Genomic DNA, 72,089 nt, shown 5'->3' with positions numbered 1-72,089 from the left:
AAGAGGTCAAGTTCTAAACTTCAACAATAGGATTATTAAAACCGATGGGAAAAAAAATAGGATTATTAAAGGGGTTCACATCGATAGATACTCCCAAAAGTTAACACAACCTGAATAGACATTATTACAATATTGGTGTTCCAACTTCCAATATAGTTTGGGCCAAAAACCACATACAACAACAAAAGGTGAAGTTAACCACAGTACAACTGATGAGTGAAATAATAACTAGATTACAAATAACATCTCAAATATTCTACAACAAAGAGTAATACTAACAACACTAATCACTCGTAACATACTTGTCCTTATTTAGTTCCAGTCTCTTCACCTTTTTACTTGACAGCTAACTGTTCGGACCCAATTTAAGATGCACACTTTGCTGGAGTCTTCTAACTAGAAGTTGTATGATGAAACTCATCATCAACTGAATCCTGTAAGAAGCAAGTTTATGAAATCAATTACTATTTAATTTCTATCCATTACATTGTTAAATGTTAATCCAAACATTTAACATCAGCATTCAATGATTTATTGGCACACAAAAAAACGCAACTACATTTAAGTGATTTAACACTCACTATTTTAAAAGTCATATATGATATCTACACAAAAGTTAAATTGAATCAATTAGTCCAATCTGGCATAGCAACTGATATTTAAAACTAAAAAAGAAAACAAATGAATAGATTACCTTCATCCACCTTGTGTAATTATTGCCAACAGTATGTTAGGATCACATTAATATATGAATTAGTTACCATTGGTGAGAGTAAGGCTCATTAAGATAAAGAGTGAGTTAGTTAGGACTAATTAGCAGCAAAGAGTGTCTTTGATCATTTGTTAGTTGAGACCCACTTGATTTAACTTTTAGGGGATCACTCAAATAAAGATGTTTATTTTATTTTTTATTAAAGATGTTTTTGTATTGTGTTTTTATTAATTTTTGTAAAATTTATTCGGTGTTTCTCGTCATATATTATTGAATTCGTTAAAATATTTTCTTTCTAAAACCAATAGAAAACATTTACATTAGACTAAAACCAAAAAGATAATAGATTAATTATTAGATTTTTTTTATGAAATTGTCACACTCATCAATATATATATATATATATATATATATATATATATATATAACAAGTTCTAAGTCTTTTAAATTTTTTACAAATAAAAAAATAATTAATTTATATTCGTGTGATATATAAAACAATTACTATATGTAACACCCTACTATTCCAATTCTTATGCTCGAGTCATAAGTCAATGATAATAAGGTGGCACAACTCTCAAGGTGGATTTTTAATACATAATTATAAGTATAACTGAAAGGAGTATTAACCGAGAAGTCTGAAAAGAGTAAAATAAAATCGCGAATATCGTAGCGCTCAAGTATCAACAACTAAAAGATAAAGCGTGAAGTAAAAAGCGATATACTGATAAAGGCATTAAGGAGAATAAGAGAAAGACAGTGTATATATATATATATATATATAACATAAGTAAATAGCTACTAGTCGCGACCCGCGAAGTTTAGGCCGGCTAGGATACAGCATAACAGTAGTTGACAACAGTATCTCCTAATCTCTCCCAAAGAAACATAAGAGCCTCTGTAGGCAAGTTCAAAAGAGTTCAATACATAATTTAAACTTTTCAAAATAAAGTTGGAGAGATTCTAAGCAAAATATAAAGTGGAAAATATAAAGATCTTCGCCATCTCTCAGATAAACTACAGCTCACTTCTGAGCACCTGGACCTGTATCTAAAAAACAAGAGATGTATACGGAATGAGAACCCTCGACCCATGGGTTCCCAGTACGGTAAAAGTGCCAAATAAATACAATGCATTGTAATAAAAATCCAATAAGCATCCTAAACTTGCTTTCACCAAATATCCATCCTAGGTTCCCGCTAATCCATAAATAGGCAACTGTCATAAGGAAATGCTAAATCTGATTCATGTTTCTCATGCTTCCAGACTTTCTAACTCTCCGGCAATTCACAATCAGAATTATAAATGAAACCATCCCCAACTATTCTATCTCAACAATTCTATATCATTACCTCATATCCTCACCTAGAGCAAGTGAAATCACTTTATTGCATCTACCCAGGGAGCTCAAATTATCTCATTATCAACCTGGAGCAGTGAAATCACTTCACTGCGTCTACCCAGGGAGCTCAATTACCTCATTCAATAATCATAATCATTATTCAATTACATCATCAACTCATCTCATCAAGAACAACCCTCAGCGTCAACCGACACCAGCATGAGCGACCTCTCAGTTGTACAAACACAAGCAATACAAACAAGTAATACACAATAAGGTATAAGTAAAACAAGTAGCACATAATCAGGTAACATAACATATATGATATAGCAATCCAAAACAAATAGGCAAACCCAAACAATTCAAACATATACAAATGATGTATGCCTGCCCTATGACTGATGATATCATTTGTCGGTTATACAACCAACCCGACACGTTCTGGTATCTAACCATTGGACTGTCCCCCTATCGCGCATCCCCTACTCGAGTAATACTCAAACATAAACATATAACACCCTCACTGGTGTTTATCCACGGGGGCGAGCTCGTCCAAAAATTTCACAGTGTTCGGCCACACTTATGACATGGGGTCAACAGAATCTCGGATCTCAACCTGGAGCAAGTGAAGCCGACCCACTGTATCTACCCAAGGAAATCCGAAACTCAGATAGTTTCACAAATCTCAAATCAACCTCGACTGGGAGCAAGTGGGGGCTAACCACTGCATCTACCACAGGAGTTACAAACCAAACTCGGAGCAAGTGGAATCAATGCCACTGCATCTACCCAGGCAGATGTCTAAAAGCTCAACCTAGAGCGAGTAGAACCACCACTACTGCCGCTACTACCCAGGCGTCACAATCTCTGACCTGGAACAAGTAGGACGAACTACAATCCTTGCTACTACCCAGGCATCTCAAACATGTATTCATTCAAAATTCCATAATTAAACTCATTTATCGAAATCCTCCTTCCCCATCTTATACCCAAAGCAAGTGGACAACACCACTGCCTACTACCCGGGGTTGCATATCACATTCAACATTTTCCATCATTATTCATTTACCACATTTAATCGTTAATTATATATACATATATATATATATATATATATATATATATATATATATATATATATATATATATATATATGGGTTGCATATCACATTCAACATTTTCCATCATTATTCATTTACCACATTTAATCGTTAATTATATATATATATATATATATATATGTATATATATATATATATATATATATATATACATACTCAGCCCTAATTCAATTCTTATCACAACCATCCGGCTCATACTATACGCAGCACTTCCATCATCATCCTCAGCAACTCATACAATCATCATTTATTTTCACTTTACTTCATCCACAAGTTACCACATGTCCTAGATTCTTTTCATTACTAGGCATATTATACAAATTTGGGACTTAAAGGATGTAAATGGAGGCTTAGAAGTCAAAATTTGGCTTTAAGAACTCAACAATCAATTTTTGCTGAAAACGGGGTCACGCGTGCGCGTCGCCCACGCGCACGCGTGGAAGGCGGAAAAGTAGAGTGACACGTGAGCGTCGCCCATGCGCACGCATGGGAAGCAGAAAGGTAGCGCGACGCGTGCGCGTCAGTCACGCGTACGCACACAAAACCAGCACAGTACCAGGACAACTCTCTGGATTTTCTACTGGGCACTTGCATCATTCCAGCGATACATACACGTCGGCCAGGTGCACGCGTGGGGAGTAAAAAGTGAGAGTGATGCGTGCGCGCCGGAGTACGTTTTCTTAAAAATTTTTCTAAGTCTGCAAAAGCTGCAGAATTTTATTTTTAAACCTCAAACTTCCGCCACACATAACTTCTACAAAATTCATTTTTCGACCATTTTTGAACCGTTGGAAAGATCGTTAAATAAGCTTTCATAAAAATCCAATTTTGAAGAATTCCTAACTTCGAGGGCCGAGTTATAGACCGCCGAAGTTGGTAAAAAAATTAATTTTTACCCAAAAATAGAAATTACCAATTTTTCTAATGTTCACAAGCCAAATTCATTTCCACTCATCCAAATGACCATAATCCAACCACATTCACATAATTACACTCAACCAAAACCAAACCTACATTATCTACACAATTTCATCCAAAACTATCAAATTCCACACCTCAATTCCTCAAACCTTATTATTCAATAATCAAACCAATTATTCACACATTCAACATCTAAAATCTATCAAATCTCTTATATCATCACACAATACACACATCAACTTACTTTCCTTACCTCTTTCCGGCCTCTGGCCCAAGATTTCCAGCCTCCGGCCCAAATTCACAATTTAAATACATATTCCACAAACCAATATTCATCATCCAATTCATCAAACCCTCAACACACTAAACATACGAATTCACACAATTCTCAATCCAATCATTAATTATATTACATATCAACTATACATATTAGTATCAACCATTTACAAAATCCAAACTTAATCCTAGGGGCATCTAGCCTAGAAATTCTCATCACACCACACGGTACTTAAATAAAACTTAAACCGTACCTCTTGTAGCCAAAATAATTGAGCTTCTTCTTGAGAGTCTCCACCAACCCTTAACTCCAAGCCTCACCAAAGCTCCTCAAGCAATATCAATCTTTCAACTGTGCACCAAAATTACCCAATACTCTAACATAATCAATTTTCACACTTATAATCAACCTAGGGTTCATAAAATTGATAAATGACAAGGGTTTGAGTATTTCTTACCTTAGTCCATATGAAATAGGGATAAAACCCACTTAGAATCCAAGTTAAAGTATCCCTAAATAACCAAAATCACAAGATTTTAACACTAACTACCCAAAAACGCGTAACAGTGGGAAATTTCGAAAACTGAGAAGATATGAATGGAATACTGTAACATCCTAACTTTTTGAATCAAGTCATTTTTTAATAACTAATTAATTAATTAAAATGGTAATGATTTAAGATTTGAATTTAAAATTTAAACATATGAAAACACTAGTGGTAGTAAATCTCTAACCGACAATAAACAACCTTTTAAAATATAGTCATAATTAATTCTACATTTATTAGATTTGAATGATATTTAGTTATATGAAAAGATAAGAATACTAGCTCTATTCCTTAAGTTCAGTATAAAATCAAATTCAAAATAAATTAGGTAGATAAATCGGTTACAAGTTCATAGTAGAAAATCGCGCTCTTATCAGCCAGTCTGATATACTAATAGTATTTTAAGAATATCTCAAGCTGTGGTTATTCGATCGACTTCATTTAAGATTCATTTTAAAGATAATTCAATTCTCTATAAATTTATCTCTAATATCTATTTTCAAATTCCAAATGTAAGAAATATTATAGAGCTCACAAAGTGACGTTTCATATTGAAGATTTCACCTAAATGCCTCCTAACATAATCTGCACATACCTAAGAGTTATTTGATCCTTCCTTTCTTAATCTACTCCCTTTTTCTATACAAAACATTCTAGTATACACAAAGTCTAGACATGGAACAAGTCTCTCTTCACTAACAAACCGCATCTATTTGCATCGGAATACCTATTGGAATTTCACTCGAGGTAGGGAATTTTTAAATATCATATCTTAAATGTTTTTGAATATATATGTTAGCATTGCACGTCATGATATAATGTCTCTTTTCTTCATACACATTATGCATTATAATAACAATCTTATGTGCATTAAAGAACTGAGGGAATGATCCTTTGGTAAGGGAAGGTAACCCCCAAAGACAAGATAATCGAGATGATGCTTCGGTAAGGGAAGGTGATCGGCAAACTTTTGGGAACCTTCGGTAAGAGAAGGGAACTCCTATAAATTTTATAATAATATATCTTGGTTGCCATAACTTCCTTCTTGTGTATGTCTAAATAACCTTGATTGTAAATTGAACTGAGGGAATGATCCTTCGGTAAGGGAAGGTGACCCCCAAAGACAAGATATCGATATGATCATTCGGTAAGGAAAGGTGATCGACCGAGATGATCCTTCGGTAAGGGAAGGTGATCGCCAAAACGTTTGGGATAAGAACCTTCGGTAAGGGAAGGGGACTCCCACCTTTTATACCGGTTTGAGCTCAATACCTTCCATAAAAGCTATGAGAAAAAGTAATGAAAAGTACAATGAAAAGTGTGATTATAATTGTTCTTCTTTTATATCTTTTTTATTTATGATTATGTTTATTATTTCATTCAACGATCCTTCTTTTATCCAAAATTCCCTTTTATTTGATGGGCGATATTGTTTAAGATCTTTATTTTATTCAGATCTATTCTGTTTGACTTATCTATGCCAATGTTACTATTCTTCTCTTATTTATTATTTATTTTGCCTTGCTTTATGGCCTATGAGAACATCAAACTAAGGTTTATGAGTTTACATGTTTTAATGCTATAGGCATTTTGTATGCATCAAGGTTTAGAAAACCGGACCAATCATCAAACCTCTCTAGTCACTGGTTCGTTGATTTACTGGTCTAACCGGTTCAATCGGTGGTTCAATCGGTGGTTCAACCGAAAAAACTGTTTTAGAATAGAATAATAAATAAATTATAAATACACATCCTAAAATATAATTATAGTCTGATATAAATCTTAAAATATCTTCGAAATTTAAAACACTACATAAAATATCATCAACCAAATACATATGATCTTATCAAAATCCAAACTCAAAAATTAAATAGTAATAAAAACATATCTAAATATTAAATCCCAACATCATGGTTTATCAATCATCAAAATCCGCAAGAACTTGTTGCAAAATCCTTCCTTTCTTTCCTTGCTTCAGCAAGACCTTGACTCACAAACGTACCCTAAAGATGAATGATACATTTCAATTCCAATAAACCATGTGTCCTTTTCTTTTAATACCAGAAGTTATTGGTATCGATTATATTTATTTAATAAATAATAAAACACTTTCTAAAAGCTAAGTCCATGCAAGAAAACCTCTTTGACACTCAAGGCTGCTCCACCTCTTGAATCACCATCTAGCTTTGTCAAGATTGCACCTGTTATTCCAATCTCAAGATTGAAAGTAGTCACCAAAACTGTTCACAGAAAATCTCATAGTCAGGTAAAACAGTATTCCAAAACCAAAGAAAAAGATGATTAACACGTGACAGCCACAAATTTAGAATCAATTAATCAATGTGTTATTTTCATTTTATTTTATATAAAGTAAACCATATTTCATATTATCTGAAAATTAAAAATTCATTTCTGTACCCGCTGCTTCTTGTCCTGTCATCACAACTAGCAAAACACCAAAACAATACAACATCAAACATTAGGTGGAATCAGAACCATACATTCTAACATAGAAGATGAAAGCTTGAAAGTTGAAACAGAGAAGATGAAACAGAGGAGTCACTCACCTGGGTGCTGACAAAGTTAAGACCAGCGACGATGAAGGGAGAGGCCAGCGAAGACGAAGCGGCGGTGCTGAGGAGCAGGCAACGGCAATGGCGCTGCCAACTTGAGGACCGCGGGGACGCTGGGAGCCTGGGAATGCTTCAGAAGGGGCTAGGGTTCACCGTTCACGTCTGGAGTCTGGAGTGAGATTGAGATGAATGAACGGAGGAAGAGACCACGCGACGGTGGTGGCGGTCACGACCTGCAAACCCCGGCGATGGCGGTGGCGACTAGGCTGGGGTTTTCGAATGCTTTAGAGGGCTAGGGTTACTGGGTTAGTGAGAGTCTGAGACAGTGAGAGTGTGAGAGTGAGACTGCGATTTGGGAATGGGAAAAGGGGGGTTCCGAGTGGTAACGGGTCGGGCGGGTCGGGTTTCGGTTTTTTACTTTGTAAAACAAGAAAAACGGCGCCGTTTAAGTTTTTTAGAAGAACCGGCCGGTCACCGGTTCGGTCCAATCGGCCGGTTTTCAACCGGTTCACCGATTTCTTTGCGGTTTTCTCCCCACTGCTTAATATAGAAGGACCGGACCGCATGCATCGCCAGTTCACAGTTAAACCGGTCAAACCGGCCGGTCCGGTCTGGTCCGGTTTTTAGAACCTTGGTATGCATCACACATGTCATAACATAAGTAAATGAGAAGCATCTAAAAGTCACACCACTCCGACTAACCAAGATTTTTGAAAATAATAATTGAACAACATTGCATCATCACTGTTTTTATTTTAAAACTCGGAGTGGTTGGGGATGGATACGATGACACCATATAGATAAACTATTGAGAAAATTTTGTTTCTCACCCCTCTCTCCGTACCATCTTCAGGAACGATGCAGTACAAAGCAATACAGTGCTCAGTTGAGGTAAAAAGACAAGTGCACTAGTAGGAGCAAGCTATTGAGGATGTAGATACAAAACATTAAGTGTTTACCTTAAGAAGGAAGAATATGCGATTGTTTTAGCCATAGCTATACAAATTAAGAGAATTAGGATTTTCTGTGTGTCTTGCTTTATTTTATTAAGTGATTGCATATTGTAACTATGATGTTTCTTGTTATAATTATTTGGTATGAGTAAAGCTTGTCATTATTATGCCTTCATAGTTTAGCATGCCCGTTTTTCATGTTAGTATTTTCAGATCCACTTATATTTTTCAACTAGTAACTATTCTAATAAAAACTAGTTATTTAATATTTTTATATATAAATTATTTTATATTTGTTTTAAAAGAAAAATTTCATAAGGTTTTGAGTATAGCTACTAAATATAACCCAAATAAAGCTTAACTCAATTTAAAAGTATTAGGGTGTTATAAATACTTACCACAATAACTAGATAGAATTAAAGAGGATGAGAAGAGCGACGCGTGGCCACAAACAGCTCGTCAATCGAAATTCCGGATCAAAAGTTATGGTGATTTGAAGTTTGATGAAGTTAGGATTTTCTCTCTCTTCTTCCTCTCTTCTTCATTTCAGCGCCCCACACCCCCTTCTTTAAGGTAAATGAGTTAAAATACTCATAACTAATGCTTATATATGTTGGGTCTTGGGTCCACTTGGGCCCGGTTCACTTGGTTTGGTCCGTTGGCCTAATTTTGGGCCAAAACCTTTAATATTAGAGTTTTAAATCGTATTTTAAATATTTCTATCTTCCCAAATTATAAATTATTATTTCTTAAAATTATTCACTTCTAATTAATTTTCTCAGCCACAGTACCGGACAGATCGCAGCCGGTACTGCTGGTCAAATTTTCAGTGCGCATTTTTATTCAGAAAACTATGTTTTCCGACTCCGAAAAATTCACTGAGTCCAAATATCATATTTAAATTATCAAATTCTGATTGCTAAATTTTCTAACCATATTCGCTCCTATTTAATTTATTATTTAATTAATTACGGTTTGACCGGGTTTTACACTATATTATTATTACATTATAGATTAAAATTCACTAATTTAAATTTGTTTTCATTTTTAATATAAGTATTAGAAATAATTAAAATTTTTATAATAACAAAATATATAATATTAATTAGTTTTAAAAAAATTTCTGAAAAAATTCTAAAAAAATTCTAAAAAAAGTAAACATAAAAAGTGTTTATAGAAGTAAATATGTTTAAAAATAAAATTTTTTAATATTATTTTACAAATATATTTGATATCCGATCTAAACATAAAAAGTGCGAATATCGAATTCGATATGATGAGTTTAGTGCGGATTGTATCGAAATTTTAGTCATATCTGATTTGTGAACACCCCTAACAATAATAATTTAAAAATATAATGATTATACTTTTAACTAAGAGGAAGTCCCAAAAAAAATACTAAATACAAGAATAATTTAATCAAATATTAAAAAAATTTATTTTAAATTAGTTGGACTTTTTTTCCCATATATATATAGTGTAATAATAATAATATGGTAATTATTTTATATGTTACACAAATATAAACGTTTTTTCTGTAAACTTAAGAAAGGTTTTGTAAGTCTCTACTCCTGTTATCGATTTTTTTGGTATTAGCCCTCCTATTATCAATTTGATTCATATATAATTCAGATGATAAATTATTTGGTAACGTTCTCTTTTTTACCGTGACATATTTCTTTATTATTATTATTATTATTATTATTATTATTATTATTATTTTGCACATTCAAAAATTCATAGATAAAGTGAAAAAACCATGAAGTGCAATCATAACTTTAAAAATAACAAGGCCAAATTATTGTCATAACATAATGGAAGTATTAAAGTTTATCATTCTCCTCTAATGGAGGAAACAAAATTTTTTTTAATAGTTTATTTAACGTTTAACAGAATAAAAACGAATTTTACTAAAATAAATTTCAATACAAGTTTAATATTTTTATTCATCATAAAATACTAATATAATTACTCGTAGAAGATAGATTTTAGAAAAAAGAAAAAAAAAGCATGATTTTTAATTTTATTTTTAATTTTAAAATGAATTTTAATTTTATATTTTAATAATATTAATTTTTCACTGTATATAATTATTCAATTATTTTTAATCACATCTAAATAAATTACTCTTAATAAAACTTTTTTGTGTTATTCAATTATCTTTTTTAAAAATTAATTAACTATTAAAATAATTAAACTTTTCACAACAAAAATAATAAAAAAATTATGAATGAAAAAAATTAACCATCATGATAATTTTTTGTATTTTTATTCATATTTTAATTATAAATATAAATATAATTTGATTATATTATTTATGAAATGTGACTATAGACATAGATAAAATTTAGTTATATTACTTATATATATTTTCATTGTATTACTTATAAAGTTAGATTATAATTATGACTATAGAATTATTTCGGTATTTTTGTATGTGTGGCTAATTGATGGTGTTAAAATATTACCCTTAATTATAAATAAGGTTTATAATTTAAAAAATCAAAGACTCAATTAAAAAGATACGAAAAAGATAATGTTAAAATATTCTAACTCTTTAAAGTAAGAATATTTGAAATTTAATTAAAAATTATTTAAAATTTGAACTCAACAAAAGTTTATATTTAATGTATTTTGTATTAAATATATTTAATAACCTATTATATCGTATTGATTGAAATTAGCTTTTATAATGTTAATTTTCTAATAACACTTTATTAAAAAAAAATTCTAGAATTTTTTAAAAATTAATTAATATTATATATTTTGTTACACTATATCTAATTATAAAAATTTTATTTATTTCTAATACTTATATTAAAAATGAAAATAAATTTAAATTAGTGAATTTTAATCTATAATATAATAATAATATAGTAATTGTTTCATATATCGCACGAATATAAATTAGTTATTTTTTTATTTGTAAAAATTTTAAGAGGCTTGAACTTGTTATCGATATAACTTGTAAGATAAATTTTAGTTTAAAAAATTATATATATATATATATATATATATATATATATATATATATATTGATTGATGACTGTGACATATTTGTTTTATAAATAATTTTAGAAAAAAATTTAATAATTAATCTATTATTTTTTTGGTTTTAGTCCAATCTAAATATTTTTTCTTGTTTTTGGAAAGAAAATCTTTTAAGAAATTTAATAATATATGACGAGGAATACCAAATAAATTATATAGAGAACAATTAAAATACAACATAAAAACATCTTTAACAAAAGTTGAAATAAGCATATTTATTTAAGTATATTTTTATTATTAAATAATAAATTATAAAATTTAATTTTAATATATTATAAAAATATTATTTTTTAAAAAAATAAAATATACTTCTAATACAGGAATCTTTGTAAAAAGATATAAAAAACTAAATTTACGAACACGCTAAGAAACCATCTAAAAAAAACCCGTCCCCAAACCCCTGGTCCCCCATCCCCTTTTATTTCCTTTCGTTTTTCCTTTTGTTTTTCTTTTTCTTTTTCCGTTTTAATAAAATAAATTAAATATATATTTTTAAAGAGTAAACAATTAATTTTGATGCGCTTTTTAATATAATTAAAGAAATCGGATACTTTTATTTTAAATTTTAATATTTTTTGTTAAATAAATTCTTTTTTTCTTTTGGTAAATCAAAAAAATTTGAAAATCAAAAATAAATTTTGATCTCGTTTTTTCATATGTCTTTTAAATAAATATTCAAAAAATTTTACAAAATTTCAAATTAAATGAATAAATAATTTGTTGAATAAAAAATTATATATTAATTATTTTTGTTATATTTTAAAATTATTTTTGTTATCAATAAATTAAAAAAATACTTCTGTCTAATTCGGAAGCATTTGGTGGCTTGCTCCCTTCTAATTTTAATTTGTTTTTTTTTTTATTTCGAAATTTTTACTATATGGTAGTTTGCTCTTTTCTAATTTTAATTTTAATATAGTAAATTCTATAGTGTAGAAAGAAAGATTCTTCTATACTTATATGTTTGTGTTGTCAAAAGAATAGTGTGACAAGTATTTAGAAAGAAAATAGTTGAAGAGATAAGATTTGATATGTTACAGGTAAAATATAGTGTACTTTATCTTATGCAGTATGTGAATGATGTATTGATTAAGTAGGTTAATTGTATTTATACTAATTAATTATTAAAGATAATATTGAGTCTCGTATGATTTTTTTTATCTTTGGACTTTTTGAATATACACTCTCTCTCCCCATATCACAGTAACAATTAAAAAGAAAATTTTTTTAAACCAATAAATCTAAGCTAAAATTAATATAAAAAGAAATCTAAGCTAATAATTTTTTTTCCAACTCATATTATTTGAAAAAGAAAATTCAATTAATTACTTTTATTTATGTAAGACCCAAGAATTTTAAAAGTTTTATTTTAAATCAATCTCAAATCATATATTTATTTATAGTTTTAATTTCAGAAATTATTTTTATTAAAGATAATAAGAATTTTATATGATTTGATTTTAGATGATTTATATTTATATAATTTAATACTTTAAGTTAAAGATAAAGAGAAATTAATTATATTATCATGAATGTTTAATTAGAGTAATTTATTGAAAATCAGTTAGTATTTTTATACTACAAATAATATTTTAAAGTAATTTTAGAGATTAAATTAATTTTTCAAATATTAATACTTTATGCTCCAATTTTATTAAAATTACCAAATTATCCCTATACCTAATTTTTACCAAAACCCTAAATCCCCAAAATATCACCCTAACTCTAATTTTCCCAAAAAAACCTAGCTGCCTTATCTCCTCAGCCACCGAATCCCTTTTCTAACCTAAACTCAGCAGCAAATCCATGGAAAGAAAGAAAGAAACAGAAAGAAAAGAAAGGAGAGAAGTGAGAGGGGAAGGCTGCGGAAAGAAAGAAAGAAAGGGGGAAAAGAGGGAGGCGGTGCGGCGGGTGTCACTGCCGCCGTCGCCGCCGCTGTCGAGAGGAGAAGAGAGGGAGATCTGTGAGAGAGCTGCACGGGAAGAGAGGGGAGGAGACCTTGCCGTCGCGCCGTCCATGGATGAAGCAGAGGAGAGAGATCCGCGAGGAAGGGAGGACAACGACCTGTCCAGCCGCCGTGCCCAGTCGCCGCTCATGTTGTCGGCGCTGTCCTCGCCTGAACCGTCGCCAGATCCGCCGCTGCTAAAGTTTCTGGCCGCGCCTCTGCGTCGCTGGAGATCCACCCCACCGCTGCCGCCGCCGTTGTGCTCCAGCTTGTTGCCACCATCGCGGACCGCCGCTGCCATCGCGCCACTCATCGCCGTCGCAAGGTAGACCAGGACCGAGGGAGAGAGCCGCGCGAGGAGTCGCCGTCGCCGCCGTTCGCGAGAGAGAGAGACGCGCTGCGCGGGAGTTGCCGTCGGGGGGTGTGTTGCCGTTGAGAAGCTGTCGCCGCTAGATCCGCCGTTGTTAGAGCTTCTGTCCGAGTCCTGCCGCCGGAGAACACCTCTGCCGCCACTGAGATTTGCCGCCGGTGAGGTTTTAAGTTGGTTTTCGTTTCCTTTGAATTTCCGGGAGCTTAATCATCACTGTATGTTTGTTTCAGTCGCCGTTGCCGGAGTTCTAGTCGTCGCCGCCGTTCGAGGTGGCTGCCGGAGCTATCGCCAAACCGGTTCAGCGACCGCCGCTGTTTCATTTTCTTAGTTCGGTAAGTATTTATGTTTCAAAAACCTGTGTTAGTATTCTGTTATATTTGGTTATAAACTCTGAGGTTCTGGTAATGTAGGGTCGTGTTGTGAGCGTTGCATGTCGCTCTTAAGTTGCTGTGAGTGCTGCGAAAGTGATCAGGGACTGAGTTTGTGGTTGCTGTTGGTTTCGGGTTAAGAGAAATGGTTTTGTTGACGCATTTTGAGTTATGGTTTCGACGAGTCAAGGTAGGGGTTTTTCTTAAAATCTAATTTCTATTACAGAGTTGTGGTAAATAGATATTAATGTGAGAGAACATATGCCTGTGATTATAATTGTCTTCTAAATGTGGTTGTTTGCTGGACTGAATGACTGATTGCTTGATTACTTGAGTAGTTTGTGATTACTGAAAAGAGATTAGTTTGAAAGGTTATTTAGTTGATTATTATGAAAAATGGCTTTTCTTGGTTTTGAAGCTATTTTTGATGATGTAAAGGAATTGGCTTTGGAAATGGTTTAATTTTGAGTTAGTGACTTTATAAATGACTCTATAAATGATTTAGTATTTGAGCTGGTTTGATTTTAAAAAGAGATTTATTATGGGCACTGATTCGTTTTGAAAATAATTTGATATTGGAACTAGCTGAATCTTGAAAAATGATTGAGGTTTTGGAAAGGTTTGAGAAATGTTTGGATGGGACCCGAAAAGGGTGGCAGAATCCAAGTTTTAGAGGAGATGCTGCCGAAATTTTATAAAATTAGAAATTTCATTTGAAGTAGTTATTTTAAAAGGTTTAATTTTATGCATTATATGATTTGAGATTACTTCATTTATCAAAGAAAAAGTTATGTTTTGGATTGAGAATTGTTAGTGAACGAAACGGAAAGAGGGATGATGATGATTGATTTGAAATATGATTTTTAAATGAATTTGGAAATGGGATATGGATTGACGAATGATGATGACATTGAGAATGGCTTAGATATTGATGAATGATGAATGAATTATTTATGTGGCTTATGAATTTGAAATATCTGAGATACGAGGTTCCCTGGATTAAGTGCCTTGGCTTGCCACCACGTGTACCAGGTTGAAAACTCGATACTCTGTTGACCCTACGACGTAAGTGTGTGAGCGGGCACTAAATAAATTCCCGGAAATGTTACCCCCATTGAGTAATATTGATTATTTGAGAAAAAGATGCACGTCGGGGGACAGTCTAAGTACAATTCAGACTTGTCGGGTTGGCTGGATAACCGACAGATGAGCCTCATCAGTGACGATTGGATTTTTGACGGTTTAGAATTTCACAAATGAAATCTCATTGAAGTATAGTCTCTAAACCAACAATAATCCTTTCATGCAAAAATTTGTTTGTCACAAGTACAAACCCCTAAAATCTATAAACCGAAGTATTTAAACCTCGGGTCGTTCTCCCTAGGAATTACAATAAAGTGCCTTGTTATTGGTCATGAGTTATTTTGGGGTTTTGGATAAGAAGCATGAAAAGTAAATGGCAATGAAAATAAACTAACAACTATAAAAGGCTCTTGGTAAGGTGTGAGAACTAGAAGTCCTATCCTAGTTATCCTTCTCAATTGTGATGAGAATTGTTCATTGCTACCACTTAGTTAACCCTTACTAATTGAAGGAAAGTCAAGTGGATGAATTGACTTGAGCCACAAGTTCTAGCCAACTCCCAAGGAAAGACTAGCTTTAGTGCACTCCAAACCAATTAGCAATCTCTCCAATTACCAATCAACAAAGGAATTAGATAACTCAAGTGTCACTAATTACTCTACCTAGGCCAAGAGGAACAAAATCTATACTATATCTAGAAGAGGCATTTCAACAAACACATAAAAGGCAATAAAAGTAAACAACATAAATTGCAAGAATTAAAGAGAGATCTAACTACAAAGGCAAGAGATCAACAATAGAAAAGCAAAGAAGACACATTTATTATGAATTACCTCTTATTGAATTGGAAGAATGTAGAAAGAACAATACTAGAGATCTACAACAAAATATAAGAACAACATAAAGGAAATTACAACAAAAGAGTAGAAGAAGATTGAATGTAGCAACAAAGGATTGAGAGATAGAAGTGGAAGAAAGCAAAGATTAAAACCTAGATCTAAGAACTAAACCTAATCCTAATCCTAATTCTAGAGAGAAGTGAGAGCTTCTCTCTCTAAAAACTAACTCTCACTACTAAACTAAGCTAATTGATAACTAACATCTAAGGTGTGAAAAGTATGAAAAGTCCTAAGTGATGCCTTCCCCTTAATCCTTCATCCTTTTATTCCTTTCCCTTAGCAATTTGGCGCCAAAATGGGTTCAGAAAACCTCTCAAATCGCCAGGCACGTGTTGCATTAATGAGGTCATGTGCCATCATCGGCGCGTGCGCGCATGGTACGCGTGCGCGTCCTTGGCTAGTTCTGCGATGTGCGCGCGAGCGCCTTGTGCGCGTGCGCGTGCATGGCTGACTTTGTTTCTTTTGACTTTTTATGCTTCTCTCCACTTGTATGCTTCCTTCCTTGCTTCCTTTGATCCATGCCTAGCCTATTTCAATCTTGGAATTACTAGCAAACACATCAAGGCATCTTATGGAATCAAGGAAGAACTAAAATTCATCAAAATAAGGCTTAGAAAGCATGTTTTTACACTTAAGCACAAATATGGGAGAGATAACAAAATCATGCTAATTCCTAGGCTAAATGTGACAAAAGGTTATCAAAATACTCTAAATTCAATGCAAAACAAACCGTCAAATTGGGGTTTGTCAATCAGCCATAGGACAGGCATGCATCATATGCATTTGTATGCTTTGCTTGAGTTTGAATTTGTTTTGGTTTGCCTAATTGCTAAACTGTTCGTAACTGCTACTTGAACTATTTGCTGTAACTGCTGCCTACTTGTGCTTTCCTTGTCTGTCTTGCCTGTGGTTGTCTTGGTGTGCTACATTTGAGAATGAACTTTGGTGCTGAATTAATGATTGTGTTGTTTGATTGCGTGGTTGGTTTTTGATTGAGATTTTCTTATAAAAAAGGAAAGATTTCGAATTTCTGAAAGATTAAGCATTGTTTCTTTGAAAAGGTTGTGAACGATTACCTATTGGTTTTTAAAAGATTCATAAAGCAATAATAATCACTGAGCTTGAAAACAGTTTTCTTGTTAAATATCTTCTTATGACAACTTTGAAACTCCGTGGTGAGACCGTGTGGTTAGGTTCTCACCCCCCTACAGCTTTACCTTTTCAGGAATCGGATGAAGAAGCATTAAGGAGAGTTATACTGCGTTTGGTTTATATGCTGTTGTATTATTTAGATTATTTTCTTCCCTCGTCTTTGTTATTACAAGTTTGTAAGAGGGATAGGAATTGTATGTTTTATATTTTCTAATATGTTGAGTTATTATGTAAGGAGTCTTGTATATGATTCTATGCCTGCTTGTATTCTTTCTTAAGATAAAGTATTTATTTCCGGTTTTCAAAGAAATCAGCGATACAGTGTCGAGTCACAGGCTCCTATTTTAGTATTTAGTATGTAAAGTAGTCATAATACTTCTTTCTATCAGAGTAGCGCAGCCGGAAGCGTGATTTCTGATAGTGAGGGTGTTACATTATGGTATCAGAGCGGTCTTTCCTGTAGAGCCTTGGGAATGGACTGATTATGCTTCAATTGCATACTTTGAGAGTTTGTCATGTAGTAGGTCTTGTTTGAATAACGAGAATTAGAGCTTTATGCACATGACGGTCTATTGATTAATGCCATTAGTCTTGCATTGCATAATTCCTGGTATTAAGTTTGGCCAGCTTAACACTAGTGAATTATGTATATGGAAGCACCAATGGGTTATCATAGACAATATGCAAGTCATAGGTAATGCGAATCGTGGGTTTTGGGAACATTAGGAGTTAATTCTTGAGGTTACTCGGTTAGGTGTCTTGAACTTTGCGAATATCACGTATCTTATTCCTGCTTGGTATGCTCTAAGGTTCTTGTCTGCGATACTTTTCTCGGAAAGTGAACAGATTATCTTTCAATCCTACTCTCTTGTTCACGTACGCTCTTGTTTGATCCTAACTGCATATGCCTGTTTAAAACCCTTGGTGTATTTACCTTCTTTATTTAGGCACTTCCTTTTGAATCATGTATTTTTTGATATACATCTGAATCTGTTTTGATGTAGGACCCCTTTTTAAGTTTATATTTTGAGTCCTTTGTAAACAAATTGTAATTTAGTTTTTCTCTTATTCGATGATAATTACAGCCATTCTTTAAATCTTAACAAAACCGTTTTTTATTTGAAATATACAACCACTTTTAATTTGATAGATACTTCTTTATATAAACATTGAAAGTTTCTTATACAGTTTAAAACTAGTGGTTTTCAATACCTCTCCTGTTTTTTCACTGATTTATGGAAATTCATATATACTTTAAATACAATTTGATTTTCTAACAATCTTATTACAGTTTTTACGAATATCCTTATTTAACTATATATTTAGATATTTTTTTAAAAAAAGGTTTTTGTCTCTTTCCAGTTGGTTTTGTTTGGTAAGGTTCACCTAATTTATTTTTTATTTATTATTTATTAAAATTTGGTTTAGCATACTATATTATTTATGCAATTGTTGTTCTTACAAAAAAAAATATATATGTTGGACTCATGTCTTAATTCTCATGAATGGACCAATTTCTTCCTGAAACTTTTTATTTCTGTGGATGTCATATTTGATTCTGTTTTTAATTACTCTTTTATTGTTTTTTTTTTTTTAACGTCACCATTAGTCTTAGTTTTCTATTTCTTGTGAATCTCATTCTCATCTGAGTCAACTTGAATTCGTTTCCATCTAATGCACCATTGTCCTTTTATTTGTCTTTCTTTAGTCAAAGGTTCTTTCTTAAGAATTTTCTATTGATTGAGTTGTCTTCCTGGCGCGTTTTGTATTCCTTTAGACCAATTGAAAACTCATTTGATAATCCACAGCCAGTGAGTTCTTGTTTGAATTCCCTTAATTTAAAGATCCTTTCTTCCATGGGCTGATTTCGTTTTAAGCACATCGTGATCATCTTAAATGATACTTGCGAGGTGGTTATTTCAAGTATACTTTCAGAATTTTGTTTTGAACCATTTTTGAAAAGGTTTTGAATTTTTTTGAAGAAATTTAAGTTTTGAATCAACTTTTTAAGTTGCTAAGTTTCTTCTTAAGCTTTTCGTTTCTATGAGTGACATGCTTTATGAATTCTAATTGAAATCCTTTAATTTAAGTTTTTCTTAAAATGAGTTAGTTTCCTTTTTAGCACATCTTAATATTATTGAACATCCTTATAAAGTTGTGACTTCAAGTATATTATTGAAATTTTGTTTTAAACTTTTTTAAACAAGTTCTGATTTATTTTTATGCAAAGTTGTCCCTGACTTGAATTGCTTTACTTGAGCAGTGCCTCTCTTTGGTGTGATTTGAACTTGTTTTGGGGCGATATAACCGTTTATTGAAGTTTTAATAAAATCACTTTCAATTCAGTCTACACTCTTTTACCTTATACTCTGAAAATTTCTATATGTGATTTAAACATGTTCGATTGTAATGCATCATCTTTTCTTTTATGAGTAAAACTTTATCTCAGATTTTCTTCCAACAAGATTGTAGTTTTTATACATGCTTGAAAAAGAAGAGAAAATACAATTTTGCTCTTAGCCAAATTAATCTTTCCATTTACAAAGTTTGTGTAATCTATTTCCACTTGAATTTATATTGAAATAATGCCACATTTATGCTTTTATTACTCTTTTGAAGGATGTTTGTTATCCATTTTCTCTTTCAGAACATGAAATGATTTTCCCTTAAGTTTCCATTCTTTACGAACAATGCATTCGAAAATATTTTTTTACCATACTCTTGAGTTCTATAAACTGTCTCTGGTTTGGATATTCTTCTTCTGCAAACCTCATATTTACTTGACTCAGCTTGAATTCGTTTCAAAATACTGCATTGTTTTTCATCTTATTGGTCTTATCAAATTCCTTCGATTCAAGAGTTACCCATAAAGTTATTAGTTGACTCTTTTTTCCAACACTCTTTATTACTTGTTCATCCTTGTCTACTTGTGATTTCAGCAATTCTTTCAAATTCTCGCGAACGCGGCCCTTGTCCCTTTTTCTTTCTTTTATATGGTCTACTATCCTTCTGAATATACTCGAGATTAGTTTTGGCATTTTGTGCGACCATTAGACTTAGTAAACGACACATTAGTCCTTTAGAACACGTCTGGTGAATGCAAAAGGTGAAACTTATAAGTGTACGACATCACTGGGAGTTGTGAAACCTTGTTTTACGTGAAAGAGTTCTGTTGATATGGGACTTATGACTAGTAGTAAGGTTTGTAAAGTGTTTAACAAAGTTGAGAACCTTTAGATGAGTTGCCTAATAAAGTACGGTTGAAAAGGTGGAGATAAATTATGTTGAAATTTGAATAGTTGAGTCTTTGAAGTTAGTACGAGATCAGTATGCGGACGTTGAGCACATCATTTTAACCCCGGCTTGCATTATACCCTTTTGCCGCCTTGCTTTACCATCACACGTTTGAAACATATTATTTTGTGCAACAAGCCTATCTTGTGGCTTTGTTTCACATCATACTTATACCCTTTATATTTATATGCCATATGAAAATTCTGGTATTTGAAACTATATGAATATATATATTGAGAATTTTTTTTGCCTTTTCTCTAAATAAGTTCAAGAGTGAAGTAACATGAAATCTCTTTTATTTTGTATCAATTTTCGAGGACGAAAATTTTTATAAGGTGGGTAGGATGTAAGACCCAAGAATTTTAAAAGTTTTATTTTAAATCAATCTCAAATCATATATTTATTTATAGTTTTAATTTCAGAAATTATTTTTATTAAAGATAATAAAAATTTTATATGATTTGATTTTAGATGATTTATATTTATATAATTTAATGCTTTAAGTTAAAGATAAAGAGAAATTAATTATATTATCATGAATGTTCAATTAGAGTAATTTATTGAAAATCAGTTAGTATTTTTATACTACAAATAATATTTTAAAGTAATTTTAGAGATTAAATTAGTTTTTCAAATATTAATACTTTATGCTCCAATTTTATTAAAATTACCAAATTATCCCTATACCTAATTTTTACCAAAACCCTAAATCCCCAAAATATCACCCTAACCCTAATTTTCCCAAAAAAACCCAGCTGCCTTATCTCCTCAGCCACCGAATCCCTTTTCTAACCTAAACTCAGCAGCAAATCCATGGAAAGAAAGAAAGAAACAGAAAGAAAAGAAAGGAGAGAAGTGAGAGGGGAAGGTTGCGGAAAGAAAGAAAGGGGGAAAAGAGGGAGGCGGTGCGGCGGGTGTCACTGCCGCCGTCGGCGCCGCTGTCGAGAGGAGAAGAGAGGGAGATCTGAGAGAGAGCTGCACGGGAAGAGAGGGGAGGAGACCTTGCCGTCGCGCCGTCCATGGATGAAGCAGAGGAGAGAGATCCGCGAGGAAGGGAGGACCACGACCTGTCCAGCCGCCGTGCCCAATCGCCGCTCATGTTGTCGGCGCTGTCCTCGCCTGAACTGTCGCCAGATCCGCCGCTGCTAAAGTTTCTGGCCGCGCCTCTGCGTCGCTGGAGATCCACCCCACCGCTGCCGCCGCCGTTGTGCTCCAGCTTGTTGCCACCATCGCGGACCGCCGCTGCCATCGCGCCACTCATCGCCGTCGCAAGGTAGACCAGGACCGAGGGAGAGAGCCGCGCGAGGAGTCGCCGTCGCCGCCGTTCGCGAGAGAGAGAGGCGCGCTGCGCGGGAGTTGCCATCGGGGGGTGTGTTGCCGTTGAGAAGCTGTCGCCGCCAGATCCGCCGTTGTTAGAGCTTCTGTCCGAGTCCTGCCGCCGGAGAACACCTCTGCCGCCACTGAGATTTGCCGCCGGTGAGGTTTTAAGTTTGTTTTCGTTTCCTTTGAATTTCCGGGAGCTTAATCATCGCTGTATGTTTGTTTCAGTCGCCGTTGCCGGAGTTCTAGTCGTCGCCGCCATTCGAGGTGGCTGCCGCCAAACCGGTTCAGCGACCGCCGCTGTTTCATTTTCTTAGTTCGGTAAGTATTTATGTTTTGAAAACCCGTGTTTGTATTCTGTTATATTTGGTTATAAACTCTGAGGTTCTGGTAATGTAGGGTCATGTTGTGAGCGTTGCATGTCGCTCTTAAGTTGCTGTGAGTGCTGCGAAAGTGATCAGGGACTGAGTTTGTGGTTGCTGTTGGTTTCGGGTTAAGAGAAATGGTTTTGTTGACGCATTTTGAGTTATGGTTTCGACGAGTCAAGGTAGGGGTTTTTCTTAAAATCTAATTTCTATTACAGAGTTGTGGTAAATAGATATTAATGTGAGAGAACATATGCCTGTGATTATAATTGTCTTCTAAATGTGGTTGTTTGCTGGACTGAATGACTGATTGCTTGATTACTTGAGTAGTTTGTGATTACTGAAAAGAGATTAGTTTGAAAGGTTATTTAGTTGATTATTATGAAAAATGGCTTTTCTTGGTTTTGAAGCTATTTTTGATGATGTAAAGGAATTGGCTTTGGAAATGGTTTAATTTTGAGTTAGTGACTTTATAAATGACTCTATAAATGAATTAGTATTTGAGCTGGTTTGATTTTAAAAAGAGATTTATTATGGGCACTAATTCGTTTTGAAAATAATTTGATATTGGAACTAGCTGAATCTTGAAAAATGATTGAGGTTTTGGAAAGGTTTGAGAAATGTTTGGATGGGACCCGAAAAGGGTGGCAGAATCCAAGTTTTAGAGGAGATGCTGCCGAAATTTTATAAAATTAGAAATTTCATTTGAAGTAGTTATTTTAAAAGGTTTAATTTTAAGTATTATATGATTTGAGATTACTTCATTTATCAAAGAAAAAGTTATGTTTTGGATTGAGAATTGTTAGTGAACGAAACGGAAAGAGGGATGATGATGATTGATTTGAAATATGATTTTTAAATGAATTTGGAAATGAGATATGGATTGACGAATGATGATGACATTGAGAATGGCTTAGATATTGATGAATGATGAATGAATTATTTATGTGGCTTATGAATTTGAAATATCTGAGATACGAGGTTCCCTGGATTAAGTGCCGTGGCTTGCCACCACGTGTACCAGGTTGAAAACTCGATACTCTGTTGACCCTACGACGTAAGTGTGTGACCGGGCACTATATAAATTCTCGGGAATGTTACCCCCATTGAGTAATATTGATTATTTGAGAAAAAACTATGCATAGACTCTTGGGGATGCATGTCGGGGGACAGTCTAAGTACAATTCAGACTTGTCGGGTTGGCTGGATAACCGACAGATGAGCCTCATCAGCCATAGGACAGGCATGCATCATATGCATTTGTATGCTTTGCTTGAGTTTGAATTTGTTTTGGTTTGCCTAATTGCTAAACTGTTCGTAACTGCTACTTGAACTATTTGCTGTAACTGCTGCCTACTTGTGCTTTCCTTGTCTGTCTTGCTTGTGGTTGTCTTGGTGTGCTACATTTGAGAATGAACTTTGGTGCTGAATTAATGATTGTGTTGTTTGATTGCGTGGTTGGTTTTTGATTGAGATTTTCTTATAAAAAAGGAAAGATTTCGAATTTCTGAAAGATTAAGCATTGTTTCTTTGAAAAGGTTGTGAACGATTACCTATTGGTTTTTAAAAGATTCATAAGGCAATAATAATCACAGAGCTTGAAAACAGTTTTCTTGTTAAATATCTTCTTATGACAACTTTGAAACTCCGTGGTGAGACCGTGTGGTTAGGTTCTCACCCCCCTACAGCTTTACCTTTTCAGGAACCGGATGAAGAAGCATTAAGGAGAGTTATACTGCGTTTGGTTTATATGCTGTTGTATTATTTAGATTATTTTCTTCCCTCGTCTTTGTTATTACAAGTTTGTAAGAGGGATAGGAATTGTATGTTTTATATTTTCTAATATGTTGAGTTATTATGTAAGGAGTCTTGTATATGATTTTATGCCTGCTTGTATTCTTTCTTAAGATAAAGTATTTATTTTCGGTTTTCAAAGAAATCAGCGATACAGTGTTGAGTCACAGGCTCCTATTTTAGTATTTAGTATGTAAAGTAGTCATAATACTTCTTTCTATCAGAGTAGCGCAGCCGGAAGCGTGATTTCTGATAGTGAGAGTGTTACAATTTACATAATAAATATCATCTGAAAAATTAATTTTTACACCCAAAAATTTATTAATATTTATATTAAATTAAATTAATGACGGTATAATATATATTGAAAAAATGATCATTCTTCTTCGACACATCTCTATCGTCTCAAAGAGAAGCTAATCATATAGTTTTTGTTAAATCTGTTTAAACATATTTTTTTTCGTTTAATAAAATAATAAATATTAAATATTCACTCAATAACATAATTTATTCATTGTAAAAAAAATTAATAATTTAATTATAAATAATAGGTTGCATCTAAAATGTTCCAATAATAATTTGGAATATTTAATATTTTTTTAGACAATTTTTTTTGGAATATCAATCATTAAAAGATTTTTCTTTTTTTAGTATTTGAAATTTTCTTTTAATTATTTCTTATAAACAACTGTAAATAGATATTTTAATACAAACAAAATAACAAGATAGCGTCTACATAATACGATACCAAAAAAATAACTATGTTTTTTTATTTTTTTTTTGTCTACCATGTTTAATTTTGGGTGCACATATTTTTAGTGAGTTTTATTTTGATATATTGACAGTGTAAAATGCATTTTACATAGACGTACAATTATATTTGGTCTATTGGATGATAATTCACACAGTTAATATAAAAAGTAATTATTTTTGTTAATGTAATGTTACGTCATTAGATGTAAATATAAAATTATTTTATCTTAACACTGCATTAAAATTAAATTTATTTTTAATTTCTCTTTATAACAAAAAGTAAAGTCTGTTGTTACCATTTTCATTCTTAAAAAAAATCAACTCTACCAAAACATATATTCTCTCTTTCTACACCATAAAAATGACAGTACTTCAAATGCTGTTTTGATATTAATATTTTTTAAATAATTAAATATAATTTTTTTGTTTTATTAATTAAAAGATCATTTAAATATATAAATAATTAATAACAAAATATTTTTATAAAATGTCAAGAATATGTAGTGTTTGAATAATATTTTTTTATAAATATCTATATATACCCAGAATAATATTGACAGATATATTGATATAATATTTAAATTAAATATATATAAATATTACCGTTAATTTAAATGTATGTAAATACGTAAAGTTGTATATTTTTTTGTTGGTTAAAATATGTAGATATATTTTTATATTTGTGAAGTTGAATATATCTAAATCATTAAAAAGGAAAAAAAAGTATATATTAAAATAAATAAATATTAATAAATTTTTGTGTGTAAAATTAATATTTTTGGAGAAAGAAAGCGTACATTCAAAAAGTTCAAAGATAAAAAATTATGCAACGCCCAATATTATCTTTAATAATTAATTAACATAAATACAATTAGCCTACTTAATCAATACATTATTCACATGTTGCATAAGACAAAGTACACTATATTTTACCTACAACATGTTAAATTTTGTCTCTTTAACTACTCTCTTTTTAAATACTTATCACACTACTCTTTTGACAACACAAATATATAAATATAAAAGAATCTCTTTTTCTACGCCATAGAATTCACTTTATATTAAAATTATTTGTTATATTATACACATCTAGATAAGATTTCCAAGGATACAGTGAAAATGGAGCTCGTAGGTAAGAAGTAGCAGCAACTTCGTGTTTTAGGGTTGGTTTTCCAAATGTTCTGGAACATTGTTTTTTTTTTGTTTAATTTTTATACCATTAGCTTGAAAAACCATTCCGCTAATTCTTTCATTGGTCTTCTGCAACCAAATTTTGTTCGGACCAGATGGAAAAAGCTTATTTTCAGTTATCCAGGTCTGAATATAAGTCATGGCATGTAATAGCCGCACGTAATATTTGGTTTAATAAAAAAAATTGACAATCCATTAACATTTAGTTGATTTTAACAAGTGTAATTATTTTTGCCATGCACGTAATAAGATTGACATTATAATTTTAAATTATTTTTTTAAATTAATTTAAATTATAATAATTTAATTAATAAAAAAGTAACATATTATGTATTGTTTATTTTTTTTAATCTAATATTAATTGGACTAACTCTAAAATAGTTATTAATCGATTTTAATAATCTACTTTTTTCAATAAATCACACAAATATACTGAATTTGATCATAAATAATATAGTAATAGTTAAATCCACCAATAAATATATTGGCTATTATCACACTATAAAACAAATTAAATATAAAGACTATTAGAACTTATAAATCTATAAAATCGCACTGTCTTTGATTCGTGCAATGGTTTACTCATCAAATAAACTTAAAATATAAACCAAAAATATTTATAAAATGGACCTAATATCACTTAAAAGAATCATAGAAAATAATCAACTTACCTTATCATCCATGAGAACCATTTCTATGTAAGTCGTCTTGTTCTTGTCAAATTTGGATGGGACTTTCCATAACCTTATAATTCTTGCTTTTATTTTTCAAACTGTTTCATTACATAATCTACCATATAGATAACACTGTTGATAGAATCGTAGTTAGTAGCCCTTAGGTATGAAAAATAATAAACAGAAGAAGATCTATGTTTGAGGTACGAATTTTCTAGATGATAAATAATTGTAATAATTTACTATTACTCCTTATATATACACACTAATTATACACGGTAATAATTAGCAAATATTTTTAATGGAGATACTTGCTACATACAATTAGGTAAAATTTATGCCATTATATTTTATTAACCTTTATGATTAATTCAATAGAGATACTTACTCAATATACATGTTATCTATATTAATTATATGCCAATATTTTTAAGAAAGAGCTAAAAGAGGAGATATATAAATATATATAATATTATTTTTATATAGAAAGCATACATAAATCACTACATTTTTTTTATTATATTAAACAACTTAAAATTATAGTATCATGTTATTATTAATACTAGATACTTGTTATAATTATATCAAATTTAATTATGACTCTAAATAATTAATAAAAAAATATATAGGCAGAAAATAAAACATATTAACTAAAATTTAATTTTTTATCTAATTAATCTTATGTTCATACAATATAACTTTACGAAAATATTATGAATCACAACCTTTTTTATTCTACAAAAAAAAAATACTACATGTAACTTTTAGTAATATTAAAATAATTATAAGAATTAATTATTGATATTAATATTAATCACAATTGATTATTGATACCCTAATGTTTTTTAAAATATATTTTACCTTTTTAAAATATAATGTATCTACCATGTAGACCTTTTATTATTATTATTATTATTATTATTATTATTATTATTATTATTATTATTATTATTATTATTATTATTATTATCCACTAATTGATATCAAATTAAATGGGTCACTATTAATGTGTGCATCAACTATATATCTTCTAATAAAATTATTACACTTGAATAAGAATTAGAACTATATCAATTGATATAATTAGAATGATTGATAAGTAGTTTAATAACGCATTGAATATTGATTTGATATAATTATAACGAAGATATTTCTTAAATTAATATAATTATACATTATTCATGAGCTCATTGTAATATAATTAGAATAAATTTATTTGAGAGAAAAAAAGAGTTCACGTGTAATTTCTAAAAATTATAATAATTTGTTTATTTATGTATACGTATATATTAATTTTGTTAAATAATTCTCTCTCTCTTTATATATATATATATATATATATATATATATATATATATACACGATAGTTTTTTTTAATATATATACATATACATAAATAATTCGATACATATACATAAATAAAAAAAATATATGAACTATATTTTGTTAAACTCCACGTTACCCATTATTAAAAACATTTAAATCACATATATTAATTATTTTTTTGTTATAATTATTTCGTTTTATATATATGATTATTTTTTATTCTATAATCGTGCAGTAATTTTTTATTTTTTATATCCATATATATATTCTTCAATCCGGGCTCCATTCATACGCATATTAATAGTTTTTTCTAATAGTGATGTTTTAATTTTTCGTTTTTATTTTTTTCACGTATCTTTCCTTTTTTTTTTGTAAATAGTGATGTTTTAATTTTTTTAAATACATTTTTCTTAATAATTACATTACTAGTCTGAAATATAAAATGAGAAAAAAGGTGATATATATATATATCCAAAAAAGAAAATAAACTTAAAATCAGAAAAAAAAATTTATATTAAAAAATATAAAAATAATATATTCAAAAAGAATAGTCATAATATATAAATTGAGTCAACAATAATTTAAATTTCTCTAAAACTAATTTAATCAAATACCAATATTAGAAATAAATTACTTAAATAATATTTAATCTATTCTAGTTCTTAGACACATATAGATTAGAGTCATTCTCGTAACGACAACCAACTGAAACAATATCGTAAGTTCGAACATTTAGAATTCGTGCAAATTCAGACTATTCCTTTGTTCTTTGAAAACCTTCTGTATCCTTGATAGAGTTAAATCGTAATTTCTTTTATGAAAAAAGAGTTACGGAGGTGACTTTGATGTGTTAGAGACTAAAATTCGGAAGTCACTATTTATATTTAAATGTGACGCCCATTAAACCCTAAAAGCCAAATAAAATAGTATCTCTGATTTTATTCTCATTTACTTCTAAATCTAAAGTAATAATAACTTATTTAATTTAGTATTTATGATGATAATAAATGAGATGACCATTATATAAGTCATTTAATATAAAATAGCTTAATTTACGATTAAAATTATTATATGTATTGCCCATAAATAGATTAGAAAATAATAATTTCGTAACAAAATAATCATTCAATTTGAATTACAATTAATTGATTGATAGAAACTATAATAAATTGTATGATATTTAAATAATTAACTAAATCAATTAGTTGATATAATTAATTTATTATAATAAATTGAATTTAATGAGTTAAAAGACATAAATTAAAAAATACCATCGCCATGACAGTTTTATCATTAAGTGCAGAAATTTAATTTTTATATAATAGAATAGATATTTACAGATTATTATATTAAACACTGACTAAAAAAAATACTAAACAAAATAAAAGCATCAATGATAAAATATAACCTAAAAAATCACTTAAATTAGAAAAGAACCTGTAATAAATTATAATAAATCTATATATGAGAAGTAAAAGTAAAATAAATAATTAAAAATAAAATTAAAAGAGCAATTAAAAAAATAAAAGAAGATAGAAAAGATAATGTGTGGAGTAGATAAAAAATATATTGCAATAAAAGATTAATATAATTAATTAATACGAAGGATAAAAGAGAAAAATAAAAATACGACCTTATTAAAAAAATTTCAAAAAAAATATTTTAAAGAAGAACCTATTAATCAACTTTTATAAAAATATTACAAAAAATTTTAATTATTTTTAAATAAAATAATAATACCCTTAAAAATTATTAATCAAAATAAATAAAAAGATAACATAAAACAAAATCATAGAAAAATATTAGTAAAATTAAGATAAAAAAATAAATTACAAATTATAAATATTTTATCTGAAATACAAAATAGAGAGAGAAAAAAAATATATAAAATAATAAGATAATAAATTAAATTAATTGAGTCTATTAATTTTATTGTTTTATATATTATTTATTAAATAATTTAATATTTATCTCGATCAAATTAAATAATAAATTAGTTATAATTAATTTGGTTTAATGAATCAAACAAAATTTAAAATAATTTGATATTTACTCTAATTAAATTAAATATTTGAAGTTATGATTAATGTAATTTAATGAATCAAATAAAATATTAATGATAAAATATTTATCCTAATCAAATCAAATTATATAATTGATTAGTTATAATTAATACAATTGAATGAATCAAACACATTAAATTGAAAAATAATTTAGTTAATTAATTTGTGTCTTAAGTACACATTTTAAAAATATTTATTTTTCAACAATTTTTATAAAATATTTTTTATAATATTTTTAATCTATGGTCTAAAGGCACAGTTATAATAACCCATTAAAAAGTATTTAATTAGTTAATACAAATAATTAGTATAATTGATTTAGTTCAATAAATTAAAAGAAATAAATGTGAAACGAAGAGATAAAGGAAAAGTGAAATTATAAAAACGTGTAGCCATTAAAAAATAATAAAAAAAAAATCTCTTTTAGTTTTTTTATTTATTAATTATTAATTTATTATAATTAATTTCACAATATTTATTATACGTTATTCATCTTACAAATTAATACAATCAATTATCGATAATTAATTATAATTGATATAACTCATTTCGCTATACTTTTTAAATAAATAATTAAAAATACAGGTCTCAATTTTTTGTTAAAGTAAAATAGAATAAAATATATAAATTGAGTAGATATAAATCTGAAAATTATAAAATTTTGTTAACAAATCAAATAAATTAGTATCATAAAACTAAATTTAATGCTATTTTAAAATAATTACTGACTTTTTATTCTTTTAATTATTAATAATTTAAATAAAGTAATATCTTATAACTTATTTTGTTATCTATTTTAAGTAATTACTAACATTTTATTTTTCTAATTATTTGCTTGTCTTATTTATCATTTATGCTTTCAATCAATTATATTAATAAACAAATAAATTAAATTAACTCCGGTTATATTTGGACTATTCAACAATTCAATATAATCTTTTTAATTTGGGATTAACTACTAACGATAGAAAATAAAAAAATTAGAGTAATTCAATATTATGAACATTAATTATTATTGTGAAATAACCTAAAATCATAATGCAATTTATTTTTAAAGAAATAATCAAGTATTATTGTTAATTATGAAATAACTTAAAATCATAATACATTTTATTTTTAAAGAAAAAATCATCTATTGATATCTATAAATAGAAACTATCGTCAAAATACTTTGATTAAAAATATGAGGGGTTAATTACTATTCATTATTAATAATATATCGATTATATCAAAAAGTAAAAATATAATTATCCGCATTTATACCATTAGAAGAATTACCATCATGAGTAAAATTTTAAATAAAAAGAGAAAAGAATAAAATTGCATACATAGTGAATTTAAAAAATAAATATCGTTAAATAATTATACTTTTTTTAATAAATAGTAAAAAATTAAATATCATAAACTATATTCTTTTAAAAATAACCCTTTTAAATTATTATTTTTGGCATGATTTATTTGTATATCATTTAAATTGATATTATTTTTAATTATAATAATTATTTATCCTTAATAATTATTGTTAGAATTTAATAATTTTTCATGCCTTACAATAATTATCTATAAAAAAATATATATATCCTAAAAAAATTATTAAATAAATTTATTCTTTTTGCCCTATTTTCTCATTAAAAAATTTTTTGTTTTGTCTTTTTTAATTGTTATTATGTTATTAGAATTGTTAAATAATATTAAAAAAATTCTTTAAAAATAGAAATAGCGATAGCACCTTGAATAATTAATTCAATAGGATTAAATTTAAACGAATAAGATGATTCAATCAATTATACAAATAATAGCATATTTATAAATATTAATAATAAAAATAGTCTCACTAATGTAAATGATGTAACACCTTAACTTTTAGCACGTCATGATCGTACTAAAGATAAGGTATTACTAATCTACTTTCCTTGTTTACTATTTAATATTAAGCCTTTAGTTCGATATCGCGTTTCAATTTTTAAGAAAATGCCTGAAAAGTTTGCTTTTTATTAATTAAAATCATATATCAAAGATCCTCAAGCAATACTAATCACATAGTTATTAATAATAATAAATATCATATAACAGAATTCAAAATAAAACTCAGTTACAACTCCTATCCCTCTATATAAAATAAAATCTTAAATAATAAGGGCGAGGGAATTCTATGAAAGCAACTCAACACATAAATTTAACTCAAATAAGGCTAGTATTCGCCCGCAGCTTCAAACTGAATCTTCGAACCTGTGTCACTGAAAGGGTGGAAGATTTTGAGGTGAGAACAAACCACACGTTCTCAGTAGGGAATGTGAATGCCGAAAAAGTAATGAAATAGATTGTAAATAATTAACTTTACTCAATAAAACTATATTTTTATCAAACCTTTTGAAAATACTTTTTACTATTACTTTATATAATTAATTACCTTCTTTAAATTTCCGAACTTAAGACAAATCTCAATCACAACCTCAGTTCTCAGTCACCATAATACACAAACTAACAGCACAGAAAATAGATCAACACACAAACAAATAGCAATAAGACAAACAGCACAATCACAGAGAGACAAGATAAGCAAATACAATCAAATGCAAATGTGCAAACAATGATGATGCATGTCTAGCCCTATCGCAGGTAATGAGCTCATTTGTCGGTTTCGACCCGCACCCGACGCAATTCGACTCGCAAGTCAGATAAGGCATTCCAGCAGCATAACCTCTGCAAGTTTCTACTTCTTGCAGGCGCTGATTCTCCAGCTGAAGTATGCCGAACATGACCTCTGCAAGTACTTGCAGGCTCTGATTCTCCAGCTGAAGCATGTGTCACTTTCTCCTGGAAGCCATTCCATACACATGGGCATCCCCGCACAATCATTCTCACATAAAGCACACGGCTTAACAATCTCACATCGGCACCCTAACTAGTTACTTTCCGTCACCCTCTCGTAATCTTTTATTCATTTCATAATCACACGTGCCGTGTTCTCTTTCCTCTTTCCTTCTTTCTCTTAACAAACCAAACTCAAATAATAACTTGAAACAAAATCTATTCTGAAGAAAAATTGAATTGTAAAACTTTATACTTTCTTAATAAATCAAGCTAAAAATAAAATTTTTTGTAATAAATCGAAATCAAATAGTTTTTAGTAATTAAAACATTTTCTTTGAAGTTAAGACACTTTCTATTTTAATAAAATTCAGACCTTTCAAATCTTATATGATTGAGTCAAACCAATAATTTTTAATAAATCAAATCAATAATTTTTCAAAATAAGCTTATAAATCAGATTTTAAAAATGAAATCACCTTTCGCATATTTTTACAAAAATTGAATAGCATCTCCCTTTAAAAATGGACTTCACCACCCTTTTCGAGTCCCAACTGAACCATTCTCAACCTCTTTTCAAACATTTCCAAAATCAGAAATTATTTTCAAATCTCAGTCCAATACCAACAAATCAAATCGACTTTCCAACTCAACAATCAAAAAATCAAATACATTTCATCACATTCAGTCACAAATGCAATTCAAAATTATCATTCAGTCATTCTAAATAATCATAAATTATTTGCAAATATCCACTAGACTTCCATGGCATTCATAAATTAAAATAGTTAATTTCAACATGAAATTCTCTACCTTCGTACGAAATCAGAATCAACGAAAACTTTAAAAAAATTTTCTGACCGAGCTGTTGAAGAAGAAAACGTCAGAAGTCATCTATGCCTCCTAGAACTCCAATTGGCCGAACTCAAGGAGAAGAGGAGTTACGTTACCGTCAACTTCTACCGGATAAAAGTAACACCAATATGTAGAGGAGGAAGATACAAACACTTTTACCATACTAAATTTTTAATTAGAGTTACAAATCTCAAGAAATCGAAACCAAAAATTTTACGGTTCCATGGTTTCTCTCATTCTCTCTCATGGTTTTCTTTCTCTCTAGTGCTTTTTTTTTCTTTTCTTTTCTTTTCTTTCTTCGAAAAAAAGAAACATGCATGGCTGATTGGTAATAAATGAAGAGTAAATAAAGATAGTTAATAGTGATTATAATATTATTAGTTAGGAGATGTACGTGTCATAATTATATATATGTATATATGCATGAGCCCACGTTTTATTTCTTTCCTTTTCCTCAAATGGCTTCAACCCACTAAATTAAATGGATCAAGACCATTTAAATCAAATGGAACACAATTATGATTGAAGTTATTGGTGATCCTAGGCTAGGTGTTATGCTTTATATATATACATATATCTTTACATGCATTGGCTTTCCTTAACTTTACTTTCTTAATGGCTTCGGTCATTAATAATAATAATAATAATAATAATAATAATAATAATAATAATAATAATAATAATTTATTTTTTTTTGAAATATTTCTTGTTAATAAAAATTATTTAAAAATTTTAATAAATTTTAAACTCAAAGTATTATAAAATTTAATTTAATTACTTTTAAAAAAATAATTTTCTTTAAATAAAATAATAAATTATGAATAATTGATTATTTAATTTTTCAAAAACTCAGGGTGTTATAAATCAATACAATAATTATATGAAAAATAATTAATTACATAATTGTATAATTTTTAAGATCCTATATAGTTGAATCTAATGGACAAATAAAAAAATATCTATATTATAATGTCTTAATATTTTAGCATACTATAAATCATATTATATATAAATTTATATATTATATTATAATTTTAAATCAACTGCTTAAACACATTATAACATAAACAACCATCTAAAAAGATACACCAAATTAAGAAATATCACATGGGTCACAACATACACTTTAAATTATCACGATATTTTAAATAAAAAGAGCATCAATACAGAAAAATCAATGAATATAACTAAAATAAAGAGCAACAAAGAGACACACGAAAAAAATAATAATAAAGATAATCAATAAAAATATTAACATATAAACCACATACACGAACAATGTATATATTAATTGTGAATCACAAAAAAAAAGACTATATATATATATATATGAATTGAAGTACATTTGACAAAATAGAATATTATAAAACAAAATTATAGTAAGATTATTTAAAAACAACGTAAAGATGATACATCTTTTTTGTTAATCAGAAGCTAAAAGAAAAAAAAGTATGCGCCTAATAATAAGCAATTAAAATAAACAAAAATTTTAAAAATATATATAAAAAAATAAAATGTATAAATAAAGATAAAAGAAACAAAAATTAAATAAATTACAAAAATTATATCTTAAATATGAGAGAGAGGGAGGGAGGGAGAGAGGGAGAGAGAAAAGAAAGACAATGAATAAAAAATATTTGATCTTGTATAAATAGATGGTATTAAAAAAAATAAACTAATTGAATTAATTCATATATTTCGTTATCATATTTATTATTTATTAAATAATTTGATATTTACTCCCATCAAATCAAATAATTAATATAATTAACCAAATTAATTAATTAATATAATTAATTATAATTAATCAATTCATATAAATTATAATAAATAGTGAGATTTGAATGCTTAATCAAATTAATTAATTGATATAATTAATTAATTATAGTTGATTTACTTTAATGAATTAAATGAAATAGATAGATCAGGAACACCTCAAGAGCATGCTACATTAGTTCTATTATTAAGTGTAAAAACTCAATTTTTATTTAATAGAATAGAATAGATAGATAATAAAGATATTTTTTTAAATTAGTATAATTATACATTATTCATTAAATATTAATTATAATATTGTAATATAATTATAATAAATATATTTTTCTAAAATAAATTTATTTAGAGAAATATAAATTGGTTATTAATAACCAGTGCTATTATCATATAATTATCATATTATATTATTATTATCATTATTATTATCAATATAATTAAAATGATTAAAAATATTTTCAATTGATAATTGATAAGTAGTTTAATAATGTATTAAATATTAATTTTATATAATTATAATAAAGATATTTTTTTAAATTAGTATAATTATGTATTATTACTTAAATACTAATTATAGTATAATTATAATAAAGATATTTTTATAAAATAAATTTAGAAGAGAAAATAGTGCATTCATTTTGGCAGAAAAATAAATTCATGAGTAATTGACACCTCACTTTCATTAGTTGAGAAAAAATCCAATTTTAGTATATTATAAAAAGAAATAGATAGATTTATTTTTTATTTTTTTCTCTTCCTCTTTTTATTTATTTAATTTATTTTTTCTGCCAAAATAATTATATTTTAAGCTTTTATTAACCGAGTCAATGGCTAAAAAAATGATAGCAGCTCCATAGTTAGTTGGAGTGTCTTAATCATATCCTTTTTAAGGTATTTTTTTTATTAATATCTAAATTTTATTAGTTATTATTATAGATTGACTAATTCAATTAGTCGGCCTTCTGATCTATTTTATCTTTATTAAAAATTTAAATTTAAGATCACAAAAAAAGAAAGAAAGAAAGAAAAATGGTGAATTCTTATACCGCTAGATCAAGTAATAATAATGTATGTTATTAATTTCTTAGATGTCTTAAAAAAATGTATTTTCAAGAACTAATCATTATCAAGAAAGTTATATTTTGATGTTAGAACTTGATTTCCATATAAGTATTAAAATAGGAATGAAAAGTATTCAAGAAAATGTTAAAATATCCCCAAGTATATAAAAACAATAATAATACAGATAAATATCTTGCGCTATATTAGATATTAATTGTTCTTGCAATAATACCACCTCATCATTGGTGAATGATATTTTTGTTTATTTTTAATGTGTATTTATATTTTAACATATATTTTATATTAATAGTTGACTTTAATAATTAATTTTAGTATACTTATAATATAATTTTTGACTAAATATGTTTAACTAATCATTTAAGAGTTATAATGTGAGTATTCCCTATGATAGTATATATAGCCGCAAACTAAAGATTCGAAAGCCGCAAACTAAAGTTTCGAAACTGAACACAACAGTCAAAAGAAATGAAGACGGAGGTGAGTTTCTTGTGCAGCTACGGTGGCCAGATCAAATTCCACGATCGAAACAACCAATACTTGTACGAAGGAGGTAATAACAAGAAATTCCACGTCCGCAGCAGCATCAATTTCAATGACATGATCGCCGAGCTCTCCGCCATTAGTGGCACCGCTGACGTGGCCTACTTCAAGTACCAGATCCCAGGGTACGGCCTAGAAACCCTCCTCAGCATCACCAACGACAGAGACCTCCGCAACCTGATGCGGGACTTCGATCCAAACACACCCAACAACGTCAAGCATATCTTCCTCTTCTCCGAGGAAAATCCTTCACCCTCTCCTCCTCCTCAGCAAGTTGCTGAGAACGCATCCGAGCTGGAAGCAGGTGCTGGTCCGCGTGTGGTGTTCACTGCTTGATGCTTACATCGGCCGGTTTACTCTTCACAGCGGTACTACTTTTTTGGTGCCCTTCGTATTCACCCTTCAACAGCAAACTCATTCGGTTATGGTCGTTAACGACGATCTCAAGAGTACTGGAACTATCGCAGTTAATGATGATCAATCTGTCTCTGACAAAGCTACAAAAGTACCGGTAATTTTACATAATTTTACATAATTAACAAAGAAACTCTGCAATAGTTTAAAATTATGTAAAATTACCGGTACTTTTACAGTTTTGTCAGAGACAGATTGATCATCATTAACCGCGATAGTTCCAGTACTCTTGAGACCGTCGTTAATGACCATAACCGAATGGATTTGCTGTTGAAGGGTGAATACGAAGGGCACCAAAAAAGTAGTACCGCTGTGAAGAGTAAACCGGCCGATGTAAGCATCAAGCAGTGAACCACACGCGGACCGGCACCTGCTTCCAGCTCGGATGCGTTCTCAGCGACTTGCTGAGGAGGAGGAGAGGGTGAAGAATTTTCCTCGGAGAAGAGGAAGATATGCTTGACGTCGTTGGGTGTGTTTGGATCGAAGTCCCGCATCAGGTTGCGGAGGTCTCTGTCGTTGGTGATGCTGAGGAGGGTTTCTAGGCCGTACCCTGGGATCTGGTACTTGAAGTAGGCCACGTCAGCGGTGCCACTGATGGCGGAGAGCTTGGCGATCATGTCATTGAAATTGATGCTGCTGCGGACGTGTAGTTTCTTGTTATTGCCTCCTTCGTACCAGTATTGGTTGTTTCGATCGTGGAACTTGATCTGGCCACCATAGCTGCACAAGAAACTCACCTCCGTCTTCATTTCTTTTGACTGTTGTGTTCAGTTTCGAAACTTTAGTTTGCGGCTTTCGAAGCTTTAGTTTGCGGCTATATATATTATCATGAGGAATACTCGCATGATAACTCTTAAATGATTAATTAAATATTTTTAGTCAAGAGTTATGTTATATGAAGATATCATCATGAGAATATCCTATTATTATTATCTTCATTTGAAGAAACGTATTTTTTATTATTAAGGGGATCACTCAAATAAAGATGCATATTTCATCTTTTATTAAAGATGTTTTCGTGTTACATTTTAATTGGTTTTTATATAATTCATTCGGTGTTACTCGTCACATATTATTAAATTCTTTAAAAGATTTTTTCTTTTCAAAAATAATAAAAAATATTTAAATTGGACTAAAACCAAAAAGGTAATAGAATAACTATTAGATTTTTTTCTGAAATTGTTTATATAAAAAAATGTCATACTCATCAAAATATATATATAACAAGCTCAAGTTTCTTAAATTTTTTATTTTCTTAAATTTTTTATAAATAAAAAATAATTAATTTTTATTCGTGCGATATATAAAATAATTACTATATTATTATTACATTATAGATTAAAATTCACTAATTTAAATTTGTTTTCATTTTTAATATAAGTATTAGAAATAAATAAATTTTTATAACTAGATGTAGTGTAACAAAATATATATAATATTAATTAGTTTTAAAAAATTTTTGAAAAATTTCTGAAAAAGTAAACATAAAAAGTTCTCATAAAAGTAAATATGTTTAAAAATAAGTTTTTTTAATATTTTTTATTTTACAGATATATTTGATATCCTATCCAAACATAAAAAGTGTGGATATCGAGTTCGATCTGATGAATTTAATGCAGATTGTATCAAAATTTTAGCCATATCTGATTTGCGAACACCCCTAACAATAATAATTAAAAAAATTTATAATGATTATACTTTTAATTAAGAGGAAGTCCCAAAAAAAATACTAAATATAAGAACAATTTAATCAAATATTAAAAAAAATTACTTTGAATCAATTGGACTTGTTTTGACACACACACATAATGTAGTAATAATAATAATATGATAATTATTTTATATGTCACACAAATATAAACGTTTTTTTTTTTTGTGAATTTAAGAAAGGTTTTATAAGTCTTTAGTCCTGTTATCGATATTTTTGGTATTAGCCTTTCTATTATCGATTTTATTCATATATAATTCGGATGATAAATTATTTGGTGATGTGTTTCTTTTTTTACTGTGACATATATACTTCTTTATTATTATTATTATTATTATTATTATTATTATTATTATTATTATTATTATTATTATTATTATTATTATTATTTTGCACAATAAAAAATTCATAGATAAAAGTAAAAAAATCATGAAGTACAATCATGACTTTAAAAATAACAGGGCCAAATTATTGTCATAACATAATATAAATATGGAAGTTTATCATTCTCCTCTAATAGAGGGAACAAAATTCCTTTTAATAGTTTATTTAACGTTTAATTGAATAAAAATGAATTTTACTAAAATAAATTTCAGTACGAATTTAATATTTTTATTCATCATAAAATACTTATAGAATTACTCGTAGATAAATTTTAGAAAAAAGAAAAAAAATATGATTTTTAATTTTATTTTTAAATAAATTTTATTTTTAATTTTAAAATAAATTTTAATTTTATCTTTTAATAATATTAATTTTCTACCGTATATAATTATTCAATTATTTTTTAATCACATCTAAATAAATTAATCTTAATAAAAAAATTTTGTGTTATTCAATTATCTTTTTTAGAAAATAATTAACAATTAAAACAATTAAGCTTTTCACAGCAAAAATAATAAAAAAAATTATGAAAAAAAAAATTAACCATCATAATCATTTTTTGTATTTTTATTCATATTTTTATTATAAACATAAATATAATTTTATATTATTTATAAAATGTGACTATAGATATAGATAAAATTTAGTTAAATTACTTATATATAGTTTCATTGTATTGCTTATAAAGTTAGATTATAATTATGACTATAGAATTGTTTCGGTATTTTTATATGTGTGGGCTAATTGATGGTGTTGAAACGTTACCCTTAATTATAAATAAGGTTTATAATTTAAAAAATAAAAGACTCGATTAAAAAGATACAAAAAAGATAATGTTAAAATATTCTAACTATTTAAAATAAGAATATTCGAAATTCAATTAAAAATTATTTAAAATTTAAACTCAACAAAATTTTATATTCAATGTGTTTTGTATTAAATATATTTAATAACCTATTATATCGAATTAGTTGAAATTAGTTTTTACAATGTTAATTTTCTAATAACACTTTATTAGAAAGAAACTATTCTTTTTATAATTTTTAAAAAAAATTAATTAATATTATATATATTTTGTTACACTACATTTAGTTATAAAAATTTTATTTATTTTTAATGTTTATATTAAAAATAAAAACAAATTTAAATTAGTGAATTTTAATCTATAATATGATAAAGATTTTAAGAGATTTGAGCTTGTTATCATATAACTCGTATGATAAACTTTAAAAAAATTATATATATATAATATTTTTTTATATAAATAATATCAAAAAAATTTAATAGTTAATTTATTACTTTTTGGTTTTAGTCTAATCTAAATATTTTTTTATTATTTTTGGAAAGAAAATCTTTTAAAAAATTTAATAATATGTGACGAGAAATACCAAATAAATTATACAAAAATCAATTAAAATATAACACAAAAATATCTTTAATAAAAGATAAAATAAACATCTTTATTTAAGTATTTCCCATGATAGAAATATTCTACACACAATAATTACAGTTTTACGGTTGGACTTTCTCTGCCATCATCCTGATAATGTTAAAGGCACTACATTATTAACTATATTAGCCCCATGTTAATGACTTGTTATTATATATATAACTATAAATTTATTATTTAAAAAATTTATTATTCTTAATAAATAATTAGTTAACAATATTTAAAAATATAAATTAAAAATATATTATTAAATTATTAAATTAAAAAATTTGAACTAATAACTAAAACTATTAGTCAAAAACAATAAATTCTATTAACTATTAAGTATTTCTCATTTTAAAATTCAATTATGCTGCAATAAATTATATTTAATTCAATAAATTTTATATATCTTCTACAATAAATTTTTCAATAACAATTAATAATAATTATTTTATTATCATACATATGTCTTCATAAAAATTATTATTACAATAAATTTATTCATAACAATTAATAATAATTAATTTATTATCACACCTATAATCTTAACAAAATTATTACTACAATAAATTTATTAATAACAATTAATAATATATAATTATTTTATTATCATACCTAGATCTTAATAAAAATTATTACTACAATAAATTTATTAATAACAATTAATACTAATTAATTTATTTATTATCATACCTATAATCTTAATAAAAATTATTACTACAATTAATTTATTAATAATAGTTAATTTATTATCATACACCTATAATTTTAATAAAAATTATTATTGCACTATTTCTACTCATTTCTAACATTATCACTATTATTTTAGTTAAATCAAAATATTTGAAAATAAAAATTTACATAATTATATTAGATGCAAAGCTGGATTAGATTAGACTTGTTGACATTTTTGTGGTTCGACCTCATCCTTCATTTGTTTTTTTTTTTTTTAATAATTAAGGTGTACTGTACAAGAAACCTCTAATCTTTTACAGTTTACACACACAAATTCGGTTTATTTATTAATTGGGTCATTTATTAAATTCAAGCCAATTCTGGTTAGTGACTTAATCAAATTAGTTTAACTTAAATATTTAGAGAATATATAAAGAAAATAAATAAAAGAAAGAGGAGTACCTCAAATCAATTCAGTTGCTAATTTGGGGGTATTATATCATAAGGAGAATGACAGAATATAGATGATATATGCATGCAGAACTCAAAATAGGATCTTTCAACATCAAATTAAAATCCGACGAACTCAACCAATTTTATCTAAACCAATCCAATTCTAGAAGTTTAGCTCTGTTTGGTTTGTGTGATATTGTAATCGGAGATATCATAATTATAAGATTGTATTTGTTTGGTATATTAAGTTGATAAAAAAATATATTTTTAATAAAAAAAGAATATTTTATATTGTATTTGATAATTTTTTAGTAGTAAAAATAAAAATATTAATTTTTTTAAGAAATTATTATTTACATAATTTTTTATTTAAAAAAAGATATTTTTCACATAATAATTAAATAAAAAATATTTTTATATTATTATACTTAAATATAATTGATAAATAAAAAAAATTTTATAATAAATATTTAAACATAAAATTATTTTTATTTTTATAAAATCTTTTTTAGATAATTCAAAAAAAAAATCTTTCTCTCACTATTTAGTAGTTTCCTCCCTTCTTTGACTTAGCATTGTTTATGTACGTTAACCACATAAAAATTTTGCTGATAATTGAGTGGAGTTACTGATTAAATATTTGGTATCAAACAAATAGTAGTTCTCCCTCTATATTAATTTTAATTTGTTAAGAAATTAATTTTTTAACTAACAATTAACTAATAAAATAGTAAATAAATGAAGTTAAAAGAGAAAAAACGAAAAAAATAAAAAATATAAATGTTAACAATTACTGGATTTGAAATTCTTCTTTCATAAACTAAATAACAACTGAGCGGAGGTGGTACAGCATTTTTTATCTTTTGTATATTTTAAAGGGAGATTCTATGGTGTAAATGGTTTAAAATATCCACACATAAGGACATTATGTGCAGTGGCTTAGTTGAAATGGACATCTGGAACCCTGCATTGTTGCTTGTTTCAGAAATTTGTGGTATTGATCTGAGTCTGACAGAGACAGCCTTAACTCCTGTAACAAGGATTAGTATGTAATTAAAAATTAGTTAGGGTATTTTTTTTTTTTTTACCAAAGACGCACAATATTAATTAGATAATGAAGTTAGACTGCGTTATGTGTTCTTAAAAACAAAATTTTTTATACAGTTATACCAAAACACCATTTAATTGATTTGAAAAAACAAAAAAAAAATTTAAATTAATCATATTAAACTGCCAAACAACGCTTAAAATTAATTAATTTATTTATTTTTACTTAAATACATATAAATGAGGAGACTGATCACGAAAACTCTAAAAGCCCTTAACATGATGTCATATAAAATAATTACTTAAATTAAGTTAGATTAGTTTAATGATCAGTCTATTAATTTGCTTAAACAAGTGTCAAACGATAAATTTTTAAATAGAGTTCAATATCATAACAAATTTGTAAGTCCACCATTTAGTTAATTTTAAAACGCAAACGAATCCATCTTAAGATTAAAATTGTCTGGTGTTATTTGAAATTAGATATTATCTCTAATGCAAACTTAAACTCAAATTTATTAAACATTTATCTTATAAAAGGACAATTATTTCTATTGTACTAATACTAAAATTGCGATGAAATTATCTTCTGGTCAATAGTTATTGTTGATTGTAAATCCTAAATGATCCATACCCGAATACTTTAGTTTGAATATATACATGTCATCATATTTTGGGACAAATTTTCAAATATCAAAAGTAGTATCTAATCAAATAACCATTGTTAAGCACCTCTATAGTATTCACATATATCTCGGCCAATAAAAAAATAGTTCGGCTATCATCAAACAAACCACAAACAAATCGAAGAGGATATGTACAGATCAGTTTTCGCTAGGCAACGATAAATAGAAAACGGTCTCAGCTATAGAGGACATTAAATACAAACTCACTTGAAAATAATAACTTTAAAAAGATTTTTTAATATTAAAAATTGACTTGAGCGTCAGAATTTTTTTCGTACTACGTCTAGCGCCTGAGTCACAACTTTGAGAAACTTGAAGACTGGTACTAGCGCTTTGAAACGGAAAACTGTGTTGGAGTTGCCGGGCTACTCCTTAGATAGCGGTTCCAGGCAGGAACACTAAAAATTTTATGTCGTTTAAAAATCATAAGAAATATTCCAATTTATACACACAAGTGTATAATAACTTTATTATACATATTTCATATAATTTTTAAAATAAAGTATCTTTAATTAAAATTAAAATATAATATATTATTAGTATTTTATTAGTTATTCTATGCAATTATTATATTTCATACAGATATGTTTTAATTAAACATATATTATATAGTTATTAGTAGTTGTATATATAATATTTTTTTTAAAGAAAAAGCACACTGCCAAGAAATAAAGAAAAAACCTAGATTCCACTTGGATCTAACCAGTTTTAATTTTTGATCCTAAAAAGAATTTCTCGTAATTAATATTTAATTTTAAGACTAATTTTTTTACAGAAATCAAACCACACAATTTGTTATCAACTTGTCATTGTCTTTGTCAAATCAAGTACAATGAATTTATAAAACAAATAGCAGTAATGGCAGAACTTTAAGTGTTTAATACAGACTAAATCTCCATTTTATTCTTTGAGATTTATGCGATTATCTATTTTAGTTTAAAATTATCTATAATGATCTTCTAGATTTAAATTCGAGCATCAATATAATTTTTTGATTCTTTATGGCGATAACTAGAAAAATGGAATACTGAGATAGCACTTTTTCTACTACGTTGAATGATGAGTAAACGACGTCGTTTATCCTTGGCACACAAACAAGTCAGAAATAAAGAATAGTAGAGGTAGAAAAGAAGAAGGATACTTTATTTTGGGTCTCCATCGTTTCTTCTCCCTTCATATATACAAAGTGACGACATTTCTGACTTGTTTGGGTGCTAAGGGTAAACGACGTCGTTTATTCATCATCTAGCATGGCAGGGAGGGTGCCATCTCAGCACTCCGTTTGCCTAGTCATCGCCGAAAAGAGTCGAGGGACCACATTGGTGCCTGAACTTGAATCTGGAGGACCAGTATATGTAATTTTAAATTTCGGGAACCAAAATGAGTAACTGCGTGAATCTCAGAGACCAAAATGGGGATTTAGTCGCCTAATACATAGCTAAGCCACTTAGTATTATTCTCCATATACAAGTCATTTTTTGATACAAATCTATACAAGTCATTTATATTCACGCACGCACGTTTTTCTTCGTGCCGTTACTACACGTTCTTCTTCTTCTTCGTTATTTTTCTCTTTCGTTATCGTCGTCACCAACACCATCACCTCCTCCTCCTCCTCTTCCTCATTCTTTTTTTTTTTTATTATTATTGGAATTTCTTCTTCTCTTTCCTTTTCCTCATTCTCCTCCATCATCAATTATCTTGTTGTTGAAGATAATGAATAATTCAAGTTCAAATTGTCGATTGAATTAGAATAAAATTGATTATTGTTTTGAATCCAATCAAGTGGCTGAGGTCTGGTTCAATTATAGTTAATATTTTCGTTAGTAGTTTATAATTCTGTAGGTGAATAATATTTTTGTTTATGAAAATTGTTGTTCATCATGGTTTGAATTGAATGTAATATAAAAGTTATGTGTTAAAGAAAATATTTTTCTATATTTGCAGCAAATTTGGGTGTAACATGAAGATATTTGGGTGTAACATGAAGATATTTGAGTGTATTGTTTAAAAATTTTTGGAGTATGTGTGCTGATAAGTTTTGCATAATCAAAACTCTTCTTCTCCCCCTCCTTATCTTCTGCTACTTTTTCTTCTTCTTTTTCATCATCATCATCATCTTTTTTTTTTTTTTATCTTCTCAAGTTTCTTTTTATTTTACTCTTTTAGCAAGAATAAAAGCAAAAAAAAAAATCAAACAAAGAAAAAAAAAACACATAATGGTACAAATTACTTGGAAGATGATGAACTTACATTAATGCAACTAAAAGAAAGAAAGAAATAAGAAAAAAAAATGCAGCATATATTTTTCTATATTTGCAGTAAATTTGGGTGTAACACGAAGATATTAAATGTAACACGAAGAATTTTCGATATATGTATGCTCATAAGTTCTGCATAATTCAAAACTCTTCCTTCAAAACTCTTCCTTTTTCTCTTCTTCCTCCTCCTCTTTTGCTGCTTCTTCTTCTTCATCTTCTTATTTCATATTCTCAAATTTTTTTTGGGAAGAAAAAATTAAACAAAGAAAAAAAATACATAATGTTACAAAATCAATAGAAAGAGGAGGAGAAAAAAAATATAGCAACAACAATAGTAATAAAAAAAAGATGATAAAGATAAAACACGCGAAGAAAAAGAAGGAGAAACACAAAAAAGAATAAAAAAAAAAGGAAAAGGAGGAGGAAGAAGAACGCGAGATACAAAGAAAAACAACGTAATTTTCATGCGCGCATTATATAAATGAATTTTATTAGGTTAAGGTTAACTTGTATAATTTATATGCCAAACAAACTTATATGTATAGTAATACTCAACCACTAACATACTAAATAGTAATTACTACCCTCATATGTGGATTGCAACAGTTTTGACTAAATTAGCCATCCCTGAGAGAAGTAATAACCTTCGTTGTAGCTTCACAAGAGCTAGTGTGAAGTGTGAACATAAAGAACAATGAGTTCGATCTGGTGACCAACAAAGAATAACAAATATTAAAATTAAAATTATGTTAGGTAATTAATGGTTTTTTTGAACAATATAAATAACGAATTTTAAAATTGGCCAAATTCAAGTAAAACACACTACATTCACTTAAATATTAATACTAGAATAATCATTCGCACATCTAGTGAATTGAACATCTAATATATTCATTATTTACATTGTTTAATATTTTTATTATCTACCTATACTTTTCCTTAAAATTAAAATTAAAAAAGAGCAAACTACCATATAGTAAAGATCTCGAAATAAAAAAAAATAAAATTAAAATTAGAAGGGAGCAAGCCACCAAATGCTTCCGAATTAGAGAGAAGTATTTTTTTAATTTATTGATAACAAAAATAATTTTAAAATATAACAAAAATAATTAATATATAACTTTTTATTCAATAAATTATTTATACATTTAATTTGAAATTTTGTAAAATTTTTTGAATATTTATTTAAAAGGCATATGAAAAAATGAGATCAAAATTTATTTTTGACTTTCAAATTTTTTTATTTACCAAAAAAAAAGAATTTTATTTAACAAAAAATATTAAAATTTAAAATAAAAGTATCCTTTTTCTTTAATTATATTAAAAAGCGCATCAAAATTAATTTTTTATTTTTTAAAAAAATATATTTAATTTATTTTATTAAAACAGAAAAAAAAAAGAAAAACAAAAGGAAAACGGAAGGAAATAAAAGGGGATGGGGACCGGGGGTTTGGGGAAGGTTTTTTTTTTTATATTATTTTTAGATGGTTTGGGAACTTTTTATTTTTAATATTAGAGTAATAATGATATTTTTTTAAAATGTGGATTATTAGGGTGTTATTTTTAAATGTAGAGTTAGTTAATTAGAGAAGTAAAAATTGGATCGTTCGATTTATTAGAGATACAAAAATCGGACCATCCAATTTCTAGAGGTACACAAATCGGACCGTCCGATTTGTAGAGGTACACAAATCGGATCGGTCCGATTTGTGTTAAAAAAATAAAAAATTTGAGATACAGAAATCAGACCCTCTAATTTGTGTACTTTTCACAATTTTAAAAAATACCAAAAATTACAATATTAAAATATATCACTACTTTTACTTTCATAATAAAAAAAATAGCCGATCCGGTATCAAAAGTATATTTTATTTTTTTAAAAAATAATATTTTTATAATATATTAAAATTAAATTTTATAATTTATCATTGAATTATATTACGTGTACATTATCAAAAGTATATTTTATTTTTTTAAAAAATAATATTTTTATAATATATTAAAATTAAATTTTATAATTTATCATTGAATTATATTACGTGTATATCAAAATCAGTCACTAATATAAAATACATGCTAAAATATAAATACATATTGAAAATAAATTTAATTACACATATATTTATACACAAATATATTAGTGGCTGATTTTAATAGCTGATTTTAGTAAACAAATAATATTTTTATTTATCATTTAATAATAAAAAAATAGGTTTCTTCAAATGAAGATAATAATAATAAGATATTCTCATGATGATATCTTCACATAAAAATAATATTATGAACTATTAGATAAATTGATGTATTTGACTAAATATTTTTAATTAATCATTTAAGAATTATCATGCGAGAATTCCTCATATTTGACCAAATATCTCTAATTAATCATTTAAGAATTATCATGCGAGAATTCCTCATATTTGACTAAATATCTCTAATTAATCATTTAAGAGTTATCATGCGAGGATTCCCCGTTATAATATATATATAGCCGCAAAACTAAAGCTTTGAAACTGAACACAACAGTAAAAAGAAATGAAGAGGGAGGTGAGTTTCTTGGGCAGCTACGGTGGTCAATATCAAATTTCACGATTGAAACAACCAATACTTATACGAAGGAGGCAATAACAAGAAACTCCACGTCCGCAACAACATCAATTTCAATGACATGATCATCGAGCTCTCCGCCATCAATAGCACTGCTGACGTGGCCTACTTCAAGTACCAGATCTCAGGGTACGGCCTAGAAACCCTCCTCAGCATCATCAACGATAGAGACCTCCGCAACCTAATGCGGGACTTCGATCCAAACACACCCGACGACGTCAAGCATATCTTCCTCTTCTTCGAGGAAAATCCTTCACCCTCTCCTCCTCCTCCTTCTCAGCAAGTCGCTGAGAACGCAGCACAAGCTTTGGATTTGAAATATTGATTCTTCTTCTCTAAAACATCTTTGACTAACTGCTGAATAAGATCATCATCATCCCTAACATAATATGAAATAAACCAAAATACTAATTGATGTATATGATTATCATGTATATGATTATGATTGCAGTTCACTCTTTTAGATTTCATCATTCCAAACCTAGCCAATATGTTTGAATTGATGGTTTGAGAAGGAATAAAATAGAGCCCAAAAGGGATGCAACGGATTGGAATTCCACTCTTCAATGGCAGAATCATTCAGTTATAGTCGTTAACAACGACCTCAAGAGCACTGGAACTATCACAGCACTTGGATGATCTCATGATCATGATGACCAATCTGTCTTCGACAAAGCTGCAGTAGTATTGGTATTTTTTTCTTCTTTCTCTTTTTCTTTCTTTTTATGGTTACACATATTATATATACTAATACTAATATTTATCTGGGGAGTCACTCCTATAAAGACGTCTAAAATATTTTTTTAAGATGTATTTTAATAATTAAAATTTAATACATATAATCGATTAAATCTTGTTATTTTTGTCAAAATTAGGTTAAACAAATTAATTTGACCAGAAAGTGGTGAATTAAATTTTGAATCAGTCTAAATTAATATTATTTTTTTATAAAAAATGACTATAATATCCCTATTATAAAAAATGACTAAAATACTATTATTAATATATATTAATTTTAAAAATTCTAAATTCTATCCCTTTTGTTTTCTGTTGTTATAGGGTTAGGATTTAGAGTTTTCAATATATATATAGTCATTTTTTATAAACCCTAAACCCTAGGATTTAGGGTTTAGGGTTTAGGGTTTAGGGTATTTAGTTATTTTTTATAATAGAAATATTGTAGTCATTTTTTATAAAAAATATTAATTTATACTTATTCAAAATTTACTTTATTAATTTTTTGGCTTATTTGTCCAATCTAATTTTAATAAAAATAATACATTTTAATTGATTATATATGTTAAATTTTAATTTTAAAAAATATCTAAAAAAAAAGACATTTTTGACATTTACTTTATTTAAGTGACTCCCATTTATCTTTGTTCTTTTTTCGTGGATGTCAATATTATCATGTATATAATTATGATTGCACTTCACTCTTTTAGATTTCATCATTCCAAATCTAGCTAATATGTTTGAATTGATGGTTTGAGAATGAATAAAATAGAGCTCAAAGCGATATTGCAATGGATCGAACTTCAACCTTTGAATGCTAATTAAATTCTTATTATTGGGATGGTTAGTTAGTGATGGAATTGATTATATATACTCCACCATCTCATTTGCCTAAAAGCTCTCAAGTTTTGTTCTTTTCCTATTTGAGATGTTAATTTTCCGAACAATAATGTTATTTGATGAATCTTGTTTGATTGTGTACTTTCAACTTGATCATGATGGTATGTGACCTTCATTTGCTTGTTTTCACAACTTCATTTCTCGTACATGATGATAATATAAATTGTCTTGAACTTTTAGGGTTTCGATCCATCGAATGCTGCAGACTTTTGAGTCTTTCTCAGTTTTAGAGGCGAGGACACGCGCTACAACTTCGTGAGTCATCTTCAGCAAGCTCTGAACAAACAACAAATCAAAGTCCTGATAGATCGCAAGCTTCCAAAAGGACACAACATATGGTCTTCACTCTTAAATGCTATTGAACGTGCACACGTATCTGTTGTTGTTTTCTCAAAAAACTATATATGCTTCCAGCAAGTGGTGTTTGGATGAATTGGTCAAAATATTAGATACCATGAAACAATAAGGACAGGTTGAATGGTATTTAATATTTTGACCAATTCATCCAAACACCACTTGCTGGAAGCATATATAGTTTTGTGAGAAAACAACAACAGATACATGTGCACGTTCAATAGCATTTAAGAGTGAAGACCATATGTTGTGTCCTTTTGGGAGCTTGCGATCTATCAAGACTTTAATTTGTTGTTTGTTCAGAGCTTGCTGAAGATGACTCACGAAATTGTAGCGCGTGTCCTCGCCTCTAAAATTGAGAAAGACTCAAAAGTCTGCAGCATTCGACGGATCAAAACCCTAAAAGTTCAAGACAATTTATATTATCATCATGTACGAGAAATAAAGTTGTGAAAACAAACAAATGTAAGTCACATACCATCATGATCAAGTTGAAAGTACACAATTAAACAAGATTCATTAAATAACATTATTGTTCGAAAAATTAACATCTCAAATAGGAAAAGAACAAAACTTGAGAGCTTTTAGGCGAATGAGATGGAGGAGTATATATAATCATTCCATCACTAACTAACCATCCCAATAATAAGAATTTAATTAGCATCCAAAAGGTTGAAGTTCGATCCATTGCAATATCCCTTTGAGCTCTATTTTATTCCTTCTCAAACCATCAATTCAAACATGTTGGCTAGGTTTGGAATGATAAAATCTAAAAGAGTGAAGTACAATCATAATCATATACATGATAATATTGACATCCACGAAAAAAAAACAAAGATAAATGGGAGTCACTTAAATAAAGTAAATGTCAAAAATGTCCTTTTTTAGATATTTTTTAAAAATTAAAATTTAACACATATAATCAATTAAAATGTATTATTTTTATTAAAATTAGACTGGACAAATCAGCCAAAAAATTAATAAAGTAAATTTTGAATCGGTATAAATTAATATTTTTTATAAAAAATGACTACAATATTCTTATTATAAAAAATAACTAAAATACCCCTATTATATATTAATTTTGAAAACTCTAAATCCTAACCCTATGATGACAGAAAACAAAAGGGTTAGAATTTAGGATTCTCAAAATTAATATATATTAATAATAGTATTTTAGTCATTTTTTATAATAGGGATATTATAGTCATTTTTTATAAAAAAATATTAATTTAGACCGATTAAAAATTTAATTCACCACTTTTTGGTCAAATTAATTTGTTTAACCTAATTTTGACAAAATAACAAGATTTAATCGATTATATGTATTAAATTTTAATTATTAAAATACATCTTAAAAAAATGTTTTAGACGTCTTTATGGGAGTGACTCCCCAGATAAATATTAGTATTAGTATATATAATATGTGTAACCATAAAAAAAAAGAAAAAGAGAAAGAGGAAAAAAATTCCAGTACTACTGCAGCTTTGTCGGAGACAGATTGGTCATCATGATCATGAGATCATCCAAGTGCTGTGATAGTTCCAGTGCTCTTGAGGTCGTTGTTAACGACTATAACTGAATGATTCTGCCGTTGAAGAGTGGAATTCCAATCCGTTGCATCCCTTTTGGGCTCTATTTTATTCTTCTCAAACCATCAATTCAAACATATTGGCTAGGTTTGGAATGATGAAATCTAAAAGAGTGAAGTGCAATCATAATCATATACATGATAATCATATACATCAATTAGTATTTTGGTTTATTTCATATTATGTTAGGGATGATGATGATCTTATTCAGCAGTTAGTCAAAGATGTTTTAGAGAAGAAGAATCAATATTTCAAATCCAAGGCTTGTGCTGTGTTCTCAGTGACTTGCTGATGAGGAGGAGAGGGTGAAGTATTTTCCTTGGAGAAGAGGAAGATATGCTTGACGTCGTCGGGTGTGTTTGGATCGAAGTCCCGCATTAGGTTGCGGAGGTCTCTGTCATTGGTGATGCTGAAGAGGGTTTTTAGGTCGTACCCTTTAAGTAGGCCACGTCAGCAGTGCCATTGATGGCAGAGAGCTCGGCGATCATGTCATTGAAATTGATGCTGCTGCGGATGTAGAGTTTCTTGTTATTGCCTCCTTCGTACAGGTATTGGTTGTTTCGATCGTGGAACTTGATCTGGCCACCGTAGTTGCACAAGAAACTCACCTCTGTCTTCATTTCTTTTGACTGCTGTGTTTAGTTTCGAAGCTTTAGTGATGCAGGAGCATGTATCTTTATGTTTGTATCATTAATTAAAGTAGTCTAGTTTAGCATATATTATTATATTGTGTTATGAGTTAGTCCCATATCGCCCGAGTCATGAAAGTTTTCCCTCCCCTACTAGTATAAATATACGTATGTACCCCTTTTATTTATTAGTTGAATTGATTGAGTTATATATTGAAATAAGTTGTGTGCTTATTTTCCTCTAGGCTCTTTGAGAGTAAGAGGTGCATCCTTGGCTTAGCCAACCAAGGTGGGTTCTTGGCTACTTTTACCATAGTGAGGTTGTTAACCTTGCCAAGATTGGTGGCCCAAGCGACGTCTCGGCATCAGTTTGGTATCAGAGCAAGGTTGGTCCTCGACTTGCTCCAGTAAAATTTTATTTGGTTCGTGAGTACGGTCTTTACTGCGGTTCTCTTGCTGTTGGTACGAGTCGTCGTCAGTACGGATTGTCTGCTGCGAAGTTCCGGGTAATATTGTTCTTTTCTCTTCTTTTGGTGCCTTTTCTATTAGTGATTATCATTCATTCCTATCATCATTGGTGCATTCCCATCATCATTGTGCATCATTATAACATCGACACCAAGCATCAACCTTATTGCATAGTAGTAAAAGATGGCTCCAAAGTGTAGAACTACTCAAGAGATTGAAATGGAGGAGTTACGCCGTCAAGTTAAGGAGTTGCAAGAGCAACTTACAAAACATAAATTTGCTCAAAATAATCATGGCAGGCAGAGTGATGACAGTTCTTCTAGTGAAGAAGATAATGCAAATCCATTTCATTATTTTTCTTCGTCTGAAGATTTGTCCACACAAAGAGCACGACACAATATGACTCACAAAGTTAAAGACTTAGGAACCAAAATTGATGTTCCTGAGTTTGAAGGGAGACTCCAACCAGATGATTTCATCGACTGTCTTTGCACAGTGGAAAGAGTGTTTGAGTTAAAAGACATTCCAGACGACAAGCGCGTGAAGCTTGTAGCAATCAAGTTGAAGAAGCATGCGTCAGTTTGGTGGGAGAATCTCAAGCGTCAGCGAGAAAGAGAAGGAAGAAGAAAGATCAAGACATGGGATAAAATGCGTCGTGAGCTCAAGCGCAAGTTCCTTCCTGAACATTACAGGCAGGACACCTTCATCAAATTTCATAATTTGAGGCAAAAGTCGTTATCTGTTGAAGAATATACAATAGACTTCGAAGAGCTGCTTATGAAGTGTGACATTCAAGAGCCTGAAGAACAAACAATTGCTCATTATCTTGGAGGACTGAACACATAAATTTCTGATATCGTTCAGCTGCAACTATATTGGACCTTGGATGATGTCATTAGATTGTTATTAAAGATTGAAAAGCAAAGAACACAAAGGAATAACACTCAGTCGCCGAAAAGCAAAGAAATCATCCTTGATGTTCAACAAGAAGTGAAGATAGGATTTTTTAAAGGCAACAAGGAGCGTGGATCATCAGGTAAGAAATGCTTCAAATGTCAAGGTTTTGGGCATATTGCTGCTGATTGTCTAAACCGAAGGGTTATCACTCTTGTCAAGGAAGAGGTTAATAAAGAACCAATTCAGGAGCAAGAGGAGGAATGTGAGGTTGACTATGCTATTGAAGAAGTTCCATCCGATTGTGGAGAAGCTTTAGTAGTTTGTCGAAACTTGAATACTGCAAACGTAATAGACGACGAGAGTTGACGACGCCACAACATCTTTCACACAAGATGCACTATTGAAGAGAAGGTTTGCAAGGTCATCATAGACAGTAGAAGTTGTGAAAATATTGTTTTGAATTATATGGTAGACAGACTGAAGCTTCCAACTGAGTTACATCCTCATCCTTACAAGTTGCATTGGTTAAAAAAGGAGAATGAAGTTAAAGTAACAAGGCGATGTTGTGTCCAATTTTATATGGGAAGAAAATACAAGGATAAAGTATGGTGTGATGTCATCTCGATGGACACGTGTCATTTATTGTTAGGACGTCCTTGGCAATATGATCGTTGAGCTATTTATGATGGTTTCAAAAATACATACTCCTTTATCAAAGATGGCAAGAAGATCGTATTAACTCCGTTACAATATGTAGATGGTCAAAAGAATCAAGCTGAGCTATGCCTTTGCACATCTTTCAAATGCACTCACCAATGGAATCTTTCGCCAATACAAGATGAGCCTTTTTCAACCCAGGGCGGATAATGCAGGAGCCCTTTCCAACCCAGGGAGAATGATGCAGGAGCATGTATCTTTATGTTTGTGTCGTTAATTAAAGTAGTCTAGTTTAGCATATATTATTATATTGTGTTATGAGTTAGTCCCACATCGCCCGAGTCATGAAAATTTTTCCTCCCCTACTAGTATAAATATACGTATATACCCCTTTGGTTTATGAGTTGAATTGATTGAGTTATATATTGAAATAAGTTGTGTGCTTATTTTTCTCTAGACTCTTTGAGAGTAAGAGGTGCATCATTAGCTTAGCCAACCAAGGTGGGTTCTTGGCTACTTTCACCATAGTGGGTTGTTAACCTCGCCAAAATTGGTGGCCCAAGCGACGTCCCGGCGTCATTTAGTTTGCGATTTTCGAAGCTTTAGTCAAGAATGATATTATGTATACACTAAAATTAGTTATTAAAGTCAATTATCAATATAAAATATATGTTAAAATATAAATATACATTAAAAATAAATAAAAATATTATTCACCAATGATGAGATGGTATTATTGTAAGACCAATTAATATATAAATATATAATATAGCCCAAGATATTTATCTGTATTATTATTGTTATTATTTACTTGGAGATATTTTAACATTTTTTTAAATATTTTTCATTCCTATTCATGAAAATCTAAAACTTATATGGAAATCAAGTTCTAACATTGAAATATAACTTCCTTGATAATGATTAGTTCTTGAAAATACATTTTTTAAGACATCTAAGAAATTAATAACATACGTTATTATTACTTGATCTAGCGGTATAAGAATTCACCATTTTTCTTTCTTTCTTTCTTTTTTTTTTTTGTGATCTTAAATTTAAATTTTTAATAAAGATAAAATAGATCAGAAGGCCGACTAATTGAATTAGTCAATCTATAATTATAACTAATAAGATTTAGATATTAATAAAAAAAATACCTTAAAAAGGATATGATTAAGACACTCCAACTAACTAAGGAGCTGTTATCATTTTTTTAGCCGTTGACTCGGTTAATAAAAGCTTAAAATATAATTATTTTGGCCGAAAAAATAAATTAAATAAATAAAAAGAGAAAAAAAAAAATAAAAAATAAATTAAAATCAAGTAAATGTTAATGGATTGTCAAATTTTTTTTTATTAAGCCAAATATTGCGTGCGGCTATTGCATGCTAGGGGTGCACATGGGACGGGTGAAGTCGGGTTTGATGTGATCCAGATCCGACTCAAAATATACACCGGGTCTATTTATTAGATCCGAACCCGACCCTAAACCCGATGAAATCAATACACTTTTCGGGTCATAATTATACCGGGTGAAAACCGGGTGAAAATTCGGTCGTTAACATTACATTACGTTGATACCTTCTTGTAAACTAGCATGTAAAAATATCCAAATTTTCAAGACTCCAACCATTATTTAACATGGTAAAATTCACTTAGAAAAATATAACAAGAACCAACCCTTCTTTAAAATTAAAGCATAACCACAATCAATACTAAAGCAAAACCACAATCAATACTAATATTGTCTAATAATACCAAATATTTAAATCAATACAAATAACACAATATTATGTATTAGTCTAAAGTCTTATGCATTCTAACTATAAAATCTTAACTTATAGTCTTATAATGACTAATAACACAAAATATTAAGGTTTACAATACTTAAATTCCGCATAAGAATAGTCATGATCCATCACTAATAACACAAAATATTAATTGTGTATGATGACCGGGCCACCGGGCCGACTTCGAGTGACCCGAGCTATGGCCCGGACCCGACCCGAAATAATGACCGGATCTATTTTTAAGATCCTTACCCGACCTTAAACCCGATGAAATCACACCAAATTAACTCCTAAAATGTTCGGGACCGGGCCAAACCTTCAGACCGGATCAGGTCTGTGCACCCCTATTGCATGCCATGACTTATATTCAGACCTGGATAATTGAAAATAATAAGCTTTTTCCATCCGGTCCGAAATAAAATTTGGTTGCAGAGGACCAATGAAAGAATTAGCGGAATGGTTTTTCAAGCTGATGGTATAAAAATTAAAAAATAAAATTAAAAAATGTTCCAGAACATTTAAAAACCCAACCCTAAAACACGAAGTTGCTGCTGCTACTCACCTACGAGCTCCATTTTCAAAGGATCCTTGGAAACCTTATCTAGATGTGCATATAGTATATAATTATGTTAGGGTAATTATAATATTTTAAAAATTTTATTATAATTAAAATAATATTTTTTTAATATAATAAAAAAAAAATAAAAATAACGATAACAATAATTATTCACATAATTAAAATAGATCATATTACTGTATAAATGACATTACATATATCTAATATTATTATATATGATAAATGATCATTTTAATATTTTTTTAATAACTATATAATTAATTTATATATAAATTATCTAATCTTTATAACATATAATATATTATATAATTTTTTTCCTTTTCGTATATATATATTAAGATATTATTAATATTGTTACGGATCCGACCCACGGATCCCGCATACCCGGTTACCCGGGGACGACCCGCTTCAACACGAAGACCCAAACACCGGCCCTTCAAAGCCTCTAACCCAAATATCTCTCTTATCTTAACCAAATAAGATAAGATAAGATATTCACCGTCACCTATAAATAAGAGGACCCAGGTCCCCCCAGGTATTCATTCATTCCTCACACTTTCTGCCTCTTAGATCCATTCTGACTTGAGCGTCGGAGTGTCTTTGCAGGTACTTCCCCCCATCGTTCCAGTCAAGCAATCCGGTTCCAGTTTCGCCCGCGGGTTCCTGATCCACCCTTCAAACCGTACCAGAGACATCTCGTACATTGGCGCCGTCTGTGGGAACCCTGCGCCAGCTGGACCCAATGGGGGACGTCCTGGAGGAAACCCCCTCAAGCCAGGATGACTCTCAACCGATTAACCCAACCCCCGAGCACCGTGAAGTCACGAACCAAGCGAGAATAGCAAGCACTATCCAAAACGCGAACGATCACAACATCACGGACCGACGACATCCTGAGAAAGCCAGCGACAAAGCAGCGCAGATCATCCAGGATCTCTGCCTCCGAGTTCAGGAACTCGAAGGCAAGATAACCAAGAAAGGAAAACACAACAACGAGCACGGAAGCCATGCAACCTCCAGATCAAGATCTCGCCGCGGAAGGTCGCCAACCCGACGACACGACAGAAGAGACGGTCGCAGCTCATCATGCGATCACAGACACGAGAAATCGCCAGAACGGCGATACAACAAGAAACATAACCGCAGCGCTTCTCAAGATCTGAGTTATCAACACTACTATGACGAAGATCGGAGGGACCGAAACACCAAACGCACGAGAAACGACCATATAATAACGGCTTTTGAGGCCAGAATGAACCTAGAAGGAGCGGCCGACGCGGTTCGATGCAGAGCCTTCCCGGTAACCCTCGCCGGGCCAGCGATCAAATGGTTCAACGCCCTCCCGAACGGATCCATAACCAGCTTCCACGATATTACACGAAAGTTCATGGCCCAGTTCACTACTAGGATCACCAAAGCCAAACACCCCATCAGCTTACTAGGGGTCACGCAAAAACAAGAAGAATCCACAAGAAAATACCTCGACCGCTTCAACGACGAATGCCTAACGGTCGACGGACTCACGGATTCTGTCGCAAGCCTTTGCCTGACCAATGGGCTAATGAACAAAGATTTTCGCAAACACCTCACCACCAGACCGGTATGGACCATGCATGAGATCCAGAACGTCGCCAAAGATTACATCAACGACGAAGAAGTTAGCCAGGTCGTCGCCGCCAACAAACGGCAGCACGGCAACGCCCAGTGCGGCAACTCGGCTTCTCACCAAAACCCAACACTCAAAGAGAATCAACGGGACCACCCCAGGCCGACCAGCCGACCACCGAGAATAGGCAAATTCTCAAATTACACGCCCCTGACAGCACCAATTACCGAGGTATACCACCAAATAGCAGATCGAGGCATCATTCCGAAAGCCCGGCAACTCAAAGAAAGGACAGGAGGCAACAAGACCCTTTACTGCGAATACCACCGAGGTTACGGTCACAGAACACAAGATTGTTTCGACCTTAAAGACGCCCTTGAACAAGCCATACGAGACGGCAAACTCCCAGAATTTGCCAAAATCATCAGAGAACCGAGACGCGCGGAGAGAGACAGGTCGTCGGAGAGGGAAGGACGTAACCCGAGAACCCAAAAGCAACCCCCGAGGGAAAGCCCAGAGGAAGATCCAACCATCATAGTAAACGTCATCACAGGCAAAGACGTATCAAGCAAGTCAAAACTAACAATGAAGAAAGACCTCAAGGTAATGGCTGTAAGGAACCAAGTCCCAATCTCCGCGGCCGACAATACGATAATGTTCTTACCAAAGGACTGCCAACACGGCACCTCAGCCGAGGATGCCCCTTTCGTCATCTCAGCTAGAATCGGAACAGGACTCGTACGAAGGATACTGGTAGACACCGGGGCAGACTCAAACATCCTTTTTCGAGGAGCCTTCGATAAACTCGGACTCCGCAACGACAACCTCCAAACACACCGCCACGGCGTCACGGGACTCGGAGACAACTTCCTCAAACCAGATGGCTCAATCACACTTCCCATCACCATAGGAACGAGCAGCCAGAAGAAGACAATCCTATCTGAATTCGTAGTCCTAAAAGACTCTACAGCCTATAACGTGATTCTCGGAAGGAAAACAATCAATGACTTCTCCGCAGTTATCTTTACCAAATACCTCCTTATGAAATTCAGAACCGACGACGGCTCCGTCGGCACCATCCACGGGGACCGAGAAGTCGCAGCCGAATGCGATAACTCCAGCCTAGCCCTAAGGAAGAAATCACGAGATGTGGCCGGAGTATTCCTAGCCGATCTGGATGCCCGACAAGACGGCCAACCCAGGCCAGAGCCAGAAGGGGATATGGAAAAACTACAAATAGGGCCAACCAAGGATGAATACACCTTCATTAATAGGAACCTCCCATATGACCTCAAAGAGGAGCTCTCTCAACTCCTGAAACAAAATAGAGACCTGTTTGCATTCACACCGGCCGACATGCCAGGAATAAACCCCGACCTAATGTCTCACCGTCTAGCCGTGGACCCCAAAGCTAAACCAATAGCACAAAGGAGAAGAAAAATGTCACCGGACCGAGCCACCGAGGTCAAAAAACAAGTTAAAGCCCTACTCGAGGCCAACTTTATCCGAGAACTCCCCTACACGACCTGGCTAGCCAACGTCGTACTAGTGAAAAAATCTAATGGGAAATGGCGAATGTGCGTCGACTACACGGACCTCAACAAAGCTTGTCCGAAGGACGCCTTCCCTACCAAACATCGACGGATTGGTGGACGCTGCATCCGGTCACCGATACCTCAGCTTCATGGACGCATACTCCGGATACAACCAGATTCCGATGCACCGACTAGACGAAGAAAAAACAGCGTTCATCACCCCAGACGGGACGTACTGCTACACAGTAATGCCCTTCGGCCTAAAAAACGCTGGAGCAACCTATCAAAGACTGGTTAACAAGATATTCCGAGACTTATCCGGTAACAAATTAGAAGTCTACATAGACGACATGCTCGCCAAGACCGAATCCGGCGAACAACTAACCGACGACCTCAAAGTCATAATGAACACCCTACGAAAGCACCAAATGCGACTCAACCCGGCAAAATGTGCCTTCGGAATGGAGGCAGGGAAGTTCCTCGGCTTCATGATTACGCAACGCGGAGTTGAAGCAAACCCAGAGAAATGTCGTGCCATCCTCGAGATGACGAGCCCCAAAAACCTTAAAGACATCCAAAGGCTTACCGGCCGACTAACGGCATTGTCACACTTTCTCGGGACTTCGGCCCAAAAAGCGACCCCTTTATTCAAACTAATGAAAAAAGAAGCCCCCTTTAAGTGGGAGACGGAATGTGAAGAAGCATTCCAACACTTCAAGAGGGTCCTAGCGGAACCACCAATCCTCGCCAAACCCCAAACAGGGGAAACACTTTACTTATACCTCTCCATAACGGAAGAGGCACTCGCAGCAGCACTCATCCGTGAAAACGAGAAAAAGGAACAAAAACCCGTATACTTCATAAGCAAAGTCCTACAAGACGCGGAAGCTCGCTACTCACGCTTAGAAAAGCTAGCTTTCACACTCCTTACAGCCTCCCGACGCCTACGACAATACTTCCAAGCTCATCCCGTGACGGTTCGAACCGACCAAGCGGTCAAACAGGTGTTGCAGAAATCCGACCTAGCTGGAAGAATGCTAGCGTGGTCCATCGAACTATCTCAATTCCAGATCAAATTCGAACCCCGGAATGCGATCAAAGCACAAGCTATGGCCGACTTCATCGCCGAGATGACCCCGGGAAAGCTCACCCCCGAATCATGGAAACTACATGTCGACGGCTCATCAAACTCCACCTACGGAGGCGCCGGAGTCATACTCGAAAATCAAGACGGAATCACGATCGAACAGTCGGTACGATACGAATTCCCAGTATCGAACAACCAAGCAGAATACGAGGCCCTCTTGGCAGGCCTATCCTTAGCCCAGGAAGTCGGAGCAAAGATCCTAGAAGTAAATACCGATTCACAAGTAGTCAGTTCCCAAATTAACGGAGACTACCAGACACGAGACCCCCTACTCCAACAATACCTCGCCAAGGTAAACAAACTAAGAGAAGGATTCGAACACGTCACCATACGGCACGTCCCTAGGGAACGAAATGCCAGAGCAGATCTACTCTCCAAGCTAGCCAGTACCAAACCCGGACACGGTAACAAATCGTTAATCCAAGAAGTCGTTAAGACACCTTCCGTGTCAACAACAACCAATGCTCACCTGACAATCTCAAACCAGGGATCTTGGACCTACCCGATCCTGCAATACCTCCTCGATGGAACACTGCCACCAGATCCCAAAGAGGAAAAGCGAATAAAAAGGGAAGCCGCCAACTATACCATTATCGTAGGACAGCTGTACAAACGCGGATTCTCGCAACCCCTGCTCAAATGCATAGAACCCGAGAACATGGAGTACATACTCCGTGAAATCCACGAAGGCTGCTGCGGTCACCACGTCGGAGGCAAGACTTTAGCCCAAAAAGTCATCAGAGCAGGCTACTTCTGGCCCACGGTTATCCGAGATTCCATACAAATAGTTAAAAACTGCGACAAATGCCAAAGGCACGCCAATATCCACCAAGCCGCACCGCACCAGCTCAGCACCATATCGGCAGAACGGCCGTTCGGCACTTGGGGCATCGACCTCGTCGGACCCTTCCCAACGGCACCCGGCCAGCTTAGATACCTCATCGTCGCCATAGACTACTACACTAAATGGATCGAAGCCGAACCCCTGTCCTCCATAACGGCAACCCAATGCCGAAAATTCCTCTGGCGTCAGATCATCACCCGATTCGGGATCCCCGAGATCGTTATCTCGGACAACGGAACCTAATTTACCGACAAAAAATTCAGAGAATTTTTAGAGGGGCTACATGTATCCCACCGTTTCAGCTCGGTAGAACACCCTCAGACAAACGGACAGGTGGAATCCGCGAACAAAATAATCGTCAAAGGACTTAAAAAGCGGCTCGACGAAGCCAAAGGACTATGGGCCGACGAGCTCGGATCGGTCCTATGGTCATACCGAACCACACCTCAAACAACAACGGGAGAAACACCTTTCCGACTAACATACGGTGTTGAGGCGGTCATCCCGGTAGAAATCGGAGACCCAAGCCCCAGAAAAACGGTCGGAGGTAACGACGAGGAAGCAGAACGAGACCTCATTGACGAAACAAGAAGCATAACCCACCTCAGAGAGCTAGCCCTAAAGCAAAGAATCAGCCTGAGATACAATCACGGAGTCATCCGGCGAGAATTCGCGGCCAACGACCTCGTTTTACGACGAAACGACATCGGTCCCCCAACCCCAGGAGAAGGGAAGCTCACCCCCAACTGGGAAGGACCATACAGAATCAAGGCCGTAATCGGAAAAGGAGCGTACAAACTCGAACGGCTCAGCGGCGACGAAGTCCCGAGAACATGGAACGCCGCCAACTTGCGACGATACTACGCCTAGACCAACCCACAAGGTCGCACCCTTACCCTCATTTCTGTTTTTGTACTTCTCCTACCAGTTTACAAATTCTAAGTTTTTATTTCATCTAAGTTTTAAACTCGGGTACTCTTTCCCGCCACCAACGGAGGGTTTTAACGAGGCCCAACCATCAATAAAAATTCCATTGAAACAGCTATTTATATTTTCCTAAATGTCCCAAAAACGGAACGAAAACAAGGCCACAATTGGGGGACTGATCACCCCCAGGCCCAAAATACGCGGATATCCATGAAAAAACCCGACCAAACGACGGTCCGAGGGAACAAAATAGCCTAAAAACGGAATATAAAGAAGGCCCGGACGGCCCAAAAACAATATAACAACGGAACATACAAAAAGGCCCGAACGGCCGATAAACACTAATAAAACGAAAGTTCGGTGTTCCAAAATCCCAAAATACACGGCCCTTGGCCATCCAAAAGTATCCAAAAACACAGTCTGAAGAAAAATCCAAAAAAGATAAAGATAGAAAGCTACTCGAGGTCAACGATCTGGCCATCACGAACAGTCTTGAAGGCCCCCATCACGGACACATCCGCACCAGGAGCCAGCACTAAAGCCTAAGCCCTCATCGTCTCCTCGGTAGCCGCAATCACACCCTTTGCATCAGCCAATAACTCCGCCTTCTCCCTCCTCAAGGCAGCGACCTCGGCCTTCAAAGTCTCAGATTCACCGAGAAGCACAGCCGCCTGAGAACCCGCATCAGAAGCCCATTGCCGCTCCTCCGCCAGTTGAGAAAGAAGCGAAGTCTCAACCTCGGAAAGCCGGAGAATCTCCGCCCCGGCTTCCTCAGATGACTTCACCGCCTTCTCCCTAGCAACCCCGGCAGCCTCAAGCTCCTCCTTCAGCTTAGCCACCTTAGCCTGAGAATGACGGAGCTTCTTATCCAACAAGCCAACTTGCGCCATCACGGGCTCGGCTTTTCGAACAACAACGGCAGATCGGAGAAGTGCACGATACACCGACTTAGCCTGGAACGAAACATCGCAGCCATCAAAAAATGGCTCCGTCCCAGGCATCAAGTGTTGATCAATAAACCCCGGAGCATCGAAACGTCGGTCCATCACACTGGGCACCAAACCTTCATCCTCAAAGGTCTCGCTGCTCGGGTCCTCAGGCCTTCTTCTCTTCCGAGAAGCCTCAGCAGCCGTCACCACAACGACTTCAGGAGAGTTCGTAGGCCCTGGAGAAACTTGAGCCTCGGCCCGCACACCCGAGGAAACCACCTCCTGAGAAACTGGCTGAGAATCCACGGCAGGGTTAGAAACAGGAGTAGCCGGAGACGACGACCCCTCCTCCAGGGTCATCGCCGCCTTCAAACGAGCCAAGGATGTCAAGCCACCAGCCATCTCAACTGCAAACAATACAAAAAATCCCAAGTTACAAAAACGGGAAACAAAACATAAAAACCAAAGAAAAAACAGACACACACCAACATATGACCGACAAGCAACCGGATCACCCATCACATCCCGGGGATTAAGAGGACGCTCCCCAAACAACTGCCACAGAACGAGAGCAATATCCCGCTCCTCCGAGGACAGGAACTCTTTCGAAACCCGAGTAAAAACCGACGGACTCGCCTTAAAATTCCAGTAAGTGGGGAACCGGCGATCACCCTCCAACGTCAACCAAAAGGGATGATGTCCCCCCGCGGGACGAACCTTAAAATAACCACTCTTAAAACCGTGGAAGGAGTCTTCATACAAACCGAAAATCCGACGATGGGGCTGAGCTCGGAAAGACACATACCCCTTTTTATGCTTCCCCTCCTTAGTCGGAAGAGTACACAAGAAAAGGAAAAAAAAAACGTTTACTGAGGCAGGTAACTCTAAATAATCACAAACGAGCTCAAAAGACCGTATTGCCACCCAGCTGTTCGGATGTAGCTGGGACGGCGCCACGGAGCACCGATTCAACAACTGCTGAACAAAAGGAGAAAAGGGAAGCCGAACACCAAGCCGGGTGAACATCGCCTCATACACCCACATCCAATCCGGCACTGTCGGGGAGTCGAGATTGGTATAGCAAACCCTCTCGTCAACCCCAGGGAGGGCAAACTCGTAGTGGCGTTCGGCATCGCCACCCCCACAAACAGCCCCTTCATCACGGAGCCGTTGGAGGTCCGCCTCCGTCATCCGCGACGGTGTCCCCCAAACATCACTGGTGACCCAAGAAAAAAGGTCAGGGACAGCCCCCGCCGGGGCCACCGGAGCCCTCACACCCTCCATCCGTCGGCGAGCCATACCTAAAATATCGACGAGCACCACCGTCAGCCAAACCTCACGGCAGAAAACGACGGCGGGTAAAAAACTGGAACGAACCGCCACCGCACACCACCAATTATACGGTGGCACTCGCCCCAACCCTTTTCTAGGAACCCAACAGAACTATCTAAACCACAATACAAACACCACAAAACTACTCTAAAACAGCCACACTTAGCAAAAACAAAAACAAAATACTGCAGAAAACAAGGCAGAAGAAGCAAAAAGAAACAAGAGGAATGCTAACCTGATAAATCGAAGGAAGACAACCCGAAGGAAAGACGCCGCAGAAGAAGACCAACCGAAACCACAGAAAGCGAAAATGGAGAATGGGAAATGCTGTAACTAGAAAGAGAAGCAATAGAGAAGTAAAAGCAGAACGAGGGAACTGAAGGAGGAAAACCAAAACGGTTTTTGAAAGAAGCAAAACGACGAAAATATCCTTAGGAAGCAAAGCAAACGCAAGGGCAAAAAAGAAAAAGCACAACCTGCAATAAATACCCCCTCGAAAAAAGGTAACGCCTCGAAGAACGCAACAGTCGCGACTGATACGGAAGAGTCACGTCAGACCTAAACGGTCAGACGAATCTTCCATGACACGGAGACCGAGGCACCGACCTCATCTCAAAGAAACCAGACGGGCACCCGAGGAAAAATCGAGCCCATGACAAACGTCTCCCAGCGACAGACCGACCTCGCTCGCTCTCCCGCTGCGGGGGCAACTTTTACGGATCCGACCCACGGATCCCGCATACCCGGTTACCCGGGGACGACCCGCTTCAACACGAAGGCCCAAACACCGGCCCTTCAAAGCCTCTAACCCAAATATCTCTCTTATCTTAACCAAATAAGATAAGATAAGATATTCACCGTCACCTATAAATAAGAGGACCCAGGTCCCCCCAGGTATTCATTCATTCCTCACACTTTCTGCCTCTTAGATCCATTCTGACTTGAGCGTCGGAGTGTCTTTGCAGGTACCTCCCCCCATCGTTCCAGTCAAGCAATCCGGTTCCAGTTTCGCCCGCGGGTTCCTGATCCACCCTTCAAACCGTACCAGAGACATCTCGTACAAATATTATTTTGCATCCAAATAAACAACTTAAATTATTATATAAGACAATAAATATAATATGCCAATAATTCTTTTAATTATATTAGTATTAAAAAAATATTTAAATAATATAAACTGATTTTTTTGGTAGAAAAATAATAATAAAAATTATTAACTAAGTTAATTACATAAATAAAAAATTACGAATAATTTTATAAATAATAAAAAATACTATTTTTGTATACTACAAATTTTATGACAAAAATTTTAAATAATAAATTAATTCTCAATAAATTACATATCAAATATTATTATATAAGTACTAATTATTTTAAATTAAATTAATCTATATTCATACCAAAGAATATTTATTTAGGATTATAATTTAAATTCCCGTGCCATGAAACTAGTTTTTAATAAAAGATATTGCACATGTTAATTAATTTTTTTATGGATTTATTACACAACACTCTTGTTAAGCTGCTAAAGTGTAATAAATGCAGTCGCTTAATTAAAATTTTTATGCGTCTTTAATTTGTAATATATTAGTATTTTTACTCGTAATAGTATTATAAAAATATATATTTTTTATATTTAAAGTCCACTTTATTCTGATAGTATAAATTATTCATGGTATAAAAAATTTATAAAATCAAACTACTTTTATAAAAAACAAAATCGTAGGTTAACATAAGTCTCTGACTAAGAAGACAAAGATATCTATAGATAAAAAAATTAAATAATAAGATTTTTAGTTATTATTTTTATATGAAAATATCTAATTTTTTATTAACAATTAATTTTAATTTTCGTTATCTAAAATTTGAAACAATTTAATGTGTATACTTTTATATTTAATTAGGTGTTAAATCTGTTGTACAAATAAAATAATTAATTTTGATACTTATTATTTAAAAATAATATTTTTTCTCTCTATGTATATAAAAATATAATTAGATATTAGCATAAAAAAATTATATTGATAGTTAAAAAATTAATTTAAAATTAATTTTTTTTAAAATAATTAAATTTTGATTCTAACTTTTAATTATAACATTAGTATTCTCTCCATATTATATGTAATAAATATTTGAAAGAAGAGAAATAAAAATATAGATTAGAAAGATAAGTGGTGAAAATTTAAAACTAAAAAAATATGTATATAATAATAATAATTTTTATTTGAATTATATTATTTTTTTTATTTTGTTTTCTGTAGGACAGAAAGGTAGAAAAATAGAGAATGAAAGAAAAGAGAGAGAAAGATAAAGATGAAGAATGAGAGTGAGAGTGAGAGTTTGTTAATTTTGGAAGAAAAAAATTTATTTTAATTGTAATAAAAAAATATCGGATTACATATTTTGATTTGTCAAAATTACTAATATAAAATATAAATTATATATAGAGTAAAAATGGTAGAGAGAAATAGAAAAATGGAGAAAGATAGATGAGAGAATTTAGGAAGGGAGTTTATTAATTTTGGAAAAAAATATTTTCGCTCAATTTTAATAAGAGAGTGTCATGTGACATATTTGATTATTAAATTAGATAGTAATATATGATACGTAATATAGGTATATTTCAATTTCAATTTTAATATTTTAATTTTAATTTTAATGCAATTAAAGAATGTCATGTTACACATTTTAATTGTCAAATTAGTAATTAGTCATTGATATTAATGATGATATATAAAATAGATAGAGTGGTTGAAGGAATAAGAGAGATAGAGAAAGGAAGAGGGAGGAGGAGAGAACTCTTTAATTTTAGAGGGAAAGATTTGATTTCAATTGCAATGAGGGAGTGACATGTGGTACATTTTGGTTGTAAAATTAGTACGGAGGAGGGGAGAACTCTTTAAATTTGGAGGAAAAATTTTAATTTCAATTGTAATGAGAGAGTGACATGTGGTACATTTTGGTTGTAAAATTAGTATGGAGGAGGGAAGAATTTCTTAATTTTAGAGGGAAAGATTCAATTCCAATTATAATGAAGGAGTGACATGTGACACATTTTGATTGTAAAATTAGAAATATATAATAGATGAAATCTAAAAATATTATTTGCACACCAAAATTAATTATTAAAACCAGTCATTATGTATTTATGTATAAATATATATAGTTTAACTCATATTTAATATGTATTTTATCTTAATGTATGATTGATTTAGATAACTGATTTTAGTGTATACCTAGCATGATTATATGCAAGGTTCTAAAAACCAGATCGATCATCAAACCGTTCTAATTACTGATTTACTAGTTTACTAGTCCAACCGTAATTCATTCGAAAGAACCGTTTTATAATAAAATAATAATAAACACTGTTTTAACAAAATTTTAAGCATAATTTTAAATTTTTAATAAAAATTAATAAGGTTAACGAGCAAACTAAATCGACTAAATCAGTACAGTTAACAAAGATTAACCAATGAACTAAAAAATTAACTAACCATTCAATTATTCAATCAATCGGGGAAAAAAAAACTAGAATACAATACAGCACAGGAACACAAGAACATAGGCACACAGCTAATCATTCAATGATTTAAATTTAAAAATCAATGAAGAACAGAGAAAAACAAAGACCAGAATCCCAAAAAAATTCAATATAAACAGAATTTTAACAAAATTTTTAGCATAATTTTAAATTTTTAATAAAAATTACAAAGTTAACCAATGAACTAAATCAACTAAATCAGCACAATTTTAACAAAGATTAACTGGTGAACTAAAAATTTAACTAATTATTAAATGATTTAATCAATAAAAACAAGAGAATAGAGTAAAATATAACACAAAAACACAGCTAATCATTCAATGATTCAAATTTAAAAATCAATAAAGAAAAAAATCAATATAAACAGAGTTTTAACAAAATTTTTAGCATAATTTTAAATTTTTAATAAAGATTAACAATGTTAGAAACAAGAGACTGAGAGAATAATATGAAAAGTGTATTATTAAGTTGTAGTCAAAGGTACAATATACAAGAGGTATTTATAGGTGCTAAATAAATCAGAGTAATAAAGGCATAGAATCCTATAATTAATATACAGATATACTATAAAAAATAGACGATACTAATTGATCTAAATTGATGCTAATGATTCTCTAACATCCCCCCTCAAACTCAAGTGGAAGCTAAGGATACCACCTTGAGTTTGGATAACAAAGTCCGGAAACGAGTCGGGTGATGAGCTTTCGTGAAGATATCAGCAGTCTGATCTAGTGTTCCAATAGCAATGAGACGAATAGCATCAATAAGAATACGTTGCCGAACAAAGTGACAATCAAGCTTAATGTGTTTGGTGCGTTCATGAAATACATCATTATGGGCGATCTGAATAGCACTGTGGTTATCACAAAAAACATCAGTAGGGGACGACTGAGGAGCACCCAAATCTTCGAGAAGCCAACGAACCGAGACAACTTCAGCAGTGGTGTCAGCGAGGGCACGGTACTCAGCTTCTGTGCTTGAGCGAGCAGTGAACGTTTGCTTCTTAGCACGCCAAGAAATGAGAGCGTCGCCAAGAAACAGACATTAACCAGTAGTAGAATGACGATCAGTGGGGTCACCAGCCTAATCAGCATCGGAGTAAGCCTGAAGAGACAAAGAGGAATGGGCAGAAAAATAAAGGCCATGAAAGAGAGTACCTTTGATGTAGCGAAGAATGCGTAGAACTGCCGCATAGTGAGTAGTACGAGGAGCTGACAAGAACTGGCTAAGTACATGAACCGGATAGGCGATGTCTAGTCGGGTGACAGTCAAGTAGACGAGACCGCCAACTAACTGTCGATAGAGAGTCGGATTATCCAAAACAGTGCCATCCATAGGGGTAAACCGAACATTAGGCTCAAGAGGAGTAGACTCAGTGCGACTATCTGTAATCCCAGCGCGAGCAAGAAGATCTGAAGCATACTTAGCTTGAGAGAGATAGATGCCATCATCGGTGGAGATGACCTCGAGACCAAGAAAATAGCTGAGAGAACCAAGATCTTTCATCTCAAAGGTACAATGAAGTGAGGCCTTGAGATCAGAGATACCATCAACATCATCCCCAGTAATTATCATGTCATCAACATACAAAAGTAGAAGAACAACTCCACGTTCGCTTTTACGAATGAAGAGCGCATTCTCATGAGGGCTAGAAGTAAAACCAAGACTGCATATGGTAGTGCTGAACTTGTCAAACCATTCACGAGGAGCTTGCTTAAGTCCATAAAGTGCCTTGCGAAGAAGACAAACCTTATTAGAAGGACAAGGATATCTCGGAGGTGGTTTCATATAGACTGTCTTTTTCAAATCCCCATTAAGAAATGCATTCTTCACATCCATCTGACTGAGAGACCATTTTTTAACCGCGGCGATGGCAAGAAGAGCTCTAACAGACGTAAGACGAGCGACAGGGGCAAAAGTCTCTTCATAATCAATACCATACTCTTGCGTACAACCTTGAGAAACCAAGCGGGCCTTATAACGGTCAATAGAGCCATCAGAGTGAGTCTTGATCTTGTAGACCCATCTACTGCCCACAACTTCCTGATCAGAAGGAGGATCAACCAGATCCCAAGTGTGTGCCTTTTCAAGTGCCTGTAATTCTTCTTGCATTGCTTGTTGCCAATTTGGGTTTGAAGAGGCTTCTCTGAATGTCTTAGCTTCATGTTGATGAAGAATAGTAGAAAATCAATGGTAATCAAGAAGATGAGGAGGTGGATTCCTTACCCTAGAAGAACGAGCGGGAGGAGGAGGCATGACGGTAGGAGCAGGATCATCGTCCGGTCTGAAATCATCGGGAGATGGAGAAGGCGGAGGAACAGGAGGCTGTGGAGGGTCACTCGAGATAGAACCTGTAGAATCATCACTAGGAAAAAGATCAACATTGGGGTTAGTAAACAAAGGTGACTGTGTAGTAAGAATTGACTCAAAGGATGAGAACCGAGAAAACATGTGGTGCTCCCAGAAGACAACATGATGAGATATACGAATACGTTTAGAGAGAGGATCCCAACAACGATAACCCTTGTGTTCAGTGCCATAACCAAGAAAACAACACATACGAGCCCGAGGTTCAAGTTTACTATGTTCATGAGGCTGAAGAAGAACAAAACATACACAACCAAAAACTCGAAGAGAACTATAATCTGGGGGGTATGATAAAGACGCTCAAAGGGAGTAACATTACCAAGAACAGAAGAAGGGAGTCTATTGATAACATGAACAGCAGTAAGAACAGCTTCACCCCAAGTACGCTTAGGACACGAAGAAGAAAGGAGCATTGCACGGACGGAGTCAAGAATATGAC

At 31.7% G+C, this 72,089-nt stretch overlaps 2 protein-coding genes across 2 annotated transcripts; both read left to right on the top strand.

Annotated features, from left to right (window-relative positions):
• The first annotated feature begins 37,081 nt into the window (after positions 1-37,081).
• Positions 37,082-37,492, top strand: LOC107614944 (RAF-like serine/threonine-protein kinase 24). The gene has a single exon (XM_016317069.1). The coding sequence runs from the start codon at positions 37,082-37,084 to the stop codon at positions 37,490-37,492; it is 411 nt and encodes a 136-aa protein (XP_016172555.1).
• Positions 37,493-59,028: 21,536 nt separating this feature from the next.
• LOC148543692 (uncharacterized) lies at positions 59,029-63,421 on the top strand. The gene is made up of 6 exons (XM_088498662.1): positions 59,029-59,356; positions 59,936-60,489; positions 60,632-61,159; positions 61,631-61,930; positions 62,195-62,470; positions 62,927-63,421. Exons 1-6 carry the CDS (start codon positions 59,029-59,031, stop codon positions 63,419-63,421), a joined length of 2,481 nt encoding a protein of 826 aa, XP_088354788.1.
• Positions 63,422-72,089: the final 8,668 nt, after the last annotated feature.

The sequence above is a fragment of the Arachis ipaensis genome, chromosome B9 (genome assembly GCF_059453495.1).
Source record: "Arachis ipaensis isolate K30076 ecotype BB chromosome B9, ASM5945349v1, whole genome shotgun sequence".
Classification (NCBI taxonomy): domain Eukaryota; kingdom Viridiplantae; phylum Streptophyta; class Magnoliopsida; order Fabales; family Fabaceae; genus Arachis; species Arachis ipaensis.
The sequence above is the reverse complement of the archived record's forward strand: the minus strand, read 5'-3'. Positions and strand labels throughout refer to the sequence as shown.

What these genes read in the sequence shown, in the direction of transcription:
- LOC148543692 (XM_088498662.1), top strand. Translation starts at nt 59,029, where the DNA reads ATGCATGAGATCCAGAACGTCGCCAAAGATTACATCAACGACGAAGAA. An exon ending in AAGTAAATACCGATTCACAA is followed by an intron (nt 61,931 to 62,194) that starts GTAGTCAGTTCC and finishes ATCTCAAACCAG; the next exon opens with GGATCTTGGACCTACCCGAT. An exon ending in CAGGCTACTTCTGGCCCACG is followed by an intron (nt 62,471 to 62,926) that starts GTTATCCGAGAT and finishes GGACTTAAAAAG; the next exon opens with CGGCTCGACGAAGCCAAAGG.
- LOC107614944 (XM_016317069.1), top strand. Translation starts at nt 37,082, where the DNA reads ATGAAGACGGAGGTGAGTTTCTTGTGCAGCTACGGTGGCCAGATCAAA.